This window comes from Megascapheus bottae, unplaced genomic scaffold (assembly GCF_031878675.1).
Source record: "Megascapheus bottae isolate mThoBot1 unplaced genomic scaffold, mThoBot2.hap1 HAP1_SCAFFOLD_43, whole genome shotgun sequence".
Classification (NCBI taxonomy): domain Eukaryota; kingdom Metazoa; phylum Chordata; class Mammalia; order Rodentia; family Geomyidae; genus Megascapheus; species Megascapheus bottae.
In genome coordinates, this window is record NW_028327392.1 from 2,041,948 (window position 1) to 2,114,036 (window position 72,089).

At 40.6% G+C, this 72,089-nt stretch overlaps 1 long non-coding RNA gene and 1 pseudogene across 1 annotated transcript; both read left to right on the plus strand.

Moving 5' to 3' along the window:
* Positions 1–17,593: 17,593 nt before the first annotated feature.
* On the plus strand, positions 17,594–32,548 carry LOC150039995 (uncharacterized). The gene is made up of 4 exons (XR_016534127.1): positions 17,594–17,790; positions 25,516–25,579; positions 31,743–31,908; positions 32,401–32,548. It is a non-coding gene; the product is annotated as an uncharacterized LOC150039995 (long non-coding RNA).
* On the plus strand, positions 18,144–19,040 carry LOC150039996 (SOSS complex subunit B2 pseudogene; annotated as a pseudogene).
* Positions 32,549–72,089: the final 39,541 nt, after the last annotated feature.

Consider the following 72,089-nt stretch of genomic DNA (forward strand, 5'->3'; position numbering starts at 1 on the left):
TACCAAGATGTGATGGGGAAACATTTAAGAACCTGGCCTCCATAGGTAAATATTCCCTTTCTTAACTGTGAGCTGTTCCTGCCCTTGGTAATGCATGATTTAGAATGAAAAATGGAACATGTAGATGAATATATGACTGTAAATATACCATGATCTCATTATGCCATGAAAAGTGAGGTAGTCTTAATATTGTTTCTGTAATGTTGAAGGAATCAATGGTTTCTGTGTTTGTATTTTAGAAAAGAAGCAGGGACAAGAAAATAGTGAAGTTAACCAAAACTCCAGGGAAGAAAAAAGGTAATTGCACTAAGCAGAAACAATACTGTTCTTTCAAATATTGTAGGGTGGCAGGAAATTTTTAAACTAAACAGATAACTCAAATACATAAGGATAGAAATTGACTTAATCTTAGGACATTTTTCTTTTAACATGTATACAAGTGGAGTTCCAAAATTTGTAAATTCAGAAGTCTAAAATATGACACTATGAAGACCATTTGGAGAAGACCATGCAGGCACAGGAGATACTTTTTAATGGTTTAGTGCTTTAAAAAAAGTTCTTAGTTTGTCTGCCTTTTGTTTATCAGAACTACATTTTTAGAGAGGCTCTATGGATCTGAAGAAGAGAGTCAGTTTAATGAAGCCTTCCAACAGAATGTAGAACATACCATGAATAAGAAAACTCTACCCAGACTTGCATCTTTCAAAAACTATATGTTTGGAGAAACCATCCTTGCTCCTTCACCCATGGGTATGCCTTTCAGAGCTCACACAGGACAAATATCTTTTCAGTATCAGGACATATCAGTATATGTGGACAGCCACAACACTCATAAAGAATATGGGAGAGCTTACAGGAAATTCCATCAGGGGAAAATCAGCTGTGGAATGCACAATGAGGAAAATCCATTTGCAGCTAAACAATGTGAAAACTCCTTTAGCAGTTTTTTTCACAGACAAGAAAAAATTGACACTGAAGTTAAACACTGCTGTGAAAGTATGCATTGTAGAAGATCTTGCCCTCATTCTGGTATTCTTCTAGGGCATGAAAGAATCCACCCTGGTGAGAAACCCTTGGCATATGAGCAATGTGGGAAATCCTCTTTTTCTAGTTCTCTTAAAGCACATGAAAGAATTGACACTGTCAAGAAACCCTATAGATGTAAGCAATGTGGAAAAACATTCGCTTTTTCTGGTGCCCTTCAAAGACATGAAAAAGTCACACTGGAGAAAACCCCTATGAATGTATGCAATGTGGGAAAACCTTCCCTTTCTCTAGTTACCTTAAAGAACATGAAAGGATTCACACTGGAGAGAAACCCTATGGGTGTAAGCAATGTGGGAAAACATACATTTTTCGCAGTTCCCTTGGCAGACATGAAAGAAGTCACACTGGCCACAAACCCTACACATGTAAGCAATGTGGGAAAACATTCTTCTCCATTTCCTTCAAAGACATGAAAGAATTCACACTGGAGAGAAACCCTATGGATGTAAGCAGTGTGGGAAAACATTTGTGTTTCCCTGTTCCCTTCAAAGACATGAAAGAATTCACACTGGAGAGAAACCCTATAAATGCAAGCCAATGTGGGAAAGCATTTGTTCTTCCCTACCATCTTCACAGACATGAAAGAATACACTAAAGAGAAACCTTACAGATTTAAGCAGTATGGGAAAATATTTGTTCTTATTATAACTCTGATTACCTAGAGTTATAGGATGAGCCCCTGGCTCCTGGCTGTTTTTGCTCTTTTGAAACAGGATCTCACTATGAGTGTAACCCTGGCTAGCTTAGGGCTAGTGATTTTCCTTCAAGAGGAGAAGCTGTTTCCTCTGTATCCTTACAGTTATCATTGCTATTTGGTATCCTGGGATGAAGAGAGTTCTTGGCATAGACTGCTCTTTTTCTGCAATAATAAACCAATCTAGGAACAGAGCCCCGTGATCCTCAGTACCCTGAGCTTTGGGAGAGTGTATGTAGCTGTTTATTTAGATACAGGCATCTCCCAAGGTCCCCAGCTGGGGATGGGATCCCTGAGATTTCCAGAAGGAAGTGGGCAGATACCAGCAGCCTGCCTGGAAGATACCAGTAGCTGAGTGAAGGATGGGTGGGTGAGGAGGCATGCCTCAATCTTTTCACTCACTGTAGATCTCACTGTCCCAGGCTGATATGAAACAACAGCATAAAAATATTGCATGCATTTTGTAATACAGAACATGTAACTTTTCTGTGCACTCACACACACACACAGATATGTGTGGCACCAGTAGTACTGAGGATTGAACTCAGGACTGGACATTGTCCCTTAGCTTTTGAACTCAAGACTATAGCTCTACCACTTGAGCCACATCTCCAGTTCTGGCTTTTTTACTGATTAAATGGTGATGACTCAGACTTTCCTGTGCGCCCCTAACCCCTCCCTGCTTTGATACTTAATCTTCTGATCTCAATCTCCTGAGTAGCTGGAATTCCATGTGTGAGCCTCCAGCACCCAGGTTTACTTTGTTTGGATATACTATACCCAAAACTGTAATAGGAACAGCACTGTTTGCATCAAAACAGGCTGGGAGCTGGTGCCTCATATCTGTAATCCTAGTTATTCAGGAGGACTCAAGATCTGAGGATGGCAGTTGGAAGCCTGCCCTGGAAAGACCTTTCATTGAGACTCTTGTCTCTAATTGACCAAAATGAGGAGGGAGGAGAGAGAGGTAAAAAGGAGGAAGAAGAACAGACAAAATAAACATAGAAAGAAAGCAAGTGCCATAAGATGAGCTAAGGCTTGAGTGGTAGAGCAGTACCCACCCCGGCGCCAGGCCCAAGGGGACCCATGCGGGGTTCTGTGCCTCCTGTGTTACACGGAAGGCTGTGGGCCTTGAGGGGCCCTGAGGAACTGGATTCAGCCTGATCCTGCCAGGTGCTGAAGGGAGCAGCATGGCAGAAAGTTGCTGCGTCTTCCTGAAGTTCCCAAGTACATCCACTACCCAGAGTGCAGAGCAAGGCAGTTTCCAGTCTAGGAACCCAGGCCTTGTCTCCCACTGTCCCCTATGCAGAGTGGGTGTGCCTGAGAGCGTGGGGGCAGAGCCCAGAGGAAGGGAGTGGGGACAGCATAGCCCCAATGCCAGGGCCTCCAGCCAGTCTGCTAGGGTATAGGGGCGTCCTCACTGAGGACCGAGCATAGGACGGGTGAGCTAGATCCTGCCAATCACTGGATGCCATTGGGAAGAGAGGAGACAAGTTGAGCTGCTTCCTATAAATTACTCCCAAAGCTGCAGAACTCAATCTGCCAAACTCCAGTTTTATCTTTTTCTTTGGTAGTCTTCGGGCTTGAACTCAGAGCCAGGGCTCTGTCCTTGAGTTTGTTGTTTTGTTCAACGCTCTCACTTTACCATGTGAGCCACAGCACTACTTGCAGCATTTTCTGAATAGTTTCCTAGATATTAGTTTCATGGCCTTTCCTGCCCTGGCTGGATTTGAACCACTGTCCTTAGATTAGTCTCCCCAGTAGCTCTGATTACAGGCATGGGCCACCATTGCCCATTTTTAGGGTCTGTTGTGTATGTGCACACACATGTACGTATGTAATCACTGAAAATTGTTCCTGGTCATGGATGATCATTATCTGGGTGGTGGTGACCCACGCCCTCGTTTGCACTGTGTTCCCACAGGACCCTGTGGACATCTCTGATGTAACATTTAATGCCCACGTGCCTGGTTTCTCCTCCAGTGACAGGGACATCTCATCCCAAACATCTAGAATAGGATCAGAATGAAGATAAGTGAACACAAAATTAAAATCATAAGTGTATTCTGAGTGAATTAAACTCAAGTATTTAATGAGTAAGTAAAGTGCATATGCATTTGATTAATATAGCCATACTATTCAAAGGACTTGTATGAAACTGGAACCTGGTAAAATGAGGTAAGTAGGGTTGGGAGAGATGGGAAAGGAGACGTTTATCAAGGTGCAGTGTACTCATTAACTGATTTGGTTGAATAAAAACTTCTTTGCACAACTACTTAGAAATAATCACAGAAGAGGGAGCATCAGCTCCTCTCAATCTCACTCTCACTCATCTTGGGATTCCCCTGAGATGGAAAGGTGGTCAGATGTTAGAACTCTCACAGTGACAAGGGGCATGACACTTGCTTGTTGTCTACTTCCTGACCTTCCCTGCATGATGCCTTGAGGCCTTCTCCCTTCTGGCCCCACTCTAGTTCTCCCTCACCTGGACTGTAGTCCTCTTACCCTGGCCAAGCCTTTTTTCATGCCATCCTTCCACATCCCTGGGATATTAGTTTTCCAACTCTGCCATTAAATGCGACCACAGGAAATCCAAACAGCAGAAATGTATTTCCTCAGACTTCTAGAAGCTATATGGGAAGCTGAGGTTGAGAGTATTGTAATTCTTGGTTAGCACAGGCACAGCTAACAGAGGGAGTGGAAAATAGGATCACTGTGGAGCCACACTAGAGGCAAAAATCAAAATACCTCAAAATATCCATGTGGAAAAAGAGCTTCCTGTATGACTTATCAGTTGAACTGGTAAAAGAAAACTTGAGTCCCTGAGTTCAAACTCCATTGATCATTTCCCCTCCCCACCCCATACACATAGATGAGAACTTGGCTGAGTGTTTCAATGGAGGGTGGTTGGAAAATCTGTCTGTGTGCCCATCCATCTATCTATCCAGTGATCTACTGATTGGTCTGTCTCCCTGTTTTGGATGTGGACGTATTTCAGATTAGTGAGATTTGCTATGTGCCAGTAGCTCACACCTGTAAACCTAATATTCAGGAGGCTGGGATGTGGGGATTCAGTTTGAAGCCATCTCAGTCAGAAAACTCTAATACTCTTACCCTTAGTTAAGCAGCAAAATTCCAGCGATGGCACGATGGATCATACAAGCACACTGCTGATTACAATAATGAGACATGGGAAAGGGAGGGAGAAATGCTAGTATTGAAATTAGTATGCACCTAATTCCATAGGGCATTTCCTTTTTGTTTGTTTTTTGGGTTTTCAGAGATCAAGTTTTTGGTCTAAGTGGGAGATGTAACCAGACTCTATATAGTAGCCATCTTTACCACACAGCTATGTCCTCCTCCCAAAGCACTGTTTCTTGTCATCAAATACCTTTGTAAAATATCTCTTTGCATTTGAACAATTTGATTTGGGGTGCTGAACAAAAAAGCTTACATTGGATTGGGAAAGACATATCCATTTCTTTCCAAAACACATTCCAGCCTTCACTGGTTCTCTTCCAAGTTTGAAAATGAAACTCATCTGTCATTCTAAAACTGATTTAATTCCTGGCTTAAACAGTCATGGAAAACAGATGCGTGAAGAGAGGACTTCTTATAAGCAGGCTCTTCTGAAAGCAAAAACTGAGAGGCAAAGGCGTGGAATTTGACATAGTCCACATCCTGCATAGATTGTTTTCCTAGAAAGCACTTCAGGCTGCATGTGCACCTGGCTGCAGCGACTTGACCATCATTTAACCTTGTATTTCTACTACTTAACTTCCAAAGAGAAGAGGAACTGTCAGGGTTTTTAGTCCTCGGTCCCTCCTGACCCGCAGGAGGGATAGGGAGAACACGTCCTGACCAGGACGAGCCGAGAAAGGAGTGGGCCAACTGACTGCCCGCACCCAGCCCTCCCTCACCGGAAGACAATCAGACACGTCAGGGAGACCCGTCAAGGCAGGAATTCGTTTAATGAGGAAGTACATTCAGCTAATATAGATTGCAGGGGCCTATCAACACAAAGGTGGGCAGCGTGGAGGAGTCCACATGTTTACTCTCACTCTAGGTCTCAGCAGAGAGTGATTCACAATACCGACGGTATAGCTCAAAGTTAGGCATGGTGTTCATACATGACAGCTCATTTCTTTGGGTGGTTATCTGACTCAGTGATGCAGATTCATGGGTCAGCCTGACCCTGCACTCTACTCCCAACAAGGAACAATTATCTTTTGACCTGTATCTTGTTGCCTATTTAGTTTCAGAACTGAAAACAAGGACATACTGATACTGACAGCCTGTCATGTGTATTCTTTATTGTTACACTACTCTAAATTATTTAACACTCAGATGACAAGTACATGGACTGCAGATCTTTACATCAGCACATAAGTGAACAACATCACTCATTTAGATGGTACCTGTGAAGAAATTAAACAATACACAGAAATTTAGTATCAGTAGTGTAGAAACATCATTCTATCTAGAGGGCTGAGTATTGAAACCATGGCATGTGCATGCTAGGCACACAGATCTGCTATTTGAGCCACACCTCTACCTCTGCTATCTGTTCCAGGCCTCTCTGCAGTACTGAGGTTTAACTTTAGAAGCTTGTGCTAGAGGAAGCCTGAAAAAGCTTTTGGCAATGCTGCTTCATCATGTGAATCTCTGTTGTGCCCTCAGCATGGCCAGGAGTGGACTGATGACCCACTGGCTCAACTGGATGATAATATTACCAGGAGGATGCACACACACATACACAGTCCTGGGACCTGAAATCAGGGCCTGAGCATTGTCCTTGGGCTTTCTCAAGGCCAGAGCTCTATCACTTGAGCCATAGCACCATTCCCAGCTTTTTCTATGTATGTGGTACCAAGGAATCAAACCCAGGTCCCTTGTGCATGCTCGGCAAGCACTCTGCCACTAGACCAAACTCCTGTCTCAACTCCCTAAATTTTGACTGTGGATGTAATTTCATTAGAAAACCATCACTGTTCATTTAGCAGTTATAATCATGCCTGATGCCAAGATTTTAACACTTTACCCTCAGTAAATGATGTCTATACACAATTAATTCAGTCAGAAACCTTGGATTCAGATTGATAAGAAAAAGTTTCCATGCTAGATGTGGTGGCTCACACCTTTAATCCTAGCTACTCAGGAACACCTAGGCCCCAGAGTTCAAGCCCTGCAATCGATGTGACTGACCCCCCCAAAAAAAGTTATCATTAAGTGTATAGAAAGGCAGTCAAGTAGCTGGGCACTAGTGGCTCATGACTGTAACCCTAGCTACACAGAAGGCTGAGATCTAAGGATTGAGGTTCAAAGCCAGCCAAGGCATGAAAGTCCATGAGACTTTTTTCTTCTAATTAACCACCAGAAAACCAGAAGTGGCACTGTGGCTCAATGTTGGAGAGCACTAACCTTGAGCTGAAGAGCTCAGGACAGCGCCCAGGCCCAGAGTTCAAGCCCTATGACTACCACCACCAAAAGACAAACGGCTCAGAGTTCAGGCCCCATGACGAACCAAAAACAAAAAGTCTTTGCCAGGAGCATAGCCTAGTGGTAGAATGCTCACCTAGCATGGATGAAGCCCTGGGTTCTATTCGTTACTACCACATACATAGAAAAGGCCAGAAGTGGAGCTGTGGCTTAAGTGGTAGAGTGCTACCCTTGAGCAAAACATGTCCCAGGACCGTGCCCAGGCCCTGAGTTTAAGGCCTAGGACCGCCCCTACCCCACCTCACCCCCCCCAAAAAAAGGAAGGAAAGAATATCATGTGCAAAATAAGGCAGAAATCCTGAGAGTAAGTCCACTGGCAATTGTCAACAACCCAGAAAATAGGAAAAAGGGGACTTCATGGATAGATTCTTTTCTACCACCCGAGCAAAAACCAAATGGTAGCAGGCACTTCAATATGAAACCTGTGTTCCCCAGTGCCATGATGTAAGTTGGTAGTACAGAAGCTACTTTCTCTGATCCTTTGTAACTGCAATCCTAGAAAATGTGAACCATTGGAATAGGGTCTCATACACAAGGGATCCTATCAGGGTTTTCTAAGAGTTCTCTTCACTGGTAACTAGACCAGCAAGAACTCCATCTCCACACTGGTGTCTTGGTCATTTACTCAACTTGCAAAAGGACAGAATGGCACAGACAAAAGCTGCACTGCTGTGACATTCAAAATTATTCCCATAAACTTGTTGCCTTGTCTCTGTACATCTTTTATATACATCCCTATCTATATTTGGATATCTGACCTTTTTAAGCAAACCTCTCCCATCATCACTGTGTTCTGGTTCTCTTGAGAACATGGAAGGATTAAATGATTCATAGAAAAATACCATGTGAATTCATACACTTACTTTTTCATCCAAATTAGCTATAATTCACTAACAACTTTATATACTGTACATGCATGGGAATATTTCCTGCTTTTTCCATGAAATGAGGCCTCTTACTAAATTAAATGATGACCTCTGCAAAACAAAGTTTTTTATGCATGATCAACCAAGAGTTCTTTCCTTATGAACCTATATAATGTTTACTGTGCTCTTGCTGCTTTCCTTATTTTCCATTTCATTAGCTATGTAGGAACTCAAGCTGACATACCACGTGTATTTCTGCTTCCAGGACTCCTCTGCTCCCTCCTTGCTGGTGCTACTCTTGGCTGCCTCTGATTTTTTTTTCCCCAGACCGGGGGCTTGAACGCAGGGCCCGTGCACTGTCCCTTAGCTTCTTTTGCTCAAGGCTAGCCCTCTACCACTTGAGGCACAGTGTCACCTCTGCTTCTGTTTATTTGGTGCTGAGGACTCCAACCTAGGGCTTTCATGCATTCCAGGCAAGCATTCTACCACTAAGCCACATTCCCAGCCCCTGCCTCTCTGATTGATAAAAGGATCTGCAGTACTCCCATCCAGTGTGATGGTGGGTCTTTCAAAGTAACTTGAGTTGTGTGGTGCAAAGAACGGATTCAGACTCCATTAACCTATGTTGTACATAAAATCTGTTTCCATTCCCTCCAATAAGTGTTTATTGCATATAAATACTGGGACCATCTTCATTTAGTCTTGTAGTTCCTAGGACTTGACTTCCAAAGAGAACAGGAGCAATTATCTTTTGACCTGATCTGTTGTTGCCTATTTACTTTCAAAACTGAAGACAAGGATGTACTGATACCCATAGCCTGTCCTGTATACTGTATGGTTACAATACTCTCAATTGTTCCACACTAAAATGAGCAGCATATGGACTCACCAGGTGTTTGGTTCCAGACAAGATCAGAAGTCATCGTCCTTTGGGTGCTGGTGTCTTCACTATGAAGAAATTAAACACATACACAAGAATTCAGTCTGCAGCTAGGTAAGTGCTGGTGTCTCACACATGTAATCCTAGCTACTAGGAGGCTGAGATCTGAACATTGTGGTTCAAAGCCAGCCTGGGCACAAAAAGTCTGTAAGACTCTTATTCCAATTAACACACAGAAAACCAGAAGTGGCACTTAAGTGGTAGAGCCCTAGCGTTGAGCTGAAGAGCTTAGGGACAATGCCCAGGCCCAGAATTCAAGCCCCACGACCACCCCCCTCCAAAGAAAAGTCTGTACAGTGTAGAAGAAAATCATATTTCCAATCTACAGTGCTGCGTATTGAAACCATGATTGTCTGCATGCTAGGCACAAGATCTACTATTTCAGCTATACCTCCACCTCTTCTATCCCTGCCAGGCCTTTCTTCAATACTGAGGTTTGATTTCAGAAACCGGTGCTAGATGAAGCTGCATAGGAATGAGTCTAGCTTTTAGCAATGCTGCCTCATCACATGAACCCCTTGTGTGCACTCAGCATGGCCAGGATTGGATTGATGAGCCGCTGGCTCAACTAGATAATATTTACTGGGAGGGTTGAGGCCAGATGATAGTAATTGGAAGGCACTCACAGTAGGAGTGGCTTTGAAAGGCCATTTCCAATTCACCCGCCCAATACAGTTCAAGGGTTAAAGCATCAGCCAGCAGCCCAAGAGAAGAAGCACAATGCCATACTACTAGTGCATGGGCACACACATGTGTGCAAACACACAAGTTCACGGAAGTAGTTTTGGCTGTGATTTTAAGGACTTGACACTCAAGTTGCAATCAAAAAATGCAAATCATATGACACTGTAAAAAATGGTACTAAAGAGTACAATCAACAAGATGAGGGAAAAAAGGGAAGAAAATAACACAAACCTTCATGGTCCACTTATGTGAAGCACAGAGCTCACCAAACTCACAGGATGAGAAAGTTGAATAGTGAGTTGCAAGCTTACAGAAAAGGAGGAAGACAGGGTGGCTTCTGAGCATGGAAGTTCGGATTAAACAAAATGACCCAAGGTTGCCTCACAGCACAGGCAATGCACCTAACACTACCCAGCTGTACAAAAACAGATATGCTGGCACATCGTATGCTGTGGTTTTTATCCTAATTTTTTTTTAAAATCTTAAGTCTGGGAGGTCTTCTTTTATGACTAGTTCTCACTCCTTGCTGCAAACCTGTATCATTCTCCAATTCCTAAAACGCAAGGGAACTTTTAACATTCACAACTAAGAATATGATTTTAAAAACAGTTAAATTTGTTCCATTTGGTATTGAAGATGCTTTGTAAATCATTCACCTGAGGCCAAACAGGTATGGCTGAAGGGCTTCAAGTCTCTCGAGTAAGAGGTGGTGGAAAACTTTAAGGTTAGTATAATGAACCGCATCAAAGGACATGGCCTTTCCTCTCTTGTTTGCTTTCAAGCAGCTCCTTCTTTACTCTCTTTCTTCCTAGAGCAGTATCAAATGTCTTTCTCACCTGTCTCTCATTGTTCCCTTTCTCCATTCTCTTCCTATACACTGGAATAGGCTATTATTCCTCTTTCAAAAAGCTGTGGAGGGGCCGGGAGTTTGGCCTAGTGGTTAAAGTGCTTGCCTAGCATGCATGAAGACCCGAGTTCGATTCCTCGGTACCACATACACAGAAAAAAGCCGGAAGTGGTGCTGAGGCTCAAGTGGTAGAGCTCTAGCCTTGAGAAAGTCCAAGGACAGTGCTCAGGCCCTGAGCTCAAGCCCAGGACTGGCAAAAAAAAACAAAAACAAAAAAGCTAACAGAATTAAAAAAAAAGCTGTGGAATAGAAAGACTATATTCTCTACAGGTAAGGAGACTATTGCCTTCTCCTGCTCCAATCTTCTGTGTCCAAGTGAATGAGCAAACTTTTCCACCTCATTAAAGGTAAAAGATGAAAGCCGGGACCGGGCGTTTGGCCTAGTGGTTAAAGTGCTTGCCTAGCATGCATGAAGACCCGGGTTCGATTCCTCGGTACCACATACATAGAAAAAAGCTGGAAGTGGTGCTGAGGCTCAAGTGGTAGAGCTCTAGCCTTGAGAAAGTCCAAGGACAGTGCTCAGGCCCTGAGCTCAAGCCCAGGACTGGCAAAAAAAAAAAGAAAAAAAAAGATGAAAGCCACTGTGGAGCTCCTCTAGGCAAATAGATAATTTCAGCAAAGGAAGTTCTGGGGCTTGAATTCAGGGACTGGGCACTGATCCTGAGCCTCTCTATGCTCAAGGCTGGCACTCTTAAAATTTTAGCCACAGCATTACTTCTGTTTCTTGCTGGTTACATTTCTACCCAGGCATGTCTCACACTGTGATCCTCAGATCTCAGCCTTCTGAGGAGCTGCACATACAGGAGTAAGCCGCCAGTGCCTGGCTCAAATCTAGTCTTAACCAGCTGATCTAAGCAAAAGACCAACATTTAGAAATAAAAACTGGATAAATTTTTTTTCATCTTGGTGTTCTAGATTGGGCTGTAATCATTAAAATCAGAACATAGAGTCTGGTCATTTTCTGTCTCTTGGACCTAATGCATGTTTCACATCATTTGTGCCAATAAGATAGTCATCAGCGTAACTGTGCTCTTGGTATAAAAAAACTCATTCTTCCTTATTTTTCTTGGAACTCAAGAGAATGGATGCTGTCCATAAATTTATTTTTCTCAAGAGTAGCATTCTATGAGGTAACTGATAGCTTCATTTCTGGCAATTTTGGTGGTTAATTGAAAATAAGAGTGTCATGAACTTTCGTGGCTTTGAGCCATGGAGGGGGGAGAGAGAAGAGAAACAGAAGAGAACAAGGAGGGGGGGAGGAAGAGAAAAAGTGGAGAAAGATAGAAGGAAAGGAAGGAAGGAAAGAAGGGAGGGAGGGAGAAAGAAAGCAAGAGGAAGCAAGCAAGCTAGCCAGAAAGAGAGAGGGAGGGAGGGTGGGAGGGATGAAGACAGAGAGAGAGAGAGAGAGAGAGAGAGAGAGAGAGAGAGAGAGAGAGAGAGAGAGAGAGAAGAAGAAGAAGAAGAAGAAGAAGAAGAAGAAGAAGAAGAAGAAGAAGAAGAAGACAAAGAAGAAGAAGACAAAGAAGAAGAAGAGGAAGAAAAGAAAAAGAAGAAAAAGAAAGAAAGAAGAGGAGGGAGGGAAAGCAAGAAAACAATCACGGAAGCCATGAACAGCCCCGGAGGAACTGGAATCAGCCTGATCCTACCTTGCAATGAGAGAAGTGTCCTCCTAAAGCTACCAAGAGCATCCCTTAAGCTGCCAGCCTGGGGGTTACCAGTCTAGGATCCCAAGGCCTTGTCTCCCACTGTTCCCTGCGCAGAGTGGGCATGCCCAAGAGCGTGGGGGCGGAGCCCAGAGGAAGGGGGCGGGGACAGCACAAAACCAGTGCCAGGGCCTCTGGCCAGTCTGCTAAGGTCTAGGGGCTTCTTCACTGAGGGAACAGCATAGGATGGGTGAACTAGATCCTGCCAACCACTGGGTGTCATGGGGAAGAGAGGAGACAAGATGAGCTGCTTCCTGTAAATGAGCCCCTGAACTGTAGCACTCCTCTCCTAAAGTACACTTTTGTTTTTGTGTGTTGGTCCTGAGGCTTGAGATCAGGGCCAAGGCTCTGTCCTTGAGCTTGTTGTTTTGCTCAAGGCTCTCAACCACTTGAACCACAGCTCGACTTCCAGATTTTCTTAGTAGTTTGGTGGTCTCATGGCCTTTCCTGCCCTGGCTGGATTTGAGCCGAGGTCCTCAGATCTCAGCATCTTGAGTAGCTAGCAGTACATATGTGAACCACTGGCCTCCATCTGGAAGTCTGATTGTGTGTGTGTGTGTGTGTGTGTGTGTGTGTGTGTGTGTGTGTGTGTGTGTGTGTGTAACCATCTAATATATTATTCACTGATGATTATTTTCAGGGTGGTGGTGACCCATGCCCTCATTTGCACTGTGTTCCCACAGGACCCTGAGGACACCTCTGTTATAACATTTATTATTTTTTTTATTGTTGGAGTGATGTACAGAGGGCTTACAGTGACATTCATCAGGTAGTGGGTACATTGCTTCTTTTTGTGTGTGTGTGGGTGGGTCATGGGTTTTGAGCTCGGCCTGGGCACTGTCCCTGAGCTCTTCAGCTCAAGGCTACCTCCCTACCCTTGAGCCAAGCCCCACTTCACGTTTTCTAGAAGTTAATTGGAAACAAGAGTCTCAGGTCCTTTTGTGCCCGCACTGGCTTTGAACCTTGATCCTCAGATCTCAGCCTCCTGAGTAGCTAGAATTATAGGCATGAGCCCCCGCTCCCCCTCTCCCCCCCAGTGTACCTTGCTTCTTTTTTTCCAATATTGTCTCCAATTTATTATCTTTTCCACAGTACAAATTTTTCACAAACCATAAGTCCTTTGCAGTTATTCAAAGTCTGTAAACAAGGGTCTGAATCCTCACACTCCCCACCTCAGTTTCAGCTTGTGAATGTTTTAAGTCCTTCAATCAAGCTTTAGCTCTGCCATTCACATAAGGAATCAAGAGGTTTCTCTCCTTAAATTATTTATATTTTTATCATACAGCCTGAAATGCAGTAAATCCCAGTGAAAGCCCTGGGGAAAACATAACATGATCTTTACAGCAGGAGTCGAACCTTTATATTAAATGCATTTTGAAGAAGCATCCCATAATAAAAGCATGGGTTTTCGTTTCCTGAAATCAAGTCAATTAGAAACCCTAGTTTCTACTTAAAAACCCATTTTGATCTAAAAGTGAAAACAGTCCCCTATGCACAGTCATTTTACAAACTCTATACAGTTTAACTTGCAGAGATTTTTTTTTCCAGTCTGGAAAACATTAGTGCAATTAGTTTTACTTCTTTTAAGTTATATAATCCATCGTGTAAATAGCTCTGTGGAAAGATAAGAAGATGCTCTGGTAAACAAGAAATTTTTGCAAGCCCATGCTGGCTTACTAGTCCATTAAAGCTTGTAAGTCCATAGTGGCTTTCAACAAAATATTGTATATACATCACCATCAAAAATGCAGAAATAAATAGGCAGGAAATGACTGTAAACTGTCTCATCTCTTCATGATTTTTCAGTAATTGGCTTGATGAATTGGCTATGTAGTCACTTAAATAAGCAGACAGTAGACAGTTGCCTTGCAGGACATTCCACTATGCATCCAGTTTCGAAAGCCCCAATGGAGTTAATTGCAGTCCTAAAATTAAAACAAAAATAGGGAGTAGAGGATGGATGGAAAAAAAAGTGTACAGGTGCTACTGAAATGGAATCCCAACAAAACAGCCAGGTAGGTCCCTTAGACTTCTTCTTAAAAAGGCTTTTGATTTTTGATGGCTTTTTGCTTTTCTCTCCATTATGACAAAGGTCATGGGGGATGCTGCTTATCCTGGTAACACTTGGGGCTTCCTGAACTGGTTTGCTTTCGTTGCCAGTGGAGGAACATGATGTGTGACGAGGTTTAGGCACCGGGATGCCACTAGAGAGCTGGTTCATGCTACAGGACTTCTCCAAGATGCCGTTGTACACTTTGCTTGCAGGACTGAAGATCATACTCTTCGTTTCTGTCAGACCTACACAATCAGGAGAGCCCCGGGAGAGATCTGCCATCACGGGTGAATCTCCTCTGGAAGAATCCTCTAGGGAGAGCTCATCTCTGGATATCTTCCGAGGAGACACTGGTTGGTATATCTCGAGGCTGGGGGGAGGAGACTGCTTCCTTCCAATGGAAGAGTTCAAGGAGTCACATTCTGAAGCTGTGTCTGGCACTTCCCATTGCTCTTCAGCAGTGAAATAAATGGCCTCCTCCTCTTCTTCATTCCGATAGAGTGCAGGGCAACTTGACACTGAGAGGATGTCTGGATCCCGGGAAGGCAATGAGTGCTGGGGATGCTGAGGCAGGTGAGGATGATGAGGATGGGCTGGATGAGGAGCATGTGGAGGAAGCTGGGCTCGCTGGGACTGTGGTGAAGAGGGCACAATGCTAGGGCAAGAGCGACACAAGCTGCTGCTTTGGGCTAAAGATCCAGCAGGTTTAGCCACAGTCCCAGGAAATGGAGGCACGATTGGGGGTGTGTCTTCATCTAAGTCATCAACCCCTCCAGCAACTGGGTAGGGTGGAATGGAAACTCGGGGCAGCACTAATTTCAGCACTAGCAACCTTGTTAAGCACATTTGAGGCTGTTCATTCACTCATTGACCTATTGATCCATTCATACCACATAACCACCCATCCATCCATTCAGCTCTCCATCCTCCCATACAGCCAATCATTCATTATTCATTTCTCCATCCATCATCCATCTTTCTATCCATTCATTTGTTGAGGACATTTTGCAAATACATAAGAGAGAACGAAGGCTACCCTGGTAGATAGGGAAAGTGGTACAATCTGTATTAATTTACACAATAGCCACCAGCCAGAGATAGCATGACAGAGTACAATTAGTTCCATTGAAATCAAATGAAAATTTCAGGGGGTGCTTAACTACAGAACTTACATTGGATTGGGGAAGACTTATCAATTTCTTTCCAAACCACAGTCCAGCCTTTAATGCTTCTCTTTCAAGTTGAAAAACAAAATTCACATCTGAAATTCTAAAACTGCTTTAATCCTTGACTCAGGCAATCATGGAAAAATGGACATGTTAGGTGAATAAAAAGACCTTGAGCTCAAGTGCCAGCACTGCTACCCCTCCCCCCAAATATGTCGTGAATAGAAATGTAGGTAAAGCCCTATGGTAAACAAGGACAAAGCCAGGACTTTGATTCCCAGGAAGAAACACACCTCAGGCCTCCTGTGTTTTTCATGTTAAGTACATTTCCTTAGCAGCTGTAGTTTGATGGTTTAAATAGATGTAAGACTGTAAGATTTGGCAACTTACAGAAATGTCTTTATAAAGATAAGATCAAAATTTACTGGTAGGCTCCAGTTATTTTGTAAATGGCAAGTGAGAAACTTTATGCATATGGGCAGATAGTGTGAGTGATATTTTGGGTTAAGGTAGGAAGATGTCAAATTCGAATGTAAAGATTGTGTCCAAAGTCCACAAGAATGAGCTGGACTGCTTCTCTGGGCATGACTCAGCTACCTCACAGGCCTCTTACTCTCTTTCTCACATAGTTCTTCCCGAAGGGAGACTCAGGTAAAGCAGCCAGTTGGCTGGTGCAGGTTGGCAGCAGACTAAGAGAAACTGAAAAGAAGACTTTGAATTTCAGTAATTGTATCTCTCCCCTCTCCTTCTCCTTCTCTCTCTCCCCTTTTCCCTCTCTCTCACTATCTTCTCTCTCCTCCTGATTCTTTCCCTCCTCCTACTCTTTCCTTAATGTGGCACCAATTGAGGACCTAAGGCACTTGTTTGTCTTTTTTCACTCAACATTAGTTCACTACTAATTGAGTTACATTTTCACCCCTAGCTTTTCTTCTGGTTAATTGGAGATGTGAGTCTCATGGACTTTTCTGCTGAGGTAGGCTTTGAACCACTATCCTCAGCCTCCAGAGTAGCAAGGATTATAGTTGTGAGTCACTGGAATCAACAACTGTTGTGTTTTCACATTGAGAGTTAATTGTAGTCCTAGTTTGTACAAAAAGATTGTAAAATATTACTGATAAATTATTAACCCCAAGAAAGCAGCTACTATTTATTTGAAATAGAAAAATCAAATTGCCTGACACTGGTGGCTCATGTTTGTGATCCTAGCTACTCAGGAGACCGAGATCTGAAGATTGAGGTTCAAAGCCAGTCTATGCATGAAATTCCATGAGACTCTTATTTCCAATTAACCACTAGTGTACTAGTCTTGAGCAAAAACTTCAGGGACAACGCAAGGCCCAGAGTTTAAGTCTCAGTCCTGGCATACATGCCCAAGAATTATGACAATGTAAATATCTGACAGGAAATCACTATTTTTAGTTAGATTTGTTAGACAGAATAGGTGAGAGGTTTTCGGTGCCTGATAAATTTTTTTATTAGGTAACACATGCTTTTGCAATGGTAGATGTTGGAAATCAAGTTTCCTTTCGTGAAACAAATACCTGAGAGTGAACTTCTAAAGAGGAGAGGCTTTGCAGGACATTGATGGCTCACACCTGTAATTCTAGCTGCCCAGAAAGCTGAGATCTGAGGATCACAGTGCAAATTGAGCTTGGTTTGGAAAGGGTATGAAACTCTTATCTTCAGATAACAAGAAGATGGAAAGAATCAAAAAGAACAGAAATTCTGGCCAAGTTTGAGAGATCACTGCTGCAGCTGCAAGAGCTATTTCGTGGCAACCAGCTGGTTTTCACCCATCTTCTTCCAGATGGTTTAGCAGAGTTCGGCTGGCTCTTGCTCAACTGACCTTCCCTCAGAGCTCAGTGAGGATGCCCCTACCAGCTGGGCTGGCAGCCTGCAGGTGGACTGCAGTCCATCCAAGCCCGCCCCCGCGGCCCCACCCACCCGCGCTAAGACACGCCTCTCCTGCCCAGAGGACCATGGGAGCTGCTTGCCTGGAATCCCTGTGGAAAGCACAGTTGGAGGCCAACGGCCAGGGGCTCTTGGTAGACCTACTAAAGGAGCATCTGGAGTTTGCTCGTACATTGACTTTAACTTAAAATATGTACTTTATTTATAATTTAAACGTTTATTTATATATAGTTTACTTATAACTAATAATTTGTTCATTCATTTTGTGGGTAGTGGGTCCTGAACTGGGTTGGGGAAAGGTCTGGGTTTTCTTGCTCACGGTTAGTGCTATACCATTTGAGCCACACTACTTATGGCTTTCTGGTGGTTTATTGAAGTCTTATGGACTTTCCTGACTGGGTTGGCTTCAAACCATTATCCTGAAGTCTCAATCTGCAGAGGAGCTAGGGTTACAGATGTGAGCCACTAACAACCGGCTTAAAATATTCTTAATAAATAATTTTGCCATTTTCCATATCCCATCGTTTCAGTCAAGTGAAAACTTTAAAAAAAGGTTGTTACGATTTTACCCAGAGGATTGATTTGACAATTGTAAATTAAATTGATGAAGAGGTCACCATTGAAATTTATACATCACTTTTTCTATCATAAAAGATTAAAATTTCTGGGCAAAATGGAAAATTATGTTTTCAAGATAGTCAAGACTGTTTTTGTTACAGTTTTAGGTATAGAATATTAACATTTGCATCTAAGCTGTGTACTTGGGCACCTCATTCCTGTAATTCTAGCTAGTCAGTAGACTAAGAGCTGAGGATGGTGATTTGAAGCCAGGCCAAGCAGGAACGTCCATAGTTAACCAGTAAAAAGTGAAAAGTGGGGCAGTCGCTGCTTGGGGACGCGGTGTGCAAGGGGGCTGCGTTCTGCGCTCCGGGTTCGCCATCACCGCCCATCCCTCTCCGGAGCCCGGGCCCGACGGGACGCGCACCCATGCGTGTGGCGCGTGACCAAGACCAAAGATGGCCATGAAGTGAGGTCGTGCAAAGTGGCCGATAAAACGGGCAGCATCACCATCTCCGTGTGGGGTGAGGTTGGCAGTCACATCCAGACCGGGGATATCATACGGTTGACCCGAGGATATGCATCTCTGTGGAAAGGATGTCTGACACTTTATACTGGAAGAGGTGGTGAACTTCAAAAAATTGGGGAATTTTGTATGGTTTATTCAGAAGTGCCAAATTTCAGTGAACCCAACCCAGATTATCGAGGACAGCAGAACCAAGGGGTAAATAATGAGCTGAAAAATAGTAATACCAGTACAGGTACATTTGGACCAGTGGGAAATGGTGTTCATACTGGCCCCGAATCAAGGGGATGCCAAATTTCATATTCTGGTAGAAGCAATGGCCGGGGACTGACCTATCCACAGCTATCAGGAGCAACTAATAATCACACAGTCATGACCACAATGAGTAATGGCAGGGATCCTCGGAGGGCCTTTAAAAGATGACCTATGCCAAATAGTCACATGTAGTTTTTGAACTACATGACCTACTTGAACACATATTGCACTTTTATTTATTGTTAACTGTGAAACATATGTCCTTTATTAGTTTTCTTTTACATTTTTGGTTTCTTAAGACAAGTGGTTGATTTTTATAGCAAAACTGTTAAGCTACTCAAATATCCTATTGAAGAGTAAGAGCTCTCTGAGAAGTAGGGGCATTTACTTAGAGCAAAACTATTGGATATCCTCTTTTAAAAATCTGTACCCATTTTAAGGGTGAGTTACTTGAGATATTAAGCTTTATAGCCTTTGTGAGTCTATCTTCTGTATATGTTTTTGTAATATTTGGCATAAAGTTTAATGGGATATATTGTTTTAAATCCAGCTGTTTACCAGCTAAAGCAACAACCACCAAAAATGAGAAATTTGATCAATGCTAACAGCCATTTTGACTCCAGGAATAACTGACTATATTGACTGCTATTAAGATTTTCCCTAGCACTGAATCATCTAGAATTCTTGAGTTGCCCCCCCAATTTATCGTAATTTTGGAATAAAAGTAATTATTTTGTAAGAAAGTACATTTTCTGTGCTTTCTGTAATGTGGTACTTTTAACATTTGTTTTTAAAACTACTTATTATGTTGGGGGAAAATTTAAAACTAAGGCCTTAAGTATTTAGTTTTGAAACTACCATGTAAAATATTAAAATGTAGTTTGGAGGAGTTGTAAAATCACAAACATTGATTATTTAAAAAAGTGTAAGTAGATATAATGAAGGTGATTTAAATTGAATCCATGTAGCAATTAGCAGTCTTAAGTTGCCCTGGTAGTTAACAGCCTTCAGTGAAAGTGCTAGGTACTTCCCTTTATTTCAGTTGTGTGTATGTGTCCTAATTTTGGAATAGATTGACATTATAAGCAAAAGTTACATGACTCTCAAGAGTGGGTTGCAGCTTTATTAAAAAATGTTAACGTGTTCTTTATTTATATGTTACAAATGAGACCCTCTTTTACTTTTTACTATATGGGTGGATAGCTAGTAACTTTTTTCCTTTGTTAAAGTTTCGCCTCCTCTTTTGAATAAAACTTGTATTAATATTAAAAGATCTTCCTAATTTTTACTCTTTTCTATGACAACAGTGGAGAGCCTATACATCTTCCTGACATTATAACATTAACCTGGAGACTTCTTAGTTTTATATTTGTTGTCTTCCCCCCCTCCCACTTTTGTTGCTTTTTCCTTCCTACCTCAAATCATACAATAAAGTCATAGCATTTTAAAATTTAAAAAAAAGTGAAAAGTGGAGGAGAGTGGCTCAAATGGTAGAGCACAAGCCTTGAGATAAAAGCTACAAGGCAGCACTTAGGGCCTGAGATTGTGTCTATACCAGCACCTTCCCCACCAAAAGACCACCATAAAACGTAAGTTGTGTGACATCTAATTACTATACAGGTCACAAACTCATGATATTTCTGCCTCCAGAGTAGCTGAGATTAAAAGCATGTGCAGCACATCCAACTTCTCCTTCTTGCCCTCTTTGCTTCCCTCCCTTCCTCCCTCCCTCCTTCTTTCCTTCCCTCCCTCTCTCCTTCTTTCCTTCCCTCCCTCCCTCCCTCCTTTCCTTCCTTCCTTCTTTCCTTCCTTTCTCTTTTTTTCTGTTTTTGAGACAAGGTCTGAGACACAGATAGCCTAGCTAGACTTGAATTCTAGATCCTTCTTTCTCAGCTATCTGGGAGTTGTTAAGACAGATAAGCTTCACCATACCTGACCTGTTCTTTTTGTTACCTACTGTAGTTTAGTTTTTGCCTTTTGTAGGACCTTCTATTAATATAACTCTACATATTGCATGGTTTCATATAAAACTTCCAAATACTTATAAATTATTAATAAACCCTCTGCATTCTTTTTATATTTTGAAATAGTACTCTATTACATAAACATGCCCCATTTTGTTTATCCATTATCACATTTTATTCATCCATTTATCCCCATATTTATTTATCCATGGACATTGGATTTATTTGTAATTTTTGGTTTGTGATGAATGTAACTGTTATGGATATTCTTTTTCTTTTCCTGTTTTCTCTTTTGGTTTTTTTTTATACACAGTGGAGTTTGATCTCAGAGGCTTGTGTTTGCCAGGCAAGGTTTGGGATTGATTAATTTTTTGTGGGGGGGAGGTAGTCATGGGGCTTGAACTCGGCCAGGGCACCGTCCCTGAGCTCTTCAGCTCAAGGCTACTGCTTTAAGCCAAGCCTCACTTCCCATTTTCTAGATGTTAATTGGAGAAGCATCTCAAGTCCTTTTGTGCTGGGGCTGATTGTGAACCTTGATCTTCAGATCTCAGCATCCTGAGTAGCTAGGATTATAGGCATGATCCACTGTGCCTGGCTTGGGATTGATTAATTTTTTAACTGATTGAGCCATACCCCTAGTTAGGTTTTCTCTTGTGATTGTCTGAATAGGGCCTTCCTTTATCCCAGGCCATCCTGAACCTCTATCCCCCTATTTATGTTTCTAACTGAACTAGGATGACAGCATGAATCACCACGTCCAGCTTTTTATTGTTGAGATGAGGATCGCAGTGCAAATTGAGCTTGGTTTGAAAAGGGTAGGAAACTCTTATCTTCAGTTAACAAGAAGATGGAAAGAACCAAAAAGAACAATTTAGAAGACATGAATAGAGATAAATATGAAGAAAAAGAGAAACTAAAATCATAAAAATTGTCACCATCCAAAAATATTAACCACTAACTTACATCCTTCAATAACCAGATGGTTTGCTGATATATTTGAATGTTAATATGTTCAGATGATTGCTTCCTAAATACAAGTACTGCCAAGGCCAGCCGGCAGTGAATCAGGGTTCGCAAATTGGGATTCCTGAAATAGGGGGCAGGGACTAGGAAAAAATAGAAGAGAGACAAACAGATGGGGTTTGGGAGGGCTACAGCCCAAATCAGGAGCCACAGCTTAAGAAGACAGTAGCCCAAGACTGTAGCCCAGTTTATTTCCAGTTCTGACCTTAAATACACTTGTTTAAACTAGGGAACTGCCAGTGGCTACATTCATACAAACAGTATCAAGTCTCAAATAGGTTGAATGAGAAGCGATCAAGTCCCAAACAGGTTAAATGAGAAGCTATTGACACAGCCCAAAATCATGATAAGAGCTTACTTCCTTGTGTACTCAATTGTGCGGGTCCAAGGTCACTGACCCCACAGTCACGGTCACTGACCCCACAGTAGGTCCCCAACAAAGTACCTATGTGCAGATATAATTATAAAATCTACTGTCTGTCTGTCTGTCTGTCTATCTATCTATCTATCTATCTATCTATCTATCTATCTATCTATCTATCACCTGGTACTGGTATTGAGGCTTGAACTCAGGTCTTGTCTTCCTGCTTTCCTTTTTTTCCCCAATGTATTCCTATGATTCTATGTATCAGGAAGTTGTGTCTAGACATAGATGTTTGGATTACTGGTCAGTGGGTCCACATCCTAAAAAGACATATTGGTTGTACATGATCATATATATGAGCCCTTGTATTCATGTGCTTTTTGTTTCACATACATGCTTCTCACATTTTCCTGTCCCATTGCTGCTAAGAGAGGAAGTTCAAGCATCTTGTCAGAATGTGATCCCTACATCTCCCCATGGCTCATTGCTCATCCCATTATTCTGCAGACTTCTTCCTTTGTTCTTTTAAAGAAGTGTGCTGCTCAGTCCTCTGAGGCTGCAAGTCTAACAACACAAACTGCAGAAAAGGCACTTGTGTTAAGTGAGGAATCCAATTAAGTTCTAAAATGTTAGTTGACAGAAATTTGACGTCGTCTTCTTTTGAACCACAATCCTCAGATCTCAGCCTCCTGAGTAGCTAGCATTCATTACAGGCGTGAGCCACTGTGCCCAGCTAGAAACTTTCTTCTTAATGCAAATCAAAATAACATTGAGATTTCACCTCACTCCAGTTAGAATGGCCATTATCAAAAAATCAAATAACAACAGACGCTGGTGGGAATATGGCCAGAAGGAAGTGCTACTATACTGTTGGTGAGAGTGTAACTCCTTCAACCACTCTGGAAAGCAGTATGGCGATTCCTCAAAAGACTAAACCTAGAGTTCCCCTCTGACCCAGCAGTTCCCCTCCCTGTCATTTACCCAATAGTCCAGAAACAAGGCCATACAAAAGCTACTAGCGCAACGATGTTCATCGCAGCATTATTTAACATAGCTAAGATATGGAACCAACCCAGATGCCCCTCAGTATATGAATGGATCAAGAAGATGTGGTATTTATACACAATGGAATTCTATACTGCCATCAGAAAGAATGACATCACCCTGTTTGTAAGGAAATGGAAAGACTTGGGGAAAAAAGCATATTAAGTGAAGCCAGACCCAAAGGAACATAGGCTCCATTTGTAATAATTAGTACACATCTACGCATCTCCTGGCAGAGATCAAAAGCTCAAAAGCTAAGTGCATCTGACCATATAGGATGAAACTAAACAAAATGAACTCTAGGATATGGAAACAGAGGTTTATCTTTGTGATTGTTGTTATGAAGTTATTTCTTTTCTCTTTTTTTCCCTTGTGGTTAATTTTATGTGGTTACTGTATCTGACTTTGTTACCTGGTGTATTGTATATATGTTTGTATACCTGGTGTATTTGAAAAAGAGAAGGAAAGGAAGAAAACAAGATGATTGGGAGGGGATGAGGGAAGGGAGAGGGGAACAAAAACATGAGAAGGGGTATCAATGTTGAGGAAGTAATATACCCACTATCTGATGGATGTAGTTGTAACCTTTCTATACATTATCCTGAAAATAAAATGCAATAAAAATAAAAAATAAAATTTTCTACTTAACAGATTGACTGTTACATTAAATGGTCAATCAAATGATAGATAATAAAGGTAAGCTTAGAAGGTAGATCCAAGGAATAATTACAATAGCATATTGAATTTGCCTTTTTCTTTATAGGTCAAAAGTTACCTTGTAAATTGACCATTTTTTATCATCAAATTCTATGAATGCCACAGAATGGGGTTCCATAATGAATTTCAATAGGGCTTACAGGAGGAAGGAAATGATAATGAAGCTCACTCAGAGACAATGTACTAGATCCAGGAACACAAAGTTTGTGTATAGAAATGGCTATGGGCAAATGAAGAACAACATTTTTTTCCTAGAAATGTAATAAATTATTCCCTTAGGTGTCACGCTTAATGTTGAGAAAGCTATTTGGAAAGAGTCTGATCACTGGACCAAAATACAATCTTAATTCTACATGCTCACAAGGCCATTCCTTTCTGATCTTGTCAGGGAAAATAAGACAGTATAAAACTCCTTACCAGCAGGAAAGGGAAAACCATCTAAGGAAATATTGTCCATTCTGAGAGTTATAGATACAGTGAAATTTTGATAAAGAATTAAGCTAACCTCAAAGAATGTTAGTGTGGGCGTCTAGGAGGAAAAGGAATCCTTAATGAAGGTTACAAATGGTAGACTAAGTCTTTAATGAGGAAAAGACTTGCCAAAGTAATAGAAGAAATACTTTGGGAAAATACCTATTGTTGAGGTGAAAGAAATTGGAACAAGGTGTTTATAGGTTATTCATGTGAAGTACACAATAACGTGCACCTTAAATTTGCTCATTTTGGTGGTTTTTTTTTTGCCAGTACAGGGTGTGGACTCAGGGCCTGAGCACTGTTATGTGGTAACTAGGAATTGAACCTGGGTCTTCATGCATGCTAGGCAAGCACTCTACCACCAGACCAAACTCCCGGCCCCTCATTTTGGTATTTTTTTAATGGCAGTCCTGGTGCTTGAACTCAGAGCCTGGGCACTGTCTTGAACTTTCTCAAGGCTAATGTTCTACCACTTGCGCCACAGCACCACTTCTGGCTTTTTCTATGTACATGGTACCAAGGAATTGAACCCAGGGCTTCTTGCATGCTAGGCAAGCACTCTACCATGAGGCTATACTCCCAGCCCTCATTTTGGTATTTTGTGCCTCTCTCTCTCTGTATCTCTGTCTTTCTCTCTCTTTGTCTCTCTGTCTCTGTCTCTGTCTTTTGCCAGTCCTGGGGCTAGAACTCACAGCTTGGGCATTGTTCTTGGGCTTTCTCAAGGCTAGCACTATATCACCTGAGCCACATCACCATTTCCAGCTTTTTTTCGGTGTATGGGATACTGAGGAATTGAACCTACGGCTTCATACATGCTATGTAAGCACTAGACCATTAGAATACTACTGCTCCCAATTCCGGCCCTACTGTTTCTTTTTATTCTGCTAGCTTACTTGTGTCAAATTAATAACCAAAATGTTTCTGTGTGTTCATCTTACATGATACTCAGTATATATTTAAATGATGAAGATCTAGGTCATTGAAGTAATACCTGAAGGAAAAATAAAAGTATTCCAATAAGAATTACATTGAACACTTGAGGAAATATACTTTTGTTATTTCTTATTTAAGGATCAGTGTTTCTTTTGCTGTAAATACTATGATTTATCTGACTTTACAGGATGTGACTCAGTATATTGCATCAGAAGAGCAAGACAGTTGTGAGGAATCATATCCAGCCTTTGGTATGTTCATTATTTATATTCTATCTTCTCGTATAAGTGGGTTTTGTATTTTCAATAATATAGCCAAAGGAACTTACTTCCCAGACTACCCTGAACAATTAATAGGTCAAATCAGCAACTGCTATAATTATTTTTGCAAGTATGAGTACTTACTAAAACACTTAAGAAATATCAGCATCATATTAAGTATGATCTTTAGAGTTATGCTCAAAATGTGTGATTGATTTGTGCTTCTGATAATAAATATGCCTCATGTGATAAAAATTTAAATCCAAATCAAAGACTGACTAATTAGTCAGAATTAAGAATCCTATTTTGTCATTAACCCTTAGCTTCTTATCAAAGGGAAAAATTCTTAATGGCTCCCAATTCATAATTTCATATTAAAATCATTAATGCCAAAGACTGGAACAGAAATATATCATGTGGTATACGTACCTTCAATGTGTGGATTGAGGGAGAGAAGAGTCTGACATGTGTCTGAAGGAGATGATTGGGAAGGGTGCTGAATATTACAAAAAACCCAGAATATTTCATTTTAATGAATTGGATCAGAAAATACAACCACATTTTTATAGACTGATATAAATATAGCTTAGCATAGATTCACACTGGACTTTCTGCTCTGAGTATACACAGATGAAAGACCCTGTATAGACTATAACCAAGTGGAAGAAAACCATTAATCCATATATCCAATAGAAACTTAGAAATCATGGCTTCATGTCATGTCATGTTGTGTATTCAAAACTGAATCAGTTTCCCTTTCTGAATATTTACCTATGGAGACACCATCAGGAAACAAGCCATGCATGTTTGCATTGTATTGACATGACAGAGAAGGAATCTGTCAGCAAAGAATTTTTAGCTCTAGAACCCCCTTCCAGTGAAGATGTTGAGAAGGATTTACATTTCCTTTGTTCCTGAGATGGAAGCCAGAAGGAAGAAAATTCCCTACTCAGACAACAGGTTCCCTAATATGACATGGATCCTCCATGGAAAGAAAGCTGACAGACGAGTGAATCTCTAGGAGAATCATCATCCAGGGAGACAGAGCAGAGCATGCCTACATTCATCATTTTATCCTGACAGTCAGGGGTTGAGCAGGTGTCAGCTAGAAAGATACCCATTATCCTGGCATCTACATTGTTATAATGAACAGAAAAGGAATGACAGCGGGAGGACAAGGAGATTTCTCACATTTAAGAAGTAGCTCTTCTTGGGCTAGGAGTTTGGCCTAGTGGTAGAGTGCTTGCCTAGCATGCATGAAGACCAGGATTTGATTCCTTGGTGTCACATACACCGAAGTGGTGTTTTGCCTCAAGTGGTAGAGAACTAACCTTGAGGAAAAAGCCTAAAGACAGTGCTCAGGCCCTGAGTTCATGCCCCAGGACTAGCAAAAAAAAAAGAAGTAACTCTTCTTACCATATACAGCTTATACTTTTGTTAATCAAGAGGCTGGGAATTGGTAGGTCCAAGTTCAAAGCCAACCCATCACAAAAGTCTGGGAGACTCCCTATCCACAATAAGTAGTAAAAAAAAAAACGAGGCAGACAGTGTACCTCATGAGGTAAAGGCCAAGTGTGGTATAGAAAGGCGAGAAAGGGTAAGAGAGGCCCTCAGTTTAAAGGCTGAAACCAGGTAAATCTGAAATCCAAAGAAAGAAAGATAAAGGGAGAAAGCAAGCAACTGTCCTTTTGCCTTTTTTTTAAAGCTTATTATACTTTTTTTATTCACAGAGGAAAGCTGTAAATGGTATTTTCTTCTGTTTTTGGCTGTTGGGCTTGGATTCTGGGCTTGGGTGCTGTCCCTTAGCATTTCAGTTTAAGGCTACCGCCCTACCCCTTGGCCACAGTGCCATTTCCCATTTCCTAGTGGTTAATTGGAGATAAGAGTTTCACAGTCTTCAGGGTCTTTAGTGCCTGATCTGGATTTGAATAGAGATTCTCAGATCTCAGACTCCTGAATAGCTAAGATTACAGGCATGAGACACTGTGCTTGGCTGTAGTTTTTCTTTCTTTCTTTCTTTCTTTCTTTCTTTCTTTCTTTCTTTCTTTCTTTCTTTCTTTCTTTCTCTTCCTTTTTGTTTTTTGCCAGGCTTATGACTTGAACTCAGGGCCTGAATACTGTCCTTATGTTCTCAAGGATAGTGTTCTAGCCCTTGAGCCACAGCACCACTTCCACCTTTTTCTATGTATGTGATATCGAGGAATCAAACATGATACGTGATATGGGATAGGCAAGCACTCTTACCAATAGGTCAAACTCCTGGCTCAAACATAGTATTTAAAGCTAATGTACAATCTAAAATACATCAACAACTCAAAAAATTGAATCACTCCAAAACTAATCTCCAAAGTAACAACCATCCCATTAAAAAATGGGCCAAAGACTTAAAGAGAGTCTTCTCTGAAGAAGAAACAAAAATGGCCTATAGACACATGAAGAAATGCTCAACATCTCTGGTCATAAAAGAAATGCAAATCAAAACAACTCTAAGATTCCACCTCACTCCAGTTAGAATGGCCAGGATCAGGAAAACGAATAATAACAGGTGCTGGAGGGGATGTGGCCAGGAGGGATCACTATTACACTGTTGGTGGGAGTGCAAACTCCTTCAACCACTATGGAAAGCAGTGTGGCAGTGCCTCAAAAGGCTAAACATAGAACTCCCCTATGACCCAGCAATTCCACTACTTGGCATTTACCCAACCACGCAGAAACAAGGGCATACTAAATCCACTAGCACAACAATGTTCATTGCAGCACTATTTACCATAGCAAAGATATGGAACCAACCCAGATGTCCCTCAGTTGATGAGTGGATCAACAAGTTGTGGTGTTTGTACACAATGGAATTCTATGCTGTTGTCAGAAAGAATGACATCACCCCATTTGATAGGAAATGGAAAGACTTAGAAAAAATCATATTAAGTGAAGTAAGCCAGACTCAAAGGAACTTAGGCTCAATGGTTTCCCTCATTCGTCATAATCAATAGAAACCTTGGGCTCTACTAGCAGAGATCTGCAATAGAGCAAAATCTTGATACGTAAGGCCATATAGTATGAAGCTAATTGAAAGGACCTCCAGGATATTGAAACAAAAGCCATATAACGAATGATTTTTGTCCTTAATGTACTATGTTGTCTCTCATCGCCTTTGTTGTCCCTTGGGTACCTCATATTGTTACAGTCTCTCACTTTGTTATCTGATATATTGAATTTATTTGTATTTGGTTATTTGAAATTTGATAGGGAAGGGGGGAAAACCAAGACGGGTGGGGGGTGTGGGGGGAGGGTAATGGGTACCAAGACATGTGAAAGGGTATCAATGTATGTGAATTAATGCACCTTCTATCTGGCAAATATCATGTAACCCTTTTATTAATTACAATAAAAAATTTTAAAAAAGAAAAAAATAAAGCTAATGTACAGAAGAAAATTTCCATTGAACTCTCTCACATGATTTACTGCTTTCTTGCCAGAGAAAGCTTTTCCTTAATAAATAGATTAATACCCTCTTGAGTCCTTTTGTATCTAGGAAAATACTTGTTTTTCTTCTTGTTGGTGTTGCTTGTTGGTGATGATCCTATGGCTTTAACTCAGAGTTGGGCATCTATATGTTTTTGCTCCTGGTTAGCACTCTCCCATTTGAGCCACAGCTCCACTTCTAGTTTTTTGGAGGTTTGTTGGAGATAAGTCCCATAGACTTTGATTCCTAAGCTGATTTCAAGCAGGGATTCTGAGACCTCGGCCTCCTGAGTAGTTAAGATTACAGTTGTGAGCCACTAGAGCCCAGCTGATGATACTTTTTCTTTTGCTTAATTCAGTATTAGGATCCCTCTGATCATATCAATATCATCTTTTGAGACATAAGCAATTTTTCTTCTAGAAAGTGTTTTCATATTTTATTTCTAGCCCAGTGAAGATATTAGTACTTAAAATATGTATTTGATACTCAACTATAGTACTTTAAGTTAAATAAAGAATAAACACAAATATAAAAGCTCTGATTTTCTCTATATGATGACTTCAGTGTGCCAGATGGAGTTTTAATACCTGTGAAAACTACTTTTAAAATATTTCCTCTGGCATCTGTTAAACCACATCTTGTAATTTTTTGGGGGTGGGTCATGGGTCTTGAACTCGGCCTGGGCACTGTCCCTGAGCTCTTCAGCTCAAGTTTACCACCCTACCCTAGGTGTTGTCCTTGAGTTCTTCAGCTTCCCTACTCTTGAGCCAAGCCCCACTTCCCTCTTTCTAGTGATTAATTGAAGATAAAGTGTCTCAAGTCCTTTTGTGCTGGGGCTGGCTTTGAACCTTGATCCTCACATTTCAGCCTCCTGAGTAGCTAGGAACTGATGTAAACACCTGAGAGTCTTTTATTGCAAGCTTGAGCCTGGGCTCCTAATCATCAGCCACACAGCAGGTTAGAATTGAGAGCCCCGACCCTTCAGTTAGCAGGGTTTTTTTTTTTAGTAATTTGACCATAAGGCACAAGCTGGCCATATGCAAGAGGCCAATAAAATTGTAACATTTCCACCTGGTTTCTTGCCTTTGTTCTTCTGTCAGGAATTTACAGCCCACAGCTTACTCAGGAAATTAGTGGGAAATCTAGAGAGGGATCTCTTCAGTCTACTAGATTCCTTCTTAGAGAGGATACTTTCTGGCACTAATTTGATCACTGTGTGTGCGTGTGTGTGTGTGTGTGTGTGTGTGTGTGTGTGTATGTGTGTGTGTGTGTGTGTGTGTGTGTGTGTGTGTGTGTGTGTGTGTGTGTGTGTGTTTGTAGTAAGGCTTGAAATCCAATCCTCAAAAACTTGCTTGGTTGTTTACTTATGGCTGGCTCTGTACCACTTGATCCTCTACTTTCTAGTTTTTTGATGACTAACTGAAGGTAAAGATCTTCTATATTTACCTACCCCTGGTAGCTATGAACCAAGATCCTCTGAGCCTCTTGAGTAAATAGGATTATAAGAGATGAACTACTGGCATGCATATCTATTGGCATGGGGTTTCTTTCTTTTATTCACTTGTAAGAAATGTCAGAGGAAAACAAATGACTTATAATTAGGACTACTCAGATAAAACACTGATGTTTAACACATGGGTTAACATTCGCTATGCTCATCAACCTTCTGTATGATTTCAATCTTTTATATCTGTAATGTGCAATTAGATTTCTTGAGCCCTATTTTTGGCAATAATTAGGTCACTTACAAGAAAGTTGGTTCTTCCTCTCTTGGTTTTATAAATTTTTGGATATTTCAGGGCAGGATTTATGGAGTGTTAATTTTGCCCTGCTGTAGCAAGGCATCTCTGATGTCCTCTGTTCTGTAAAGACATCACTTCCTGGCAGTGTGTGAACAATAGGTAGTTTCCTGTCATCTCTTCATGTGTTTTATTCCTCAATGTCAGGCTCCTTTCTGAACACACGTGATCCACTGCTCCGTTACATATGCAAGGGGGTCCTGTGTAGCTCTCCTGGATTTCCCTCATACCACTCTGAACTCTCCAGTGTGCTGTCACGTGACACTCATCCTCCTCCCTTCCATCAGTCTGTTTTACTCACCATTGCATCTTGGGAACTTGGAGTATGCACCACCTAGCTCCCTTCTTTCTTTGCCTTGGTCTGTGCATTCACTGACTTCATTCTCTTAAATAGGTTGTCTTCAAAGTGCTTTAATGTGGTTTGCTTGAATATTTTTGGATTGGCTTCATACAGAAACAGAGCTCAGTGCACCTTACTCCACCTTAGGTAGAAACAGACTGCCATGAAGCATCAGTAAATATTGTAGACTGGATAAATGCCAGTTCATAGTCTCTCTTCTTGCTTCCTTTTTAGTGTTTAGCTATCAATGTAGCTATTTTCTTCTGGAAAGTACTCCTGTGCCTAAAGAAGGTCAATTCCTAGGAGAAAATGCATTTTATTCCAGCATCTAGTGAATCGATAGTGGCCATTTTTCTGCCTTTCCATTGCCCTAGTCTCTAAGCTAACCCAGAACAAGGATGCAACTCATCTACCTACAGATCTTCATGTAGTTGTTTCATGAAGTAGAACCTCTTTATGCACTTGAACAGAGAGTGGATGAGAAAATATGTGTTCCTTTATAATAAAAAAATAACCCAACCTGACATAGCTTTTTCCCTTGTTTTCTTTCAGGTTGGTTATTTCAGCCAGAATGCACTTCATTCATATGTAAAATACATATGAGAATATGCTTGGGAAATATGTGGAGATGCCAAGACAAGGAGCAAAAAAAAAAGCAAAGAATATGTTTTCACAGTTACAGTGTGAAGAACAGGAAGGAGAATTTTGTCATTTTGAGGTAAATGCCTATCTATATGTAGTGTTTGACAGTTTGGGACAAGTTAGTTTACCACTGATACATGTAATGATTAAAGGCATATTTCTTAAATCACAATTTTAATGACATCCTAAAAGGAGAATATACTGAGATCTCATTGTAAAGCAAAACATTTTGAATATGCTATTTGTTGATGCTGCCAGAAAAAATATTCTGTATATAAATAATTTTATATGTTCCTATTTAATTACTTTCAACAAATATTTTTATGTAAAGGATTATAAAATTAAAACATGAGTTGATCAATATCTCAAAAATACTCATAGAAAGAATCTTCATTCACAGCTCCTCAGCACTCAGCCATGTTATGACATATTTCCAATATTACTAACACTATGGATGCAAAGGCATTTTTCATTTATTCTTTTGTTCTGGTTCTCAGAAATGCAAGTTCCTTAGGAGTTCTTTATTGACTAATGAAATGCTGGTATTTGTCCTTGGCAAACCTCACAGGACTGTGGACAGCATGAAGGAGGCCATTGAAGGAATTTCCTTGGTGATTGCACACACTCAGTCTCTTGCCCATACTCCTGTCACAAGGCCTAGCAGCGAGGGCTATTCTACAGAAAAACTTCCACGTGTTGCAGAATTGAAGGGAAGTTTCTCTCCTGGAGAAAACCTCAAATGCATACACTTCAGTTGAGAGCCTGGACCAGTACCTGAGCAGGGTCAGTTGCGTCAATGTTTTCCACTGGCTTGCGGTATTTGAATGATTATTCTTCAGTTTTTGACATCCTGACTTGTTTGACTGCCTTGTATGTATTCAGTTAAGATTGCTACCATTCAGTGTTCATAAAAGAATTGGAGATCTTGGCATTTTTTAAAATCTTTAGGTCTCATTCTGAATTGCTACAGGTTTTTTTTTTTTGGTCATGGGACTGGGTGTTGTCCCTGAGCCCTTTCAGCTCAAAGCTAAAGCTCTTGCCCTACCCTGGAGCCCAGCGCCACTTCTGATTTTGTAGTCGTTAATTTGAGATAAGAGTCTCATTGACTTTAGAGCCTGAGCTGGATTTGAACCGTGATCCTCAGATCTCAACTTCCTGAGTAGCTAAGATTACAGGCACGAGCCATGGTGCCTGGCCAGCTGTTTATGTTTGTTTGTTATTGTTATGTCTTTTTTGTTCACAGTGGGGCTTCCAGTATCCTCCATACTTGTGTTCTCTATTCGTGGGATAATTTCAACAGTTGCTCTGACTTCATTAATGTTTATCAGATAGTATACTGAAGAGCATTTTATACATGTCCCATACCTTCTCTTGTCATGTCCTCACTCCCCACTGCTGCCCTTACCGCAAAAGGTCCTCTTGTACATTCCTATTAGTCATCTTTAAAGTCTAGATTTACAAAATGGAGAGAAAATGTGACATTTGGCTCTCAGTGTGATGTATTTGGCTTAGCATGATGAGTTCTCCTATCCATTGTCCTCATAATGATTTCACTCCATTTTTAGAGCATACTCATTCCTCATTTTGTCCACATATAGCAGTTTTGTATATACTCATTGATGAGTAGGCAATAGTTTTGATTCCTGTGCTTCAACATTTTTGTTGTTGTTGTTGTGAGACCAGAACTCTGGGCCTGGGCTCTTTCCCTGAGCTCTTCAGCTCAAGGCTAGGGCTCTAACACTTTGAGCTTCAATGCCACTTATGTTTTTCTGGTGATTAATTGGAGAGTACTGTGCCATGTATTTCCTGCCTATGCTACTTTGAACTGTGATCCTCAGATCTCGTCTCCTGACTAGTGAGGATTGCAGGCGAGAGCCACTGGTGTCCAGCTTCAACTCTTTTGAATAGTGCTAAAATAGGCACAAAGGTACGATGAGAAAAGTTATGTTTTGTGTAACTTGACTCCATAAGGATATGGAAATTAGCATATTTTAAGTTTCTGTGGAAGCGGCATCTGAACTGGTTTGGAAATGAACACTGCTGTCTAGACACATCACTGGCCATGCTCACCACCTGCGTGATTTCACCTCACAAAACCTGATTGTCCTGCACCATCTCAAGCTTACCCTCCATCCTTGAGCTCATATGCTTACAACTGAATGTCAGCAGATAATTTTATGGACCTGTAAACTTTAAAAATGAACTCTGTTTCATGAATAAAATTGTGTCCTTTGTTCAAACACAAAATCTTTTTCTATGTGGTTTTGTTATTGTAATATATAGTGGGTTTACAGTTATATTTGCCAGATAGTAGGCGCATTACTTCTCACACACTGATACTCCTCATGTTTTTGTCCTCATTCCCCTTCCCCACCCAATCATCTTGTTTTATCCCCTTCCATTTCTTATTTCAAATAAACAAATAAACGTATGTACATTATGCCTGGCAACAAAGTCAGATATTGTAACGATATGAGATTAACCAAAGGGCAACAAAAGAGAAGAGAAATAACATAGTACATTAAGAACAATAATCACATAAGATAAAGCTCTTCTTTCCATATTCTGAGATCCTTTCATTTAGCCTCATCCTATATGGCCTTATGTATCTAGGTTTTTTGCGATTGTAATCCTCTACCAGGAGAATCCTAGGTACAAACACAAAATCCCTAAATTGTAATTTTCTTGACAACACTTTCACATTAATTTTTTAAATAACATTTATTGCTGTAAGTCTTTTGGGTGTGATGGTAGATTTTACTTAAGTTCTAAGCAAATAATTGGATTTTACTATGCTACAGGTCAAACTTCCTGTGCCACACTTGTGAGCTCTATACCTTTGTCTTTAAATTCTCACTGTCTTGCCATCACTAGAATGCCTGCTGGATAAGTGAATATTAATAACTTCTATGTTAGGTATTGTGGGAAACCAATATGAGTCTGGGGTCTAACAGAGTTATACTCCAAAGGCCTATATTGAGGACAAAGGGTGAAGAGTACAATCTGCCTGCCTTCCTGCAAGGGTGGAGTGACCTTTTTGCCTAAATTCTCACAGGCCATGACAGTGTGCTTTGATAGTATTCCCAGACTTGTTTGGTTACCCTCTCCCTCCAGGAGATAGATTTGCTGAAAATAACTTGATAGTTGAGACTGGATGATTCTTTATACAAACAATAAGTCTTCTGAGAATTCTTGTTATTATTCAAGTATGGAACTGTAGCTTGATTGCCAACATAAGCAATTGCTTTCTGTTCACTTGTACTAAGATATAAAATAGACAAGCTGTTTAATAAAGTTGTCAGATGCAGCAATTGCTCTGGCCCTCCCAAACCCCTCTGTCTCTGTCTTATTTTCCTTTTAAACTCTCAGCCCTACTCTTCGAGGACCCTTGGCCGGGTGGCTCCGGCAAGGTATGGGGAGTGTAAGTTATCAATGTGTTTCTACTATTTGGATTCTGCGCTTACTGTTCTTCTCTCATCTATAGACATCATGTAACCATTTCATCCCACCTTATGATACAAACCCGGTAAGTTTCCGTGTATGCACACCTGGAAATGTGCAGACTGTGACACATGCCAGCCACTGCTGGGTGTGTGAGAGTACACTGATGATGGTTTTGCTGTTTATCCAGTGTTTGAATATTTCTACACCAAGATTAAAAATTACAGAAGCAAAATATTTATTGGAACACATAGAGAAATATGTTATCTGTCCCAGTTGCTAAAGTAGCCATTTCCATCAGTGAGCCTTGGCTCAGAACTCTGATGGGATTCTCTAGATGTTTGAACATACAGAGAAGTCACACAGGCCTGTGTTAAAAATGAGATTCAACCATGTCTTCCTACTCAGCTCATTTCCACACTGGTCCCCAAAGCATGTTTTGATATATAATTCATGAGATCTGGCTAGGGAACACGATGTTTAGAAATCAACAGGGAAATTTGAACTTTCTTCAAGTTAATGAAGAACATAATACTGAGCAGCACACTCACTTCAATATGGAAGTTACAAGTTGTTTTCCAAGAGGTACAAGACATGGGAGTATGGGCAGTATGCCTGAGAGACAGGAGTGGAGTGGGGGTTGGTTAATGCTATCGAGATGAGGTTGGTCAGATGCAATAGCCCTTAATGTTTTAAAGCAGCTTCCACAAAATAATGAAGTAGAAGTAACGCAACTTATTTGACCTAATCAGATAATTTTGAAACAAAAAGTAGGAGTAATTCTGAATCTTTTCTTAGCAGCAATCAGTGACATGTGGCTAAGGTCACATAGAAATGCCAATGATACAATCAGATCACTACCTTAATTTGCAACAGTCAAAAAGCATAATATAGCTAAAAAACTAGAAGAAAGGTTGATGAACAGTTCTTTCCTTATGACTATACACTAATGTTTCCTGTGGTTTTGTGGCTTATTTTCTAGTTCACTTGCTATGTGGGATACAAAGCTCATTTATCATCTGCATCTCTGCTTCCATGATGCTTCTGTTCCTCCCTGCTGGCACCACTGTTGGCTCTCTGTCCATCCTATCTGATTGATAAAGGATCTGCAGAACTCCCATCCAATATGGTGGTGGACCTTTCAATATAACAGAGTTGTGGGGTACAGAAAACTGATTCAGGCTCCATTAGCTACTCCGTATGTGAAGTTTGTTTCCATTCCCTCCAATAAGTTTGAGCTGCATACATGTACTGTGCCCATCTGCATTTGACCTTGTAGCTCCTCCTACTTGACTTCCAAAGAGAACAGGAGCAATTGTCTTTCCACATAGTCTACTGTTGCTTATTTTCAAGATTGAATATAAGGCTTTACTGTTATTGATAGCCATTTCCAACTCACCAGCATAATGCTGGACGGGAAAAGCACAGTTCAAGACTTCAAGCATTAGTAAGGAATACAGAGTCATGGGGCATAATGCCATAAAAGCAATGTTCATGCATGCACACACACGCACACAACACACACCCATTATAATTTCTTTGAGAATGTGATTTCACTAGAATACCCAGTCACAAAACTATAATCATCGATTTTTCTTGACATAGTTGTTGTTCACATAATTGTCCTCATTATCCATGCTAATGAATGAAATTATAGTCAAATACCATGTAAATTCATTCGACTTACTTTTTTCACACACTTTTACTTCAGTTTATCTAAGCACTATTTTAAATGGTGCGTATGAAGAAGGATATTGCCTGTTTTTTTTCATAGACATGAGACTCTACAAAAGCAAAGTTTTATGCTACATTGATGAAAATTTCTTTCCTTGTTAACCAACCCAATGTTAAATGTCCTCTTGTTTAAGCCATTTTAAAGCTAACATACTTTGTAGGAACTTATGTCCTTACTCCACATCTAAAATTCTGCTTCCATGTTCCCTCTTCTCACTCCTTGCTGTGCTAATGCTTCCTGTCTGATCTGCCTATCTGATAGGGAAAAGGAACTGAAGGATAGAAGCAGGACCCTCATCAAATGGGCAGCCAGAGTAGGAGAATTCTTTGGTATTAAGTGTTGATCCTGGGTTTGTTTGCTCCTTTGTTTCTTAGGGCCTTCTCACTTCAGTGGCTTGTGAGTTCCATATATCCATTGTGGAAATCTTACTAAGCATTGTGTTTGTTAGTAGTCGATTTCACAACAGACCATAAGCAATTATCTTTTGTCCTTTTCAATTGTTTTCCATTTATTTTTGTTGTATGAGAACTCAGTCAGTGAAAAACAGAGAAGCCAGATTTTGAGAGGCAGAACTGGGAGTTTTTATTGGAGAGCCAGTGACTGCAGGGAGACTTCTGTTCAAAGACCTGCAGCCTAGCATAGAGCTTGCACAAAGCTTTTAAAGACAAAAACCACATGATTTGGGTGAGGAGCAGTCATTCTCTGGAGCCAATCTTCCCTAAAGCCAAACAGCATGGCATCTCCATATTCTCTGAAGACAAGCTCTCCTAAAAATGGCTTGTTTCACTTTGAAGGTTTTGTAGCTGGATGAAAAGCCCTTATCACCCAGCTTGGTGCCAGGATGGATGAGAGAACAAGGTGATGGTGTGGAGACCCAGTCTCCTTATTTCATTTTGACATCTGAAAAAATTTCTTGCAGATATTTATGAGCTGTTATGCATCCTGTATATTCTTATCATATTCCAAAATGATTAAACACAAATGACAAGTTAACTCAACAACGATCATGTCTAGTTGAGGAAGTGACAGTGGCTGCAGACAAGCTGTTTTCACCATTAACAAATTCAACACATATATGAAAAAAGAATCTGGAAGTAATTATGGAAGAAATCGTACGTCTGTCCATAGTGTATTGTCCACAGTAGTGTACCCATGGCCTTGAGCGTGTTTGGTATGTGCACTGTCACTTGAGATCCATCTGTAGCTCCTCCTCCCCACCACTGTTTTTGTTGGGTACTGAGATGGCAATTCAGGGACCTGTAATAGACAAAGCTCTCAAGATAGAGTCACTATTTCACACGTGCTTGTTTCTTCAATGATACCTTTGTGCTTTCTCCATACTTTTGATCTTGAGCATCCTGCTGTCTGACATGTAAAATAGTTTCTACTCTTATGCCTGAGGCCAGGGGAAACAATTTTGAAGGAAACTCAGGGTAGACATGTGTCAGCATACAAATCCAATTCTTCAGCAAAATGGTGCCTGGAAGCATGGTGCCTGATTTAGTGCTTCAGCCATGAGGTAGAAGGTAGGATATCTGCAATGCCCTAGGCCAGAAATTATAGTGGAAGAATACAGACACATGTGCACACACAGAAATACCTCAGGACTCTAGCCTTTCCCATGTTGGCCATGCATGCACCACATCATCTCCTGTTTATCTCGCTGGTGTGTAACTCCTATGAGCCCTCTGTTCATCTGTCTCTGTTTTTGAAGTGGTGCCACACCCAAGGGAAACTGTAGACCTTCTGGCTAGTCTCTTCCCCTTCTGAAGATGTAGGAATTGAAATTTGACAGTCAGCTGGAGAGAGCTGGGGCACCCTGGGATGCCTTCCATCCACTTCCTTGTTCCCTTTTTGACCTCAAGAACCATATGTCCTTTTAGACTCTTTCTGTGTCCTTACTGGATTCCATGTACCTCCTCACCACACTCATTTCCCTTAGCCTCACCCCGTATGGCCATAGGTTCATTACTTTTGAGCTAATGTGATTCTCTGCTAGGAAAATCCTAGACATATACTAATGATTACAAATGAAGGAAACCTTGGAGCATAGGTTTCTTTTGGTCTGGCATACTTCACTTAATATGATTTTTTCCAAGTCTTTCCATTTCCTTAAAAAATGGGGTGATGTCATTCTTTCTGATGGCAGCATAGAATTCCATTGTGTATATATACCACAATGTCTTGATCCAATCTTCAACTGAGGGACATTTAGATTGGTTCCATATCTTAGGTATGGTAAGTAATGCTGCAATGAATATGGTGGTGGTACTAGGTTTAATATGTCCTTTTTTATGGACATTTGGGAAAATGCCCAGGAGTGGGATTGCTAGGTGATAATGGAACTGTACATTAAGTCTTTTGAGGAATTGCCACACTGTTTTCCAGAGTGGTTGAACAAGTTTACATTCCCACTCACAATGCAGTAGACATCACTTCTGGCCACATCCATACTGGCAACTGTTGCTATTCGATTTCTTGATACTGGCCATTCTAACAGGAGTGAGGTGGAATCTCAAAGTTGTTTGGATTTACATTTCCTTTTTTTTCCTACTCCTGGGCTTGAGCTCAGGGCAAAGAACTGTCCTTTGGACTCTCTCAAGTCTAGCGCTCTACTACTTGAGCCTCAGCACCACTTCTGGCTTTTTTTTTCTATGTATGTGGTACCAAGGAATCAAACCAAGATCTTCATGCATGCTAGGCAGGCACTCTACCACTAGGCCAATCTCCTGAGCCCTACATTAAGGACAACAGTCACTCATTATATGGCTTTGGCTTCCTTATTCTGGAGGTCCTTACATTTAGTGTCATACTATTTGACCTAATGTCTCTGGATTTTATTCTATTGTAAATCTCTGCTAGGAGAGCCCAAGGTTTTTAGTGATTATGACAAATGATTATGACAATGTCTACTGCCATACCACCCTGAATGCGCTCAATCTCCTCTACTGGCCATTCTTATTTCCTCCTCAGAGAAGTTTCTCTCTAAGTCTTTAGCCCACCTTTAAATGGGATCGTTGTGTTTTTTTTGAGGATTTGTTTTTAAGAGAGTCAATATTTTGAGCCATTATTTTATTTTTGATATGAGGTCCTTGTCTATTGTATGGCTAGTGAAGTTTTCCCACTCTCTGGGCTTTCTATTTAACTTGCTAGCTATATGCTTTGCATACAGAACCTGCCCAATTATTGCAATCCCATTTGTCCAAACTTTATTATGTTGTGTTTCTGTGCCTTTATTAACCTGTGCTAAGGAGCCCTAGTCTGTCTCTTATTTATTCCTGTAAAGTTTCCAGGGTGTCGGCCTTTACCTCAAGGTCTTTGATCCATTTGGAATTAATTCTGGTGCAGGGTGATATATAAGGATCCAATTTTAGCTTTGTACAGGTGCTTAATCAATTCTGCCAGCACCATTTGTTGACCAGGCTATCTTTCTTCCATTCATATTTTTGCTCCCTTATCACAGATTAGGTGGCCATGGGTGTGTGCGTTAATTTGTGGGTCTTCAGTCCTATTCCATTGGTCCTCTGGCTAGTTCTGGTACCAATACCATGTTGTTTTGATTAGTATAGCTCTGTAATGGAGTCTGAAGTTTGGTATTAATATTCCTCTAGCACCAAACATTCAGTCTTTCAGCTCTGTGTACCTTCATGCTGCAGGAAAAGAAATAAAATGTAATCTAATAGAATGTAAGAGAAGGGCTACCTCCTTTCCTTGAAAATCTGTTCAGGGCACTTTCCCTAATTCTCCTTGCAGGTCCTGGAGACTGCTACCCACCTAGGAAAAGAGAAAGGTCATGTGGTGGGTATCCTTGTGAGCAACATTCTTCTTCCCATCTTTCTCCTTCTCCACCAACCAAGGTGTTCAAAAGTCATTGTAAAGAAAACAGGAAGGAGAGTAGTAATGTAAAGAAATGGAGGGAAGTTAATAAAGGATGCCTTGGGAAAGGAAGCAAGGAAGAAAGGATTTGGGAAGTAAGAATTATCTTAAATGGTTGTTTCCAGGTGAAGAAAGGAGGAAATTAAGACTATTGCTGGATTGAGTAAGGAGTATGAGTATGTCTTGGTTTGAGAAGGTAGAGCTTATTAGTAAAGTTAGTGAAGATGGTATGCAAGAAGAGGAAAAAGGGAGTTTTCACACACCCCTCCAGAGAACTACTGCAGCCACAAGTTTCCCCCAAAGGAAACTGGGGAGAACTGGTCAGGTAAGAGGGGATGTTGGATTCCATGCAGAGTCAGTTAGTGCTTCCCCTTTCAAAATTAACCAGAGTCAAGATATCAAAAGTACAGACTTCATAAGCATGCCTATCTAATATTCATTCCTATCTGTCTTTTAACTGGGAAGGAACACATATCTACCACCTATTAGTTCTATTTATACTGAGTCTACCATCCATATTCTTTACTCCAGAAAATGACCAAGGCCTCCCACCGGGCCCTTACCATTCCAATCCCATCACAGATTCTGACTGATTATTCTTAACAAGTCCACCATGCTGTCCTCTAGCCAGTGGCCACATGTCAGTCAGGAGTAGTTAGGGACATACCTACCAATGCAGAACCACCTACAACATAGGAGACAGGTACCAGCCACATCATTCAATACTTTCTTTTCTAGCCTGAACAGATGGATCTCCTTTCTTCTGCCATTTATGGGTGCTCTATGTTTGGTCTTTTGTTTTTATCTGTACAGCTCCTGCCTTTTAAGTCCTTTAGATTTCATCCAGAGACAAGTAGGTGCATTCACCACAGAGGAACTGTTACTACTGTCTTTTCCTGAATGGGATAACATTTCTGCCTTCTACCCCTGAGGTGGATGCCCCTTGTTAGTGGGAAGTAGCCAGAGGGAGTCTGTGCTCCTAATGTTCAAAAGGCTGGGATGATAGGTTGGCCTGGGAAAATGGCACCTTCCCTGATTCTTCTCTACTTGACAAACTGCAGCAAGACTCCTTCCCCTTAGTTCTCTCTCCTAGCAAAAGTGCACCTGGCCCTCCCTAGAAGTTCTGTTACTCAAGTTAAGTTTGGGGGACTAGATTGCCCTCTTAAGTTGGTGATGGTACTGAGAGTGTCTCCAAACCTCCAGAGAGCCACAACTGAGTTAATGATCAGACAGCCCATTGGCCTGATCAGGGTTTATGTTTTCTCAAATATATATATCCTAGGACTTTACCTTCCTTTTGTAGAAATCATAAGCAGTTCATGTCAGCTTCTGGAAGATTTATTTGGGGTCATTTTATCTCATTTTCTCAATGAGATCATGCCAAATGGCTGTATGTCCTTTCTCTGTCTTTACATCATGACTCTTTAGTAGATGTAATGGTTTGGGTAGCTCTGCCCAGTCTGTTGGACTCTCATAGAAGGAAATTTTGCCTAAAAATCATCACAATTGGGTAGCTGAGTTGAAATGGGAAACCAAATAGCCAGCAAGTACGTAGTAAATAGTCGACACTGAGGAGGTGGTGTGGGGAAGGGTAAAAAGAAAGAAATGCATCATTTAGTCATGGCTAAAATGTTATTATTGCTTAAGAAAATACTCTGGGGTTGGTAGTATAGCCTAGTGGTAGAGTATTTGCCTAAAATACAGATAGGCCATATTCAGTCCCTCTGTACCACATACACGTAAAAAAGCCAGAAGTGGTACTGTAGCTCAATGGCAGAGCAGTAGACATGAGCAAAAAGTGTCCAAGGACGGTGCCTAGATCTTGAGTTCAAGCTACAGGACTTTCAAAAAGAACAAAAATAATAAAGTACTGGGTCATGGGTCCCAGTAAATCCCTCAGTAACCACAGTAGGCCATAATTGCTAAAACATTTCAGGCTCCCCTGAAATTACCTTACATAGCCACCAGATGGTGATGTGCCCATGAACTATTTTTTTTTTTTTTTGCCAGTCCTGGCCTTGAGCTCAGGGCCCAAGCTCTTGTTTTTAGACTTTCTCAAGGCTAGAGCTCTACCACTTGAGCCTTAGCACCACTTCCAGCTTTTTACTATGTATGTGGTACCGAGGAATTGAATCCAGGTTTTCGTGCATGCTAGGCAAGCACTCTACCACTAGGCCAAATTCCTGGTTCAGCCCATGAACTATTGTGCACGCTCCTTCCAGCCTGCTCAAGGACTCAGAAAAGTCTGTGTGTGTATGTGTGTGTGTGTGTGTGTGTGTGTGTGTGTTTGTGTGTGCATGTACTTGTGTTGGAGGGGTTGAACTCACAGCCTAGGCATGCCCCCTGAGTATTTTTTTTGGTCTAGTACTCTGCAACTTTAGCTACAACTCAAGGATTGTTTCTTTGGGGGGTGGGCGGGGGAGATCATTAATTGGAAATAACAGTCTTGTAATCCTCTTTCCAGGATGGGCTTCATACAATAATCCTAAATTTCAGCTTCCTGAGTAACTAGAGTTACAGGTGTGAGTCACTAGCAACCACTGAACTGTGGGTTTACAGATGTAATTGTGAGGCAGGGGTGAGGCAGGTGGGAGGGCTGTTGTGTGACTTCCTATTAGAATCCTTGTCTACCATGCCAAAGGGTGGAGGGTTAAAAATTAGGAATACAAGTGGTTTAGAGGCATAAGCTGGGACTCACAGGAGCAGCCTGTAGCCAACTAGTAACCAAAGGAAGGAACCTGAAGAACTGTATGTGAGCCCTGACCATCAAGAACAGAAGAACAAGAACAACGGTTGGGGAGGCCATATACTGCTAGGGAGCCTGGGTGGGCATCAAAACTACATAGTGTGGAAGATGAACAGACTGTGATCATAGCTAGTTACCTGATTGATGGACTGATTCTTCATCAATGGACAGGGCCATAGAGGTCACAGAGGAGGGGATGCCTTGGGGCAACAACAGGAAGATCCTGGGAGTTCCCAAGCAAGACAGTGAGTGAAGATAACTCTGCTTTGGGGAAATGAACCTAGCCTTGAACCATATCTTCTAAGCCTGATTTGGGGAAGGAAAAGCATGATTGATCTCATCTTAGTAAAGTGGACAATCTGACTCATACACTGTCGGGCACTTTCCAGAGCTACCATAAACCCTCTGCATGCAGTTGTTTCCAGGAAGTATCTGCCTGGAGACTCCATCTCCCCATATCCTCACCCTGCAGACAGAGGAGTCAGGTAAGTGAGAGTGAGCTGCCCAGCATGGGCCAGCATGACTAGTCTGACCCCTCTTCACACCTCCTGCTCACACTTTCTTCCCTCAGCAGGGCCTGGATACACTGAGCAAGGCTACAAACATGGTTAATCAAAAGACAGCCCACAGATTACACAATGAGCTCAAGAATCTAAACCCCCTTCAAACCAACTCAAGAAATGGACAAATGTGATGCACATATAACACTGGTTAATAAACACACGAGTAAATGCTAAACATCTCCAGTCATAAAGGAAATGAAAATCAATCCAACACTAACATTGCATTTCACTCCAGTAAGATTGGCCAAATTCAAGAATATGAGTGGCAACAAATACTAAGGAATGGAAGGGAAATGGAACTTAGTACACTGTTAGTTGTTATTATTAAATTATTAATTCATATTGTGATTAAATGTTACTAATATTGGTTGTAAATAATTTATTGTTAGCATTAAGGCATCTTTAAATTTACAACATGTATTAAGCACCACAACAGAGGTAAAGAAAATTTTGGTAGTTCCTAAATGTTCAATTTCAATGTGCGTAAAGAAGACTGTGACAAAGAAAAGTAAGAACCACTCATTGTTTCCCTTTCCTTCCTCCTTCCCTCCCTCTCTTCCTTCCTTCCTTTCTTCTTTCCTTCCCTGATTTCTGCATTTTATCCACTAGTTTAATTTAGCTTTAATATTCTGTTCTTCCACATAGTAAATAAAAAAAGGGAAATAAAGTAGAAGATGGAAAGCGAATGAAGTATCCAAGGCAGTTTCGCTCTTGTCTTTGTATATGCAACAGGTGATGATTAAATGTTGCAAGAAGAGAGTAGAGTCTGGCACCAGAGTTTTACACCTGTAATCCTAAATATTCAGGAGGCTGAGATATGAGGATCATGCTTTGAAGCGAGCTGGAGGAATGATATTAGAAATACTTCTCTGGAAATAAGCACTGATATTTACAAGATGAGGTGTGATTCTAGAGGTAGATCACCAGATAAGAGAAAAAGAAAGAGAAAGAAAAAGTACAAGTTCTGGTGTATAGGAGGGGGTAAGAGAGCTAGGGGGAGGAGCAGGACAGAAGGGGGGAGGGGAGGAGCAGAAGCAGGGGGTGGAAAGAAGAGATGAAGAAATTGAAAACAGAAAAAAGGGAGAGAAATAGTAGATAACAGAACAACTTTACCTAGAATTGAATTACTCTGAGCATCTGAGTCCACCCAGCAACACACCCTAGAGTGAATTTACAAATACTATTCCCATGGGAATCAGAGCCATTGGTAGGGATGACTTACAGACCAGTCTAATGCAACCACTGATAAATGATTTATACCCAAAACAATAAGCCTCTCAATCCATTCTCTATTGTCTTTAAGTCCCTCTGAGCCTAGAGAATAATTAACCACCTACATATACAATATTGCTCAACAGCCATCAAGTGTAGATCCGTGCAGTATAAGGGTTGAAAGACCAGCAGAGGTCCAGAGGGATAAAAAAGAATGAGAGAGGTCAGGGGAGGTACAAGAGGATTAACGTAGGAGTGTAAGAATATTGTAGTAATGAGGAAAAGGTATAGCATAAGGATTACTGACCTAAGTTGGTAAGTAGGTAGCATATTTGAGTACAAAGTTTGGAAAGTATTAGTACAAAACTTATGTGTTGCTGCACGACTAGCTCTTAGCCCAACCAGTGTCCTCAGGAGGAAGAAAGATGTTGCTGTGCTGTTGCCAAAGGTCAGGAAACTCGAGTCTCAGGCATGGAAGTTGTGGATGTCTTACTCGAAGATGTACGTGATAGATCATTGCCAAGCCACAAATCCAGTATAACAGGCCTTTCTCTAAGAAGAAGGCCAGGAACATCCAGGGCAACCAGATGAGGTATATTTCTAAGAAGAAATGTATTTGACCCCATCATCCTCCCCACACACTACAACTTTCTTTTTTTCATTTTTTATTGTAATTAGTAAAAGGGTTACATGATATTTGCCAGATAGAAGGTGCATTAATTCACATACATTGATACCCTTTCACATGTGTTGGTACCCATTTCCCTCCAACCCCACATCCCCCACCCGTCTTGGTTTTCCCCCCTTCCCTATCAAATTTCAAATATCCAAATAAAATAAATTCAATATATCAGATAACAAAGTGAGATACTATACCAATATGGGAAAACCAAGGGACAGCAAAGGAGATGAGAGACAACATAGTACATTAAGGACAACAATCATTCATTATGTGGCTTTTGTTTCAATACCCTGGAGGTCCTTTCAATTAGCTTCACATTATATGGCCTTATATATGGCCTTTTGCTCTATGGCAAATCTCTGCTACTAGAGCCCAAGGTTTCTACTGATTATGACGAATGAGGGAAACCACTGAGCCTAAGTTCCTTTGAGTCTGGCTTACTTCACTTAATATGATATGTTCTATTCTTTCCATTTCCTAACAAATGGGTTGAAGTCATTCTTTCTGACAGCAGCATAGAATTCCATTGTGTACAAATACCACAACTGGTTGATCCACTCATCAACTGAGGGACATCTGGGTTGTTTCCATATCTATGCTATGGTGAATAGTGCTGCAGTGAACATTGTTGTGCTAGTGGGCTTAGTATGCCCTTGTTTCTGGATTGTTGGGTAAATGCCAAGTGGTGGAATTCCTGGGTCATAGGGGAGTTCTATGTTTAGCCTTTTGAGGCACTGCCACACTGCTTTCCATAGTGGTTGAACGAGTTTGCACTCCCACCAACAGTGTAGTAGTGATCTCTCCTGGCCACATCCCCTCCAGCATCTGTTGTCATCCGTTTTCCTGATCCTGGCCATTCTAACTGGAGTGAGGTGGAATCTTAAAGTTGTTTTGATTTGCATATCTTTTATGACCAGATATGTGGAGCATTTCTTCATGTGTCTATAGGCCATTTTTGTTTCTTCTTCAGAGAAGACTCTCTTTAAGTCTTTGGCCCATTTTTAATTGGATGGGTGTTACTTTGGAGGTTAGTTTTGGAGTGATTCAATTTTTTGAGTTGTTGATATATTTTAGATATGAGGCCTTTGTCCGTTGTTTGGTTGGTGAAGATCTTCTCCCACTCTGTAGGCTTCCTGATTAGTTTATGAGCTATATCCGTTGCCATACAAAAGCTCTGCAGTTTAATGCAGTCCCACTTATCCAGCCTTTCTCTGATTTGTTGTGATTCTTGGTCCTTATTAAGAAAGTTTCGACCTGTGCCAAGGAGGCCTAGTGTATCTCCTGTTCCTTCCTGTAAACTTTTCAGTGTGTCAGTTTTACCTCCAGGACTTTGATCCATTTGGAGTTAATTCTAGTGCAATGTGACAAAGAGGGATCCAACTTTAGTTTTCTGCAGGTGCTTAAAAAGTTCTGCCAGCACAACTTGTTGAAGAGGCTATCTTTCTTCCATTCTATTTTTTTGGCTCCCTTGTCAAAGATTAGGTGGCCATAGGTCTGTGGTTTAATATCTGGGTCCGCAGTTCTATTCCATTGGACTTCAGACCTGTTCTTGTGCCAGTACCAAGCTGTTTTGAGAATTATAGCTCTGTAATAGAGTCTAAAGTTTGGAATTGAAATTCCTCCAGCGCTGTTCTTTCTGCTAAGAAGTGTTTTTGCTTATGGGGTCTTTTATTATTCCATATGAAATTTTGAAATGCCTTTTCTATTTCTTTAAAGAATGACATTGGGTTGTTGATGGGTATTGCATTGAATTTGTAGATAGCCCTTGGCAAGATTGTCATTTTCACAATGTTGATTCTTCCAATCCAGGAGCATGGGGGCTTTTTCCATTTCCTTAGTTCTGCTTTAATTTCCTTTTTTAGGGTTTTATAATTTTCATCTAAACTGTCCTTTACATTCTTAGTTAAGCTAATTCCTAGGTACTTTATTTTCTTTGAGGCTATTGTGAAAGGAGGTTCTTTCCTGATTATTGCCTCGTTCTTCTCACTGTTGGCGTAAAGGAAGGCAGTTGATTTCTGAGGGTTGATTTTATGGCTTGCTACCCTTCCAAAGCTTTGATACAGGTCAAGGAGCTTGGGAGTAGAGTCTATAGGATTCTTTAAATACAGAATCATGTCATCTGCAAAGAGGGAGAGTTTTATTTCCTCTTTCCCTACTTGGATCCCCTTTATGCTTGCTTCTTGCCTTATTGCACTGCCTAGGAATTCTAGTACTATGTTAAAAAGGAGTGGAGAGAGTGGGCATCCTTGTCTCGTTCCTGATTTTAGAGGGAATGGCTTTAGATTTTCACCATTAAGTATAATACTAGCAGTGGGTTTGTCATACACAGCCTTTATTACATTGAGAAAAGTTCCATGGAGTCCTACTTTCTCCACATCTTTTAACATAAACGGGTTTTGGATCTTGTCAAATGCCTTTTCCGCATCTATTGAGACAATCATGTGATTTTTGTCCTTCCTCCTGCTGGTGTGTCGTATTATATTAATTGATTTGTGTATGTTGAACCAGCTTTGCCTCCCTGTGATGAATCCAGTTTGATCATATTGTATAATTTTTTTGATGAGTTGTTGTAGACGGTTGGCCAGTATTTTGTTGAGAAGTTTTGCATCGATGTTCATCAAAGAAATGGGTCTATAGTTCTCTTTCTTTGATGAATCTCTGTCTGGTTTGGGGATGAGGGATATACTGGCTTTACAGAATGAGTTTGGTAAAGAACCTTCATTTTCAATTTGTTGAAGAGCTTGAGGAGTATTGGTGTGAGCCCTGCTTTGAAGACCTTAGAGAATTCAGCTGTGAATCCAGGTGGCCCTGGGCTCTTTTTAAGTAGAAGTTGTCTAATTTCCATTTCTATTTCAGAGCTTGAAATAGGCCTGTTGAGTTGGGTTAGCTCTTCTTGGTTCAGTGTGGGTATGTTAATATTGTCTAGGAATTCATCCATTTCTTCTAGATTCTCAAATTTGTTGGCGTAAAGGTTTGAGAAGTATTCCCTCATGATATTCTGGATCTGGGTAATTTCTGTCGTGATATTACCATTTTCATCTGCGATTTTGTTTATTTCGATATGCTCTCTTTTTTTTTGGTAAGATTTGCTAAGGGCTTGTCAATTGTGTTAATTCTTTCAAAGAATCAACTCTTTGTTTTGTTGATTCTTTCTATAGTTTTTTTTATTCCAAATCATTTAATTCTGCTTTGATTTTAATAATTTGCTTTCTCCTAATGGGTTTAGGATTGGTTTGTTGCTCTTTTTCCAGGAGGTTAAGGTGAGACATTAACTAGATGGTTTGCCATTTTTCCAACTTGCTGTTGTAGGCACTCAGCGCTATAAATTTTCCTCTGAGTACTGCCTTTGTTGTGTCCCTAAGGAGTTGATATTTGTGTGCTCCTTATTGTTAAATTTCATAAACAGTTGGATATCTGTCCTGATCTCTTCGATTACCCATTGTTTTTGATTCAACAATGTGTTGTTCAGTCTCCATGAGTTACACGGTTTTCGTTCCAATTTGATGCCTTTATGGTCCGAGAGTCTGCATGTAATAATTTCGGTGTTTCTGAATCTGTCCAGGTGTGTTTTATGGCCTAAGATGTGGTCTATTTTGGAAAATGTTCCATGTGCTGCTGAGAAAAACGTATATTGTGTTGTTACTGGGTGGAATATTCTGCAGATGTCTGTTAGATCTAGTTGGTCTATATACTTGTTCAGTTCTAAGGTTTCTTTGTTGAGTTTTTGCCTTGTTGATCTGTCCATAGGTGAGAGTGGTGTGTTAAACTCACCAACAATCACTGTATTCCGATCTACGTATGGATTCGTTGTAAGTAAAGTTTGCTTGATGAAGTTTGGAGCTCCGGGATTGGGTGTGTAAATATTTAGGATCGTTATGTCTTCCTGGAGGAAAGATCCCTTTAGTAGTATGTAGTCACCGTCTTTGTCTTTTCTTACTAATTTTAGTTTGAAGTCTATTGTATCTGATATGAGGATGGCAACTCCAGCCTGTTTATGGGGGCAGTTAGCTTGATAGAGTTTATTCCAACCTCTCACTTTCAAAAGATGATTGTTTTGGGGTAAGATGTGTCTCTTGAAGACAGCAGAACGATGGCTCTTGCTTTTTGATCCAACTACACAGCCCATGCCGTTTAATTGGAGAGTTAAGTCCATTGATATTGAGAGTTAGGATTGAGAGATATTTATTAGTTTCTACCATTTTTAAAAGCTTTTAGTAGGGCCTGTGTCTTGACAGTTCTTGTGGTCCTTAGATGGTATGCTGTTTAGGTGCCATTTCTTTCCCTATATTGCATTTATTTTGGTTTTCTATGTATAGAGCATCTTTGAGAATTCTCTGTAGTGTTGGTTTTGTTTTGACATATTGTTGCAGCTTTTCCCTGGAATGGAATGTTTTTATTGTTCCCTCAGTTATGAATGAGAGCTTAGCTGGCTACAGTAATCTTGGTTGGTAGTTATTTGATTTAAGGGCATGACATATATGCTTCCAGTCACTTCGTGCTTGCATGGTCTCTGCTGAGAAATCTGGGGTTATTCTGATTGGTTTGCCTTTTTAGGTTACTGATCCCTTTTCCCTGGCTGCCTTTAGGATCTTTCCTTTCGTTTCTATTGATCCAGTACGGATCACAATGTGGCGGTGGGATGTTCTTTTCTGGTCAGGTCTGTTTGGGGTTCTAAAAGCTTCTCGTATCTGGATGGGCCTGCCCTTCTGGATATTTGGGAAATTCTCTGAGATGATTCCCTGAAGTATATTTCCAATACCATTGACCTCTTTTTTCCACGCCCTCCTCAATACCAACTAGCCTTAAATTAGGCTTCCTAATTGCATCTTGGACCTCCTGAAGCGCTCTCTCATATTTCCTAGATTTGGATTGACTCATGTTCTGTTCTTTCTCTATAATAACTAAATTATCTTCAGCCCAGGAAATTCTCTCCTGTGCATTGTCTAACCTGCTATCAAAGCTATCTACTTTATTTTTCATCTCCCTTGTTTCTAATTGCTCACTTTTGATGCCTTGCATCTCTTGTTTTAAATCATGTATGGATTTCTTTATCTCCTTGATTTCCTTTTGAGTGGTTAGCTCAGTAGCTTTATTTTCTTTGGACATTTGCTGGAGTTTGGTCACGTTTTTATTTGTGGATTCTATGAATTCATCCATCTTTCTTTGAAAAACCTTTATTATGGCCTCCTTTATGGCTTCTTCTCTTTCACTTATCACCTTGTTTATGCTTTCCTCTTGTTCAGCTATGGCTTCCTCCATTATCTCTTTCTTTTAATTTCACATTTTCCATTAATGATGTTTATCAATTGCATTTGTGTAGCACTTGGAAGACTCTCCTCTAGGTTTGCCAGTGACTGTTCTATGTCTGTTTACATTGGGTGGGGGATGTTGTTTCTTGATTTGACATTTTTCTTGAGTTTCTTGTTCTGCCCATTTGAAAATGGGAGCAAGATTACTACTAAATACGATCATAGTTTTTCAGATATAACCAACCTAGACCTCTGTAGCTGGCAGACACTAGATGTTCACAAGTTTTGATTGGTATTATTACTCTTTCTTTTTGTGCACTTACAGACCAGTCTAATACAACCACTGATAAGAGATTTATACCCAAAACAATAAGCCTCTCAATCCAATCTCTATTGTCTTTAACTCCCTCTGAGCCTAGAGAACAACTAACCAACTACATATACAATACTGCTCAACAACCATCATGTGTAGATTCGTACAGTATAAGGGTTGAAAGACGAGCAGAGGTCCAGAGATAGAAAAAAAAATGAGAGCGGTCAGGGGAGGTACAAGAGGATTAACGTAGGAGTGTAAGAATATTGTAGTAATGAAGAAAAGGTCTAGCATAAGGATAACTGACATAAGTTGGTAAGTAGGTAGCATATTTGAGTACAAAGTTGGGTAGTATTAGAATAAAACCTATGTGTTGCTGCACGACTAGCTCTTAGCCCAACCAGTGGCCTCACAGTGGACCATTAGATGGGTCTGTTTTTCTTGTCTACGTTGAGGGAAAGGGGTATTTCACAAGATGCAGAAGCGAAGATTTCAGAAGCCAATGCTTTGAGTGAATTAGCTCGTAAAAAGCATTTTTATTTTCTTTTATCTTTCTGGCAGTCTTGGCGCATGAATTCAGGGCCTGAGCACTGTCCTCGGATTTTCTCAAGTCTAGCCCACTGCCACTTGAGCCACAGTGCCACATCTAGATTTTCTATCAATGTGATACTGAGCAATCAAACCCAGATCTTCATGGATGCTAGGCAAGCACTCTACCACTATACCAAACTCTCAACCCTGACATAATAAGTATAAAATCATCATCATCATATCAAAATATCCTTTCTCCTACAAAGAATGAACACTTATCTATGTGTGTAATGCTTTTTTTGAATTTCACTAATTCTTCTGTGTTTTTCCCTCTTGCATTTTTTACACATGACAGAAAAGCTAATCATCAGGAAAAAATTGATTAGGATACAGAAACCTAATATTATCCTAGTAGATCGACGTCAAAAATATGTGCAAGATGCCGTGTGTGTTTGACCTAGTGGTAGAGTCCTTGGCTACCACGCAAAAAGACTCAGGTTTGATTCCTCATTACCGCATACATAGAAAACGCTGCAAGTGGTGCTGTGGCTCGGTCGGACAGCAAAAGCCTAAAGAAAGCCCAAGAACAATGTTCACACTCTGAGGTCAAATCCCAAGACTAGCAAAAACAAAAAAAATTCGACAAGGGGCAAAATGCAGGCAGAGAAGGCACTGTGAAGCAAATGTTTTGTAAAGGATGAGGGCAATATTGACCCTTAAGTTTGCATCTTACCTAAGAAAGGCTCCTTGAGCCTGAGACCAGACTGGTAGTTGGGCCTAGTGGAAGACATTGGGAATGGACAAATAAGGTGTGCTGTTTACTACATCCACATGTATATTGTGAGATTGGAGGAGAGATTCAGCCTCCAGTATGTCTTTGGTGAGGTCTTCTGTGAGCAAGGATCTTTGGTCATTGGGCCCTGAAAGGTGACCCTGCCTCCCTCACAATGGAACAGAATATGGAACCCTGGTAACCAAGCCACTGTAACTAATAACCAACTTAAGCCAGCTCACTTGGCCTGTGGCTCAGGAGGAAGAAAGATGTTGCTGTGCTGTTGCCAAAGTTCAGGAAACTCGAGTCTCAGGCATGGAAGTTGTGGATGTCTTACTCGAAGATGTACATGCTAGATCATTGCCAAACCCAAATCCAGTATAACAGGCCTTTCTCTAAGAAGAAGGCCAGGAAAATTCAGGGCAACCAGATGAGGTATATTTCTAAGAAGAAATGTATTTGACCCCATCATCCTCCCCACACACTACAACTTTATTTTTTTTTTAAATTTTTTTTATTGTAATTAGCATAAGGGTTACATGATATTTGCCAGATAGAAGGGGCATTAATTCACATACATTGATACCCTTTCACATGTCTTGGTACCCATTTCCCTCCAACCCCACAACCCCCACCCATCTTGGTTTTCCCCCCTTCCCAATCAAATTTCAAATATCCAAATACAAATAAATTCAATATATCAGATAACAAAGTGAGATACTATACCAATATGGGATAACCAAGGGACAGCAAAGGAGATGAGAGACAACATAGTACATTAAGGACAACAATCATTCATTATGTGGCTTTTGTTTCAATATCCTGGAGGTCCTTTCAATTAGCTTCACATTATATGGCCTTATATATGGCCTTTTGCTCTATTGCAAATCTCTTCTAGTAGAGCCCAAGGTTTCTACAGATTATGAGGAATGAGGGAAACCACTGAGTCAAGTTCCTTTGAGTCTGGCTTACTTCACTTAATAGGATTTGTTCTAAGTCTTTCCATTTCCTAACAAATGGGGCGATGTCATTCTTTCTGACAGCAGCATAGAATTCCATTGTGTACAAATACCACAACTGGTTGATCCACTCATCAACTGAGGGACATCTGGGTTGGTTACATATCTTTGCTATGGTGAATAGTGCTGCAATGAACATTGTTGTGCTAGTGGGTTTAGTATGCCCTTGTTTCTGGATTGTTGGGTAAATGCCAAGTAGTGCAATTGCTGGGTCATAGGGGAGTTCTATGTTTAGACTTCTGAGGCACTGCCACACTGCCTTCCATAGTGGTTGAACGAGTTTGCACTCCAACCAACAGTGTAGTATTGATCCCTCCTGGCCACATCCCCTCCAGCATCTGTTGTCATTCGTTTTCCTGATCCTGGCCATTCTAACTGGAGTGAGGTGGAATCTTAGAGTTGTTTTGATTTGCATTTGTTTTATGACCAGAGATGTAGAGCATTTCTTCATGTGTCTATAGGCCATTTTTGTTTCTTCTTCAGAGAATACTTACTTTAAGTCTTTGGCCCATTTTTAATGGGATGGTTGTTACTTTGGAGGTTAGTTTTGGAGTGATTCAATTTTTTGAGTTGTTGATATATTTTAGATATGAGGCCTTTGTCCGTTGTTTGGTTGGTGAAGATCTTCTCCCACTCTGTAGGCTTCCTGATTAATTTACTAGCTATATCCGTTGCCATACAAAAGCTCTGCAGTTTAATGCAGTCCCACTTATCCAGCCTTTCTCTGATTTGTTGTGATTCTTGGTCCTTATTAAGAAAGTTTCGACCTGTGTCAAGGAGGCCTACTGTATCTCCTATTCCTTCCTGTAAACTTTTCAGTGTGTCAGCTTTTACCTCCAGGTCTTTGATCCATTTGGAGTTAATTCTAGTGCAAGGTGACAAAGAAGGATCCAACTTTAGTTTTCTGCAGGTGCTTAAAAAGTTCTGCCAGCACAACTTGTTGAAGAGGCTATCTTTCTTCCATTCTATTTTTTTGGCTCCCTTGTCAAAGATTAGGTGGCCATAGGTCTGTGGTTTAATATCTGGGTCCGCAGTTCTATTCCATTGGACTTCACGCCTGTTCTTGTGCCAGTACCAAGCTGTTTTGAGAATTATAGCTCTGTAATAGAGTCTAAAGTTTGGAATTGAAATTCCTCCAGCGCTGTTCTTTCTGCTAAGAAGTGTTTTTGCTTATGGGGTCTTTTATTATTCCATATGAAATTTTGAAATGCCTCTTCTGTTTCTTAAAGAATGACATTGGGATGTTGATGAGTATTGCATTGAATTTGTAGATAGCCCTTGGCAAGATTGTCATTTTCACAATGTTGATTTTTCCAATCCAGGAGCATGGGAGCTTTTTCCATTTCCTTAGTTCTGCTTTAATTTCCTTTTTTAGGGTTTTAAAGTTTTCATCTAAACGGTCCTTTACATTCTTAGTTAAGCTAATTCCTAGGTACTTTATTTTATTTGAGGCTATTGTGAAAGGAGTTTCTTTCCTGATTATTGCCTGTTCCTCTCACTTTGGCGTACAGGAAGGCAGTTGATTTGTGAGGGTTGATTTTATGGCCTGCTACCCTTCCAAAGCTTTGAATCAGCTCAAGGAGCTTGGGAGTAGAGTCTATAGGATTCTTTAAATACAGAATCATGTCATCTGCAAAGAGGGATAGTTTTATTTCCTCTTTCCCTACTTGGATCCCCTTTATGCTTGCTTCTTGCCTGATTGCACTGCCTAGGAATTCTAGTACTATGTTAAAAAGGAGTGGAGAGAGTGGGCATCCTTGTCTCATTCCTGATTTTAGAGGGAATGGCTTTAGATATTCACCATTAAGTATAATAGTAGCAGTGGGTTTCTCATACACAGCGTTTATTACATTGAGAAATGTTCCATGGATTCCTAGTTTCTCCACATCTTTTAACATAAACGGGTTTTGGGTCTTGTCAAATGCCTTTTTCGCATCTATTGTGACAATCATGTGATTTTTGTCCTTGCTCCTGTTGATGTGTTGAATTATATAAATTGATTTGTGTATGTTGAACCAGCTTTGCCTCCCTGTGATGAATCCAGTTTGATCATAGGGTTTAATTTTTTTGATGAGTTGTTGTAGACGGTTGGCCAGTATTTTGTTGAGAAGTTTTGCATCGATGTTCATCAAAGAAATGGGTCTACAGTTCTCATTCTTTGATGAATCTCTGTCTGGTTGGGGATGAGGGATATACTGGCTTCACAGAATGAGTTTGGTAGAGAACCTTCATTTTGAATTTCGTTGAAGGGATTGAGGAGTATTGGTGTTAGCTCTGCTTTGAAGACCTTATAGAATTCAGCTGTGAATCCATCTGGCCCTGGGCTCTTTTTAAGTAGAAATTGTCTAATTTCCATTTCTATTTCAGAGCTTGAAATAGGCCTGTAGAGTTGGGTTACCTCTTCTTGGTTCAGTGTGGGTATGTTAATATTTTCTAGGAATTCATCCATTTCTTCTAGATTCTCAAATTTGTTGGCGTAAGGTTTGAGAAGTATTCCCTCATGATATTCTGAATCTTGGTAATTTCTGTCGTGATATTACCATTTTCATCTGCGATTTTGTTTATTTCAATATGCTCTCTTGTTTTTTTGGTAAGATTTGCTAAGGGCTTGTCAATTGTGTTAATTCTTTCAAAGAACCAACTCCTTGTTTTGTTGATTCTTTCTATAGGTTTTTTATTCCAAATCATTTAATTCTGCTTTGATTTTCATAATTTGCTTTCTCCTAATGGGTTTAGGGTTGGTTTGTTGCTCTTTTTACAGGAGGTTAAAGTGAGACATTAACTAGTTGGTTTGCCATTTTTCCAACTTGATTTGTAGGCACTCAGCGCTATAAATTTTCCTCTGAGTACTGCCTTTGTTGTGTCCCTAAGGAGTTGATATTTGTGTGCTCCTTATTGTTAAATTTTATAAACAGTTGGATATCTGTTCTGATCTCTTCGATTACCCATTTTTTTGATTCAACAATGTGTGGTTCAGTCTCCATGAGTTACAGGGTTTTCGTTGGTGGAGATATGAGTTCAGCTCCAATTTGATGCCTTTATGGTCTGAGAGTGTGCATGGAATAATTTCAGTGTTTCTGAATCTGTCCAGGTTTGTTTTATGGCCTAAGATGTGGTAATTTTGGAAAATGTTCCATGTGCTGCTGAGAAAAACGTATATTGTGTTGTTACTGGGTGGAATATTCTGCAGATGTCTGTTAGATCTAGTTGGTCTATATAGTTGTTCAGTTCTAAGGTTTCTCTGTTGAGTTTTGCCTTGTTGATCTGTCCATAGGTGAGAGTGGTGTGTTAAACTCACCAACAATCACTGTATTTCGATCTATGTATGGTTTCAGTGTAAGTAAAGTTTGCTTGATGAAGTTTGGAGCTTCGGGATTGGGTGTGTAAATATTTAGGATCGTTATGTCTTCCTGGAGGAAAGATCCCTTTAGTAGTATGTAGTCACCTTCTTTGTCTTTTCTTACTAATTTTAGTTTGAAGTCTATTGTATCTGATATGAGGATGGCAACTCCAGCCTGTTTATGGGGGCAGTTAGCTTGATAGAGTTTATTCCAACCTCTCACTTTCAAAAGGTGATGGTTTTTGGGTAAGATGTGTCTCCTGAAGACAGCAGAACGATGGCTCTTGCTTTTTGATCCAACTAGACAGCCTATGCCGTTTAATTGGAGAGTTAAGTCCATTGATATTGAGAGTTAGGATTGAGAGATATTTATTAGTTTCTACCATTTTTAAAAGCTTTTAGTAGGGCCTGTGTCTTGACAGTTCTTGTGGTCCTTAGATGGTATGCTGTTTAGGTGCCATTTCTTTCCCTATATTGCATTTATTTTGGTTTTCTATGTATAGAGCATCTTTGAGAATTCTCTGTAGTGTTGGTTTTGTTTTGATATATTGTTGCAGCTTTTCCCAGGAATGGAATGTTTTTATTGTTCCCTCAGTTATGAATGAGAGCTTACCTGGCTACAGTAATCTTGGTTGGTAGTTATTTGATTTAATGGCATGACATACATGCTTCCAGTCACTTCGTGCTTGCATGGTCTCTGCTGAGAAATCTTGGGTTATTCTGATTGGTTTGCCTTATATGTTACTGATCCCTATTTCCTTGCTGCCTTTAGGAACTTTTCTTTCGTTTCTATTGATCCAGTTCGGATCACAACGTGGCGGTGGGATGTTCTTTTCTGGTCAGGTCTGTTTGGGGTTCTAAAAGCTTCTCGTATCTGGATGGGCCTGCCCTTCTGGATATTTGGGAAATTCTCTGAGATGATTCCCTGAAGTATATTTCCAATACCATTGACCTCTTTTTTCCACGCCCTCCTCAATACCAACTAGCCTTAAATTAGGCTTCCTAATTGTATCTTGGATCTCCTGAAACGCTCTCTCATATTTCCTAGATTTGGATTGACTCATTTTCTGTTCTTTCTCTATAATAACTAAATTATCTTCAGCCCCGGAAATTCTCTCCTCTGCATTGTCTAACCTGCTATCAAAGCTATTTACTTTATTTTTCATCTCCCTTGCTTCTAATTGCTCACTTTTGATGCCTTGCATCTCTGGTTTTAGATCATGTATGGATTTCTTTATCTCCTTGATTTCCTTTTAGTGGTTAGCTCAGTAGCTTTATATTCTTTGGACACTTTTTGGATTTTGGTCACGTTTTTACTTGTGGATTCTATGAATTCTTCTATCTTTCTTTGAAAAACCTTTATTATGGCCTCATTTATGGCTTCTTCTTTTTCATTATCACCTTGTTTATGCTTTCCTCTTGTTCAGCTATGGCTTCCTCCATTATCTCTTTCTTTGTATTTTCACATTTTCCATTAATGATGTTTATCAATTCCATTTGTGTAGCAGTTGGAAGAGTCTCCTCTAGGTGTGCCAGTGACTGTTCCATTGTCTGTTTACATTGGGTGGGGGATGTTGTTTCTTGATTTGACATTTTTCTTGAGTTTCTTGTTCTGCCCATTTGAAAATGGGAGCAAGATTATTACTAAATACAATTATAGTTTTTCAGATATAACCAACCTAGACCTCTGTAGCTGGCAGACACTAGATGTTCACATGTTTTGATTGGTATTATCACTCTTTCTTTTTGTGCACTTACAGACCAGTCTAATACAACAGCTGATAAGCGATTTATACCCAAAACAATAAGCCTCTCTATCCAATCTCTATTGTCTTTAAGTCCCTCTGAGCCTAGAGAATAATTACCCACCTACATATACAATATTGCTCAACAGCCATCAAGTGTAGATCCGTGCAGTATAAGGGTTGAAAGACGAGCAGAGGTCCAGAGATAGAAAAAAGGAATGAGAGAGGTCAGGGGAGGTACAAGAGGATTAACGTAGGAGTGTAAGAATATTGTAGTAATGAAGAAAAGGTATAGCATAAGGATAAATGTCGTAAGTTGGTAAGTAGGTAGCATATTTGAGTACAAAGTTTGGAAAGTATTAGAATAAAACTTATGTGTTGCTGCATGACTAGCTCTTAGCCCAACCAGTGTCCTCACAGTGGACGATGGGATGGATCTGTTTTTCTTGTCTACGTTGAGGGAAAGGGGTATTTCAAAAGATGCAGAAGCGAAGATTTCAGAAGCCAATGCTTTGAGTGAATTAGCTCGTAAAAAGCATTTTTATTTTCTTTTATCTTTCTGCCAGTCTTGGGGCTGGAATTCAGGGCCTGAGCACTGTCCTCGGGTTTTCTCAAGTCTAGCCCTCTGCCACTTGAGCCACAGTGCCACACCTAGATTTTCTATCTATGTGATACTGAGCAATCAAACCCAGATCTTCCTGGATGCTAGGCAAGCACTCTACCACTATGCCAAACTCTCAACCCTGACATAGTAATTATAAAGTCTTCATCATCCTATCAAAATATGCTTTCTCCTACAAAGAATGAACACTTATCTTTGTGTGTAATGCTTTTTTTTTAATTTCACGAATTCTTCTGTGTTTTTCCCTCTTGCATTTTTTACACATGAGAGCAAACTAATCATCAGGAAAAAATTTATTTGGATACAGAAACCTAATAAGATCCTAGTCGATTGTCGTCAAAAATATGTGCAAGATGCCCTGAGTGTTTGACCTAGTGGTAGAGTCCTTGGCTACCTCGCAAAAAGACTCAGGTTTGATTCCTCATTACCACATACATAGAAAACGCTGCAAGTGGTGCTGTGGCTCGGTGGGACAGCTAAAGCCTAAAGAATCCCAAGAACAATGTTCACACTCTGAGGTCAAGTCCCAAGACTAGCAAAAACAAAAAAAAATCCACAAGGGGCAAAATGCAGGCAGAGAAGGCACTGTGAAGCAAATGTTTTGTAAAGGATGAGGGCAATATTGACCCTTAAGTTTGCATCTTACCGAAGAAAGGCTCCTTGAGCCTGAGACCAGACTGGTAGTTGGGCCTAGTGGAAGACATTGGGAATGGACAAATAAGGTGTGCTGTTTACTACATCCACATGTATATTGTGAGATTGGAGGAGAGATTCAGCCTCCAGTATGTCTTTGGTGAGGTCTTCTGTGAGCAAGGATCTTTGGTCATTGGGCCCTGAAAGGTTACACTGCCTCCCTCACAATGGAACAGAATATGAAACCCTGGTAACCAAGCCACTGTAACTAACAACCAACTCAAGCCAGCTCACTTGGCCTGTGGCTCAGGAGGAAGAAAGATGTTGCTGTGCTGTTGCCAAAGTTCAGGAAACTCGAGTCTCAGGCATGGAAGTTGTGGCTGTCTTACTCGAAGATGTACATGCTACATCTTTGCCAAGCCACAAATCCAGTATAACAGGCCTTTCTCTAAGAAGAAGGCCAGGAACATCCAGGGCAAACAGATGAGGTATATTGCTAAGAAGAAATGTATTTGACCCCATCATCCTCCCCACACACTACAACTTTCTTTTTTTTTAATTTTTTTTATTGTCATTAGTAAAAGGGTTACATGATATTTGCCAGATAGAAGGTGCATTAATTCACATACATTGATACCCTTTCCCATGTCTTGGTACCCATTTCCCTCCAACCCCACACCCGCCACCTGTCTTGGTTTTCCCCCCTTCCCTATCAAATTTCAAATATCCAAATACAAATAAATTCAATATATCAGATAACAAAGTGAGATACTATACCAATATGGGATAACCAAGGGACAGCAAAGGAGATGAGAGACAACATAGTACATTAAGGACAACAATCATTCATTATGTGGCTGTTTCAATATCCTGGAGGTCCTTTCAATTAGCTTCACATTACATGGCCTTATATATGGCCTTTTGCTCTATTGCAAATCTCTGCTAGTAGAGCCCAAGGTTTCTACAGATTATGACGAATGAGGGAAACCACTGAGCCTAAGTTCCTTTGAGTCTGGCTTACTTCACTTAATATTATTTGTTCTAAGTCTTTCCGTTTCCTAACAATGGGGCGATGTCATTCTTTCTGACAGCAGCATAGAATTCCATTTTGTACAAATACCACAACTTGTTGATCCACTCATCAACTGAGGGACGTCTGGGTTAGTTCCATATCTTTGCTATGGTGAATAGCGCTGCAATGAACGTTGTTGTGCTAGTGGATTTAGTATGCCCTTGTTTCTGGATTGTTGGGTAAATGCCAAGTAGTGGAATTGCTGGGTCATAGGGGAGTTCTATGTTTAGACTTCTGAGGCACTGCCACACTGCTTTCCATAGTGGTTGAACGAGATTGCACTCCCACCAACAGTGTAGTAGTGATCTCTCCTGGCCACATCCCCTTCAGCATCTGTTGTCATTGGTTTTCCTGATCCTGGCCATTCTAACTGGAGTGAGGTGGAATCTTAGAGTTGTTTTGATTTGCATTTCTTTTATGACTAGAGATGTGGAGCATTTCTTCATGTGTCTATAGGCCATTTTTGTTTCTTCTTCAGAGAAAACTCTCTTTAGGTCTTTGGCCCATTTTTTAATGGGATGGGTGTTACTTTGGAGGTTAGTTTTGGAGTGATTCAATTTTTTGAGTTGTTGATATATTTTAGATATGAGGCCTTTGTACGTTTTTCGGTTGGAGCAGATCTTGTCCCACTCTGTAGGCTTCCTGATTAGCTTACTAGCTATATCCGTTGCCATACAAAAGCTCTGCAGTTTAATGCAGTCCCACTTATCCAGCCTTTCTCTGATTTGTTGTGATTCTTGGTCCTTATTAAGATAGTTTCGACCTGTGCCAAGGAGGCCTAGTGTATCTCCTATTCCTCCCTGTAAACTTTTCAGTGTGTCAGCTTTTACCTCCAGGTCTTTGATCCATTTGGAGTTAATTCTAGTGCAAGGTGACAAAGAAGGATCCAACTTTAGTTTTCTGCAGGTGCTTAACCAGTTCTGCCAGCACAACTTGTTGAAGAGGCTACCTTTCTTCCATTCTATTTTTTTGGCTCCCTTGTCAAAGATTAGGTGGCCATAGGTCTGTGGTTTAATATCTGGGTCCGCAGTTCTATTCCATTGGACTTCAGGCCTGTTCTTGTGCCAGTGCCAAGCTGTTTTGAGAATTATAGCTCTGTAATAGAGTCTAAAGTTTGGAATTGAAATTCCTCCAGCGCTGTTCTTTCTGCTAAGAAGTGTTTTTGCTTATGGGGTCTTTTATTATTCCATATGAAATTTTGAATTGCCTCTTCCGTTTCTTAAAGAATGACATTGGGATGTTGATGGGTATTGCATTGAATTTGTAGATGGACCTTGGCAAAATTGTCATTTTCACAATGCTGATTCTTCCAATCCAGGAGCATGGGAGCTTTTTCCATTTCCTTAGTTCTGCTTTAACTTCCTTTTTTAGGGTTTTAAAGTTTTCATCTAAACGGTCCTTTACATTCTTAGTTAAGCTAATTCCTAGGTACTTTATTTTATTTGAGGCTATTGTGAAAGGAGTTTCTTTCCTGATTATTGCCTCGTTCCTCTAACTGTTGGCGTAAAGGAAGGCAGTTGATTTGTGAGGGTTGATTTTATGGCTTGCTACCCTTCCAAAGCTTTGAATCAGCTCAAGGAGCTTGGGAATAGAGTCTATAGGATTCTTTAAATACAGAATCATGTCATCTGCAAAGAGGGATAGTTTTATTTCCTCTTTCCCTACTTGGATCCCCTTTATGCTTGCTTCTTGCCTTATTGCACTGCCTAGGAATTCTAGTACTATGTTAAAAAGGAGTGGAGAGAGTGGGCATCCTTGTCTCGTTCCTGATTTTAGAGGGAATGGCTTTAGATTTTCACCATTAAGTGTAATACTAGCACTGGGTTTCTCATACACAGCCTTTATTACATTGAGAAATGTTCCATGGATTCCTAGTTTCTCCACATCTTTTAACATAAAGGGGTTTTGGATCTTGTCAAATGCCTTTTTCGCATCTATTGTGACAATCATGTGATTTTTGTCCTTGCTCCTGTTGGTGTGTTTAATTATATTGTTTCGTGTATGTTGAACCAGCTTTGGCTCCCTGTGATGAATCCAGTTTGATCATAGGGTTTAATTTTTTTGATGAGTTGTTGTAGACGGTTGGCCAGTATTTTGTTGAGAAGTTTTGCATCGATGTTCATCAAAGAAATGGGTCTATATTTCTCTTTCTTTGATGAATCTCTGTCTGGTTTGGTAATGAGGGATATACTGGCTTCACAGAATGATTTTGGTAAAGAACCTTCATTTTCAATTTCATTGAAGAGCTTGAGGAGTATTGGTGTGAGCTCTGCTTTGAAGACCTTATAGAATTCAGCTGTGAATCCATCTGGCTGTGGACTCTTTTTAAGTGGAAGTTGTCTAATTTCCATTTCTATTTCAGAGCTTGAAATAGGCCTGTTGAGTTGGGTTAGCTCTTCTTGGTTCAGTGTGTGTATGTTAATCTTGTCTAGGAATTCATCCATTTCTTCTAGATTCTCAAATTTGTTGGCGTAAAGGTTTGAGAAGTATTCCCTCATGATATTCTGGATCTGGGTAATTTCTGTCGTGATATTACCATTTTCATCTACGATTTTGTTTATTTCGATATGCTCTCTTGTTTTTTTGGTAAGATTTGCTAAGGGCTTGTCAATTGTGTTAATTCTTTCAAAGAACCAACTCCTTGTTTTGTTGATTCTTTCTATAGGTTTTTTTTATTCCAAATCATTTAATTCTGCTTTGATTTTAATAATTTGCTTTCTCCTAATGGGTTTAGGGTTGGTTTGGTGCTCTTTTTCCAGGTGGTTAAAGTGAGACATTAACTAGTTGGTTTGCCATTTTTCCAACTTGATTTGTAGGCACTCAGCACTATAAATTTTCCTCTGAGTACTACCTTTGTTTTGTCCCTAAGGAGTTGATATTTGTGTGCTCCTTATTGTTAAATTTCATAAACAGTTGGATATCTGTTCTGATCGCTTCGATTACCCATTTTTTTGATTCAACAATGTGTTTTTCAGTCTCCATGAGTTACAGTGTTTTCGTTGGTGGAGGTATGTGTTCAGCTCCAATTTGATGCCTTTATGGTCTGAGAGTGTGCATGGAATAATTTCAGAGTTTCTGAATCTGTCCAGGTTTGTTTTATGGCCTAAGATGTGGTAATTTTGGAAAATGTTCCATGTGCTGCTGAGAAAAACGTATATTGTGTTGTTACTGGGTGGAATATTCTGCAGATGTCTGTTAGATCTATTTGGTCTATATAGTTGTTCAGTTCTAAGGTTTCTCTGTTGAGGTTTGCCTTGTTGATCTGTCCATAGGTGAGAGTGGTGTGTTAAACTCACCAACAATCACTGTATTTCCATCTATGTATGGTTTCAGTGTAAGTAAAGTTTTCTTGATCAAGCTTGGAGCTCCGGGATTGGGTGTGTAAATATTTAGGATCGTTATGTCTTCCTGGAGGAAAGATCCCTTTATTAGTATGTAGTAACCTTCTTTGTCTTTTCTTACTAATTTTAGTTTGAAGTCTATTGTATCTGATATGAGGATGGCAACTCCAGCCTGTTTATGGGGGCAGTTAGCTTGATAGAGTTTATTCCAACCTCTCACTTTCAAAAGATGATTGTTTTGGGGTAAGATGTGTCTCTTGAAGACAGCAGAACGATAGCTCTTGCTTTTTGATCCAACTAGACAGCCTATGCCGTTTAATTGGAGAGTTAAGTCCATTGATATTGAGAGTTAGGATTGAGAGATATTTCTTAGTTCCTACCATTTGTAAAAGCTTTTAGTAGGGCCTGTGTCTTGACAGTTCTTGTGGTCCTTAGATGGTATGCTGTTTAGGTGCCATTTCTTTCCCTATATTGCATTTATTTTGGTTTTCTATGTATAGAGCATCTTTGAGAATTCTCTGTAGTGTTGGTTTTGTTTCGACATATTGTTGCAGCTTTTCCCTGGAATGGGATGATTTTATTGTTCCCTCAGTTATGAATGAGAGCTTAGCTGGCTACAATATTCTTGGTTGGTAGTTATTTGATTTAAGGGCATGACATATATGCTTCCAGTCACTTTGTGCTTGCATGGTCTCTGCTGAGAAATCTGGGGTTATTCTGATTGGTTTGCCTTTATATGTTACTGATCTCTTTTCCCTGGCTGCCTTTAGGATCTTTCCTTTGGTTTCTATTGATCCAGTTCGGATCACAATGTAGCGGTGGGATGTTCTTTTCTGGTCAGGTCTGTTTGGGGTTCTAAAAGCTTCTCGTATCTGGATGGGCCTGCCCTTCTGGATATTTGGGAAATTCTATGAGATGATTCCCTGAAGTATATTTCCAATACCATTGACCTCTTTCTCCACGCCATCCTCAATACCAATTAGCCTTAAATTAGGCTTCCTAATTGCATTATGGACCTCCTGAAGCGCTCTCTCATATTTCCTAGATTTGGATTGACTCATTTTCTGTTCTTTCTCTATAATAACTAAATTATCTTCAGCCCCGGAAATTCTCTCCTCTGCATTGTCTAACCTGCTATCAAAACTATCTACTTTAATTTCATTTCCCTTGCTTCAAATTGCTCATTTTTGATGACTTGCATCTCTTGTTTTAGATCATGTAGGAGGCTCAGGGCTTAGGATCACAGGTCAAAGCCAACCAGGGTCCTACAGTGTGTGAGATCAAACTCTGTGAACATACAATGACTGTAAGAGGAATCTCACTGCCTGGGAATGTAGCCTAATGGTAGAGTGCTCACCTAGAACGCATGAAGACCTATGTTCTATTCACCGGTACCGCATACTCAGAAAAAAGCTAGAAGTGGCGCTGTGTCTCAAGAGGCAGAGCACTCACCTTGGGCAAGCGAGTCCAATGAAAATGTCTAGGCCCTGAGTCCAAGCCCTAGGACTGGCAAAAAGAAAAAAAAAGAGCAATCTTACTTAAGTAACAAGGAATGTACCCTATATTTATACAGACTGAAAAATTCATTAAGAAATTAGAAAATATGTATAAAGTGCATAATTTCTTTTGTGTGTTGCCACTGGGTCTTCAACTGAGTGCTTCAGCTCTATCCCTGACCTTTTCTGCTCAAGGCTAGCACTCTACCAATGCAGCCCCAAATCAACTATCTTCAATTGAGATATAAGCGATGAATATTTCAGGGTGCTTCATGAAAAACATTTTTATAAATTGAAACTTTCAACACAGTCTGATTTTAGTATGAATGTTGAGATGGGAAGAGACAGAAAAAGTGAAATGTTTCCTGATCCCCATAGAGAAGAGACTCAGCAGAACCACTGTGGTCTGCAGGCTTCTTTGTGAGTTTTGTTTGCTTGTTTGATTTTTGTCAATTGTGGGGCTTGAACTCTGGGCCTGGGCACTGTCCCTGAGCTCTTCAGCTCAAGGCTAGTGCTTTAATCTGTGAGCCACAGTGCCACTTCTGGTTTTTCTGGCAGTTAACTGGGTACTTTGGCTGACTTTAAACTTTGATTCTCAGATCTTAGCCTCCTGAGTAGCTAAGATTATAGGTGTGAGGTACCATCACCAGGCTGCTGCTCTGTTACTATACAGGTTCTGGATCAAGAACTTCAAGTTCTTACTTCAATTTTTTCTTCTCTTGCCTGATACTCTGCCATTTGAACGAAGCCCCAGTTCCTGGTCTTTGTTGGTTAATGAGAGATATTATGATTTTCTAATATTCAGAGCAATGATTATAAAACCCAGCATTTTACTTACTTGAATAAATTAAGAGACAGGACCTAGTGAGATGGAAAACAAAATTTTTTTTCAAGTTGCTATCCTGTTCTAATGCATAAGTCTGGCTATTTTGCTTACACACAAATATGTATTTTACCAGTTTCCACTCTATTTTTGCTTAGCTTAAAACCACCACTGCCATTTCATAGATTTTGTTGTTGTTGTTTGCGGTGCTTGAACTCTGTGCCTGGGCTGTTCCTCAGATCTTCAGTTCAATGCCAGTGCTCTACTACTTTTGATTTGGCCAGTCCTGGGCTTGAACTCAGGGATTGAGCACTGTCCTTATATTTTCTCAAGGCTAGGGCTCTACCACTTCAGCCTCAGCACCACTTCCAGAATTTTTCTATGTATGTGGTATTGAGGAATTGAACCCAGGTCTTCGTGCATGCTAGGCAAGCAGTCTATAACTAGGCCCAACTCCCAGCCCAAAATTATTCATCATTACTATTAGCTATCTTCTTTTTTTATTATTGATTCGTCATGGTGCTTGGACTTTGGGCCTGGACACTGTCCCTGAGCTCTTCAGCTCAAGGCTAGCGCTCTTCCTCTACAGCTCCATTTTTGGTTTCTGGTAGTTAATTGGTGATGTAAGTCTCACAAACATATGTGTCCAGGCTGGCTTTGGGCTTTGAACCAAGATCCTCCAATCTCAGCCTCCAGTAGCTAGAATTACACACTTCAGCCAGCAGTGCCTGACTGTTTGATGTCTCTGTCTCTGTCTCTCTGTCTCTGTCTTTCTCTGTCTGTCTGCCTGTCTGTCTCTCTCTCTCTGTCTCTCTCTCTCTGTCTCTGTCTCTTTGTCTCTCTCTGTCTCTGACTCTCTGTCTCTCTCTCTGTCTCTCTCTCTGTCTCTCTCTCTGTCTCTCTCTCTGTCTCTCTCTCTGTCTCTCTCTCTCTCTCTCTCTCTCTCTCTCTCTCTCTCTCTCTCTCTCTCTCTCTCTCTCTCTTTTGGTTGTTAGAGTTTAATTGTGCACCTGGGCAGTGTCCCTGGGCTCTTCAGCTCAAGGCTACAACCTTAAACACCTTGAGCCTCAGTGTCACTTCTGGTTTTCTGGTGGTTAAGTGGAAGTAACAGTTTCATGGACTTTAGTGTCTGGCCTGGCTTTGAACTGTGATCCTCAGAACCCAACCTTCTGAGATCATTTCCAGCTTTTTTTTTTTTTGGTGTAAGTGGTACAGAATAATTGAACACAGGGCTTTGTGCATACTAGGCAAGCAAACTACCACTAGTGTGCACTCCAGCCTTACATAAGGGCTTTCTTTTTCTTTTTCTTTTTTTCACTCATGGGGCTTGAACTCTGGGCCTGGATGTTTACCTTAAGCTCTTCAGCTCAAGGCAAGAGCTCTACCACTTGAGGCACATTGTCATTTTGAATTTTCTGGATTATTTGGAAATAAGATTCACACAGACTTTTATGCATGGGCTGTCTTTGAACCTCGATCCTCCAGGGTAGCTAGAATTACCAGGGTGAGCCACCAGTCACGGGCATTAAATTATAATTTTTTCATGTCCTATGGCTTCAACTCATGGCCAGAGCACTGTCCTAGGGCTTGCTCAAGGATAGCACTTTACTTCAGCCAGCCAACTCCCGGTCCAAATAGGCCACTCTTGAAGCTAGAATTACAGAGATCTGCCATAACACTGGCATGTCGTTATCTAAGTATATAAGTTTTCTTCTATTTTTGATGGCTTTTCCTTAGTGGACATATTTCCTACATATTTTATGGAAAACTTCCTTCCCACTGGGGCCATAAGTTAAGCCTATTGGAAGAGTTCTTGCCGAGCATGAATGAAGACCCAAGTTCAATTCCTCAGCACAACATAGATAAAAAAACATAAAAGTGGTGCTGTGGCACATGTGATAGAACTTGCGCCTTAAGAATAAACAAAAACAAAAACAAGGATCGTGCTCAGGTCCTCAGTCTAAGAGCAGTACTGGCAAAAAAAATTCTACCCAAAGTAGACGTTTAAACTTATTGTACTTTTCAAAAAATTTGTTGTCAAGGTGATATACAAAGAGATTGCTGTTACATATGTAATGAGTACATTTCTTGTAAACACTGTTACCCCCTCCCCGCTTTTCTCTTTCCCTTCCCCCCAAGCCACAAATTTCATTTACAACAAACATATATGTATTTTCATTCCTGAAAAAAATAGTTTAAAATGTGTTCAAATAAATGATGTAGGTTGATATATTTATCAAAATGGATTACTTGAACTCTAAAATAAACATTCTAGGTAATTTTTCTCATAAAATTGTAGTAATGCTATAAAACTAATAAAAAAGGAATTTTAGTTATTAATTTCTTGTGTTTTACCTTTAACATTATTACACTAAGCATACTGTTTATGGTATTAATACAGACAACATGAAATATGATTATGTAAAAAAATTAAATGATTCAAAATAGTAAGGTTGGGGGCCAGTAGTTTGGGTTGGTGGCACACACCCTGGACTGGCAAAAAAGAAGTACGGTTAGATAAAACAGATTTATTTCCAAATGTGTGGAAAATGGTATGATTTCTTGTTTGGCTAGTCCTGGGGCTTGAACTGAGTGACCAGGAACTGTCCTTGGCCACATTTGTTCAAGGGTGGCACTCTGACACCTGAGCCACAGTGCCCCATCTGCTTTTTCTGTGTATGCAGTGCTGAGGAATTGAATCAAGGTCTTCTTATATACTAGGCGAGCACTCTACAACTAGGCCACATTCAAAGCCAAAGTAGATTTTTGATGCTATTGTGGAGTTTTAATTTTCTTAAATATTTGTACAAAGCACAATGGATATATAAACAGACTTGAACTCACAGAACAGAGTCCCACATAATATTACAGTTACTCTGGCATTTCTCCCGATTGACAAAACATATTTCCAGGCATCTGCTCTATCCTTAAGCTTTGGTAGCTGACTTGTCTTTCCATGGAGGCCTGGCCTGGATTCCTGGTGATTCCATGCATTTCATAGTTCCCTGTATATCCAGTAAGGTTGTCTTCTATGGGACCAGAACTGTCTGGTTTTTGGCCCACCGAGGACCTATGTGTCTGAGGTCTCACATTCTAAGTGGAAAATAAAACACAGTATAATAAGGACTGAAGAACTGCACACCATAATATTAACAATGAGAGTTTAATAGTTAGCAAAGTAAATACAATGAGTACTTGACAAGAATCATGAGAGCAAGATAAAGAGATGTCTTTTTAGGAAGGGGACAGGGAAGCTCTAAATCCAGACTGGCCTCCAAGTTGCCTTCAGACAGTAATTCTACTTCAGAGTCCTCAGAAGGGTCTCCTTCCTCATGAGAAACAGAATGTCCTTCCTGAGTTAAGAGGGGGATGGATTCTGGTTTGTCGAATGGAGATTGAGTCTCTTTTAGTGAGATGGATGGGTCTGGATATTCTGTGAGGATGGATTCATTTTCCTGCAATGAATCCAGTATTGAGAGTACACTTGCTGCTTCCCATGGGGACATTTTCCATGAGCCCAGCGTGTGCCCCTTCAGCTTGCACAATAAGTGGAGTGTTACTCTGACTCAGATGGACTGACTCTGGGTGGAGTGTGAAAGGAAACGGAAGGATTCTGGCTGCTCTTTTTCTTCCTCCATAGTATCTGCAGGTTCAACTGTGTCACACATGGGGTTCAGAGCAGAAAGTATATCCACAGGACTCTAAACCTGTTTGGTAATTTCTACAGAAGGTCCATGATTTCTGGAGTGCAGTGATGATTCTCAGTCTCCATCAGTCACCAGCTCCATTGGTGGGTTTTTCATCTGCAGTTCAGGATAAGCTCTTCCACGATGACGCAAACCTAAGAATGGAAATAGGTATAGAGTGGACTCTGCAAGTTGAAGTGTCACTCAACTTCCATGAGGATCTAATGGAGGAACCTGTAGAACTGGAGTTTGGACTGAACACTGAAGAGGTGTAGGGTCTTTCTAATGAGTGCTTATTCCCGAGTCCTTTCAGAGGACAGACATTACCTGGCTGACACCACCCATAAAGGGCATTTTGCCAAGCTCTGTAGAAGTAAGGACCAACCAATATTTAGACCACATGGGCTTCCTACTCACAGTCTCTGAGGAACCCACACCAGGACTTCTACTTTTTCTTGGTCTTACTGTTCGCACATTCCTCCAGCTGGTCAAAAAGTATGTGTCTAGAAGAGCAGGTCCAAAGCCGGCATGTGGAGCCTCATATAGAGCTTGAGTTGTGTCAGGGTGTGGCAGTTCTTGAACTCGTAGAAATCACTGGGGTAGAAGTCCATTCACATCGTATAGATGGAACACATGATGCTGTGGGCACATTCGGTACAAGGAAAGTGAGAGCCTTCTCTCTCCATCCTTAGCCTTCTACCAAAGCCCCTTTCTTGCAGGACTCTAATGCTGTGGCTGGCCTGCAGAGATGTGCACTTATGTGCTGGGAGGGGGGTAAGAGACACTCGAGAACAGGATGACTTTTACACCCCACTTCAAGAAGCTTCTGAGAGAGGCCTCTATGCATCTGTCCAAAGTAAACGCACCTTAAATTAACTAAGGAAATGCTCTAAATAAATCAATAAGTGAATGCTCTAAATAAAGAACTAAATGCTCATTCCTCTAATCTTAGCCACCCAGCAGGCTGAGCTCTGAAGATCACAGTGGAAAGCCAGTCTGGTCAGTAAAAGTCTAAAGGCACTTGTCTTCAATTAGGCAGCAAAAGGCCAGAACTTGACCTATGACTCAAATGGTACAGTGCTAATTTTGAACACCAAAGGGATGGCATTTAGACCTGGGTTCAGGTTCAAGTGACAGCACTGGACCACACACCAAAATGTAAATGCTTTCAGGTTCTAACAGGCAAAGCTATCACAATCCCTCTCTGATTGCTCAAAAGTGATTCAGCCCCCAGCTTTTCCTCTGACTCCAGTATTTCACAGGCCTCCGCCATTAGTACTGACACCTCATTTCTTACTGGGAAATGGGATTTCCTAGGATGTCACCTAGGTGAGGGCTGCAGTTGGGAGCCACTTACTCA